Genomic DNA, 72,089 nt, shown 5'->3' with positions numbered 1-72,089 from the left:
ACTTTGATGCATCACAATAAATCACATAATCATCATTCCCTTTAGGCAATGACAGTATAGGTGCCGTAGTTAGCTTTTTCTTCAATAATTGAAACGCCTTCTCTTGTTCATCCTTCCATTCAAATTTCTTCCCTTTATGCGTTAATGCAGTCAAGGGTTTTGCTATTTTGGAGAAATCTTGGATGAATCTTCTGTAGTAACCAGCCAATCCTAAAAATTGACGTATATGCTTCGGAGTTTTTGGGGTTTCCCACTTTTCAACAGTTTCGATCTTTGTCGGGTCCACCTGGATACCTTCTTTGTTCACTATGTGACCGAGGAATTGAACTTCTTCCAACTAAAATGCACACTTTGAAAATTTAGCGTACAGTTTTTCTTTCCTCAATACTTCTAGCACTTTTCTCAAATGTTCTTCGTGCTCTTGATCATTCTTTGAGTAAATAAGTATGTCATCGATGAAAACAATGACAAACTAGTCAAGATATAGCCCACACACTCGGTTCATAAAGTCCATGAACACAGCTGGTGCGTTAGTCAAACCAAACGGCATGACCATAAACTCGTAATGACCGTAACGTGTTCTGAAAGCAGTCTTTGGAATATCACCTTCTTTCACCCGCATTTGATGATACCCGGAACGTAAGTCAATCTTTGAATAAACAGACGAGCCTTGTAGTTGATCAAATAAGTCGTCGATTCTCGGTAGTGGGTAGCGGTTCTTGATGGTAAGTTTGTTCAACTCTCGGTAGTCGATACACAACCTGAATGTACCATCTTTCTTCTTGACAAACAAAACAGGAGCTCCCCACGGTGATGTGCTTGGTCGAATGAAACCACGCTCTAAAAGTTCTTGTAATTGGCTTTGCAGTTCTTTCATCTCGCTGGGTGCAAGTCTGTAAGGAGCACGAGCTATTGGTGCAGCTCCTGGTACAAGATCTATTTGAAATTCAACGGATCGATGTGGGGGTAATCCCGGTAATTCTTTCGGAAATACATCGGGAAATTCTTTTGCAATGGGAACATCATTGATGCTCTTTTCTCCGGTTTGTACTTTCTCGACGTGTGCTAGAACAGCATAGCAACCTTTTCTTATTAGTTTTTGTGACTTCAAATTACTAATAAGATGTAGCTTCGTGTTGCCCTTTTCTCCGTACACCATTAAGGGTTTTCCTTTTTCTCGTATAATGCGAATTGCATTTTTGTAACAAACGATCTCTGCTTTCACTTCTTTCAACCAGTCCATACCGATTATCACATCAAAACTCCCTAACTCTACTGGTATCAAATCAATCTTAAATGTTTCGCTAACCAGTTTAATTTCTCGATTCTGACATATATTATCTGCTGAAATTAATTTACCATTTGCTAATTCGAGTAAAAATTTACTATCCAAAGGCGTCAATGGACAACTTAATTTAGCACAAAAATCTCTACTCATATAGCTTCTATCCGCACCCGAATCAAATAAAATGTAAGCAGATTTATTGTCAATAAGAAACGTACCCGTAACAAGCTCCGGGTCTTCTTGTGCCTCTGCCGCATTAATATTGAAAACTCTTCTGCGGCCTTGTCCATTCGTGTTCTCCTGGTTCGGGCAATTTCTAATAATGTGGCCCGGTTTTCCACATTTATAACAAACTACATTGGCATAACTTGCTCCGACACTACTTGCTCCGCCATTACTCGTTCCGACACCATTTGTTCCTTTCGTTCTATTAACCCCTGGTCTGTAGACCTCACACTTCGCCGCGCTATGACCATTTCTTTTACACTTGTTGCAAAATTTGGTGCAGAACCCCGAGTGATACTTTTCACACCTTTGGCATAGCTGCTTCTGATTATTGTTGTTGTTGCGGTTATTATTGTTGTTGGGATGATTATTGTAGTTACTGTTGTTGTTGTTGTTGTTGTTGTTGTTGTTATTGGGCCGTTTGTTGTAGTTGCGATTGATGTTGCGATTGTTGGGATAATTGTTGCGATTATTGTTGTAATTGCTGTTGTTGTTGTATTGGTGATTCTTATCACCGTTTTCCTCCCACTTTCTTTTGACTTGCTTCACATTGGCCTCTTCAGCAGTTCGTTCTTTAATTCTTTCTTCAATCTGGTTCACTAGTTTGTGAGCCATTCTACATGCCTGTTGTATGTAGGCGGGCTCGTGTGAACTTATATCTTCTTGGATTCTTTCCGGTAATCCTTTCACAAACGCGTTGATTTTCTCTTCCTCATCTTCGAATGCTCCCGGACACAATAGGCACAATTCTGTGAATCGTCTTTCGTACGTGGTAATATCAAATCCTTGGGTTCGTAACCCTCTAAGTTCTGTCTTGAGCTTATTGACCTCGATTCTGGGACGGTACTTCTCGTTCATCAAGTGCTTGAATGCTGACCACGGTAGTGCGTACGCATCGTCTTGTCCCACTTGCTCTAGATAGGTATTCCACCATGTTAACGCAGAACCTGTGAAGGTATGCGTAGCGTACTTCACTTTGTCCTCTTCAGTACACTTACTTATGGCAAACACCGATTCGACCTTCTCGGTCCACCGTTTCAATCCGATCGGTCCTTCGGTTCCATCAAATTCCAAAGGTTTGCAGGCAGTGAATTCTTTGTAGGTGCATCCTACACGATTTCCTGTACTGCTAGATCTAAGGTTATTGTTGGTATGTAGCGCAGCCTGTACTGCGGCTATGTTTGAAGCTAGAAAAGTACGGAATTCCTCTTCATTCATATTCACGGTGTGTCGAGTAGTCGGTGCCATTTCCTTCAAAATAGTCAAATGGAACAAGTTAATCATACAGAATATTAAGAGTAGTTAATAGTATTTCGTAGCATAATATGAACTCATTTATAAAAGCTTTTTCTTCATATTAGCGTTTTATAAGTTTAAATTCGGGTAGTACCTACCCGTTAAGTTCATACTTAGTAGCTAATATACAATTCAACTACTACAATTCTATATGAAAAACTGATTATAATAATATTTCGCGTTCAAACTTTTACACAATATTTTACAAACTTACAATACCGCTTATTTTACATATAGCATGAAATATAGCACACAATAAATTTGATACAAGATGGTTGTGAAGATAATTCTAGCTAGTACACAAGTCGTTCAGCAAAGGCAATAAAGACACGTAATTCATACGTCCAGAAACAAGTCATGCATTCTGGTTTTACTAGGATTACTTCCCATCCTTGGTCTTGTGGAACATAACCGTTATGGCCGTTGATAAGACAGCGTGTTGTAACGTCATCAAAGGGACGAGGGTTACGTAATGTCCAACAGTCCCGTAACAATCTAAAAACCTCATTTCTTACCCCAATTACCGACTTCGTCACTTGTGGGAACGTTTTGTTTAATAGTTGTAGCCCGATGTTCTTGTTCTCACTTTGGTGAGAATCGAACATTACTAATCCGTAAGCATAACATGCTTCTTTATGTTGCATGTTAGCCGCTTTTTCTAAATCACGAAGTCCAATATTCCGATATATTGAGTCAAAATAATTTCTTAACCCATTGCGTAAAATAGCATTTGGGTTCCCCGCAATATATGCGTCAAAGTAAACACATCGTAACTTATGGATTTCCAAATGTGTTATCCCCCATCTTTCGAACGAAAGCCTTTTATAAACCAAGGCATTCTTGGAACGTTCTTCGAATGTCTTACAAACTGATCTCGCCTTAAATAGTTGTGCCGGAGAATTCTGACCGACTCTAGACAAGATTTCATCAATCATGTCTCCGGGTAGGTCTCTTAAAATATTGGGTTGTCTATCCATTTTGTGTTTTTATACTGTAAAATAGACAAGAGTTAGATTCATAAAAAAAATACTTATTAATACAAGCAATTTTTACATATATCATAAAGCATAAGCACACTATATTACATATACTACACCACGCGAATACAACTATCTTATTCCGACTCGCTTGTTTCTTCTTCTTCGGTTTTGGTTCGTTTTGCCAAGTTTCTAGGGATATATGATGTTCCCCTAATATGAGCCATCGTTTTCCACATTGGTTTAGAAAAACCTGGTGGTTTAGAGGTTCCCGGGTCATTGTTACAACTTAAGGACATCGGGGGTTGACGATACATATAAAGTTCATCGGAGTTGGAATTAGATTTCTCTATTTTTATGCCCTTTCCCTTATTATTTTCTTTTGCCTTTTTAAATTCAGTTGGGGTAATTTCTATAACATCATCAGAATTCTCGTCGGAATCCGATTCATCAGAGAATTGGTAATCCTCCCAATATTTTGCTTCCTTGGCGGAAACACCATTAACCATAATTAACCTTGGTCGGTTGGTTGAGGATTTTCTTTTACTTAACCGTTTTATTATTTCCCCCACCGGTTCTATTTCTTCATCCGGTTCCGATTCTTCTTCCGGTTCCGATTCTTCTTCCGGTTCCGACTCTTCTTCCGGTTCCTCTTCGGGAACTTGTGAATCAGGCCACGAATTATTCCAATTTACATTTGACTCTTCATTATTATTAGGTGAGTCAATGGGACTTGTTCTAGAGGTAGACATCTATCACATAATATCAAACGCGTTAAGAGATTAATATATCACATAATATTCACATGTTAAAAATATATAGTTTCCAACAAAATTTGTTAAGCAATCATTTTTCAAGTAAACACGGTCGAAGTCCAGACTCACTAATGCATCCTAACAAACTCGATAAGACACACTAATGCAAAATTCTGGTTCTCTAAGACCAACGCTCGAATACCAACTGAAATGTCCCGTTCTTATTGATTAAAAACGTTCCATATTAATTGATTTCGTTGCGAGGTTTTGACCTCTATATGAGACGTTTTTCAAAGACTGCATTCATTTTAAAACAAACCATAACCTTTATTTCATCAATAAAGGTTTAAAAAGCTTTACGTAGATTATTAAATAATGATAATCTAAAATATCCTGTTTACACACGACCATTACATAATGGTTTACAATACAAATATGTTACAACAAAATAAGTTTCTTGAATGCAGTTTTTACACAATATCATACAAGCATGGACTCCAAATCTCGTCCTTATTTAAGTATGCGACAGCGGAAGCTCTTAATAATCGCCTGAGAATAAACATGCTTAAAACGTCAACAAAAATGTTGGTGAGTTATAGGTTTAACCTATATATATCAAATCATAATAATAGACCACAAGATTTCATATTTCAATACACATCCCATACATAGAGATAAAAATCATTCATATGGTGAACACCTGGTAACCGACATTGACAAGATTCATATATAAGAATATCCCCATCATTCCGGGACACCCTTCGGATATGATATAAATTTCGAAGTACTAAAGCATCCGGTACTTTGGATGGGGTTTGTTAGGCCCAATAGATCTATCTTTAGGATTCGCGTCAATTAGGGTGTCTGTTCCCTAATTCTTAGATTACCAGACTTAATAAAAAGGGGGCATATTCGATTTCGATAATTCAACCATAGAATGTAGTTTCACGTACTTGTGTCTATTTTGTAAATCATTTATAAAATCTGCATGTATTCTCATCCCAAAAATATTAGATTTTAAAAGTGGGACTATAACTCACTTTCACAGATTTTTACTTCGTCGGGAAGTAAGACTTGGCCACTGGTTGATTCACGAACCTATAACAATATATACATATATATCAAAGTATGTTCAAAATATATTTACAACACTTTTAATATATTTTGATGTTTTAAGTTTATTAAGTCAGCTGTCCTCGTTAGTAACCTACAACTAGTTGTCCACAGTTAGATGTACAGAAATAAATTGATAAATATTATCTTGAATCAATCCACGACCCAGTGTATACGTATCTCAGTATTGATCACAACTCAAACTATATATATTTTGGAATCAACCTCAACCCTGTATAGCTAACTCCAACATTCACATATAGAGTGTCTATGGTTGTTCCGAAATATATATAAATGTGTCGACATGATAGGTCGAAACATTGTATACGTGTCTATGGTATCTCAAGATTACATAATATACAATACAAGTTGATTAAGTTATGGTTGGAATAGATTTGTTACCAATTTTCACGTAGCTAAAATGAGAAAAATTATCCAATCTTGTTTTACCCATAACTTCTTCATTTTAAATCCGTTTTGAGTGAATCAAATTGCTATGGTTTTATATTGAACTCTATTTTATGAATCTAAACAGAAAAAGTATAGGTTTATAGTTGGAAAAATAAGTTACAAGTCGTTTTTGTAAAGGTAGTCATTTCAGTCGAAAGAACGACGTCTAGATGACCATTTTAGAAAACATACTTCCACTTTGAGTTTAACCATAATTTTTGGATATAGTTTCATGTTCATAATAAAAATCATTTTCTCAGAATAACAACTTTTAAATCAAAGTTTATCATAGTTTTTAATTAACTAACCCAAAACAGCCCGCGGTGTTACTACGACGGCGTAAATCCGGTTTTACGGTGTTTTTCGTGTTTCCAGGTTTTAAATCATTAAGTTAGCATATCATATAGATATATAAAATGTGTTTAGTTGATTTTAAAAGTCAAATTAGAAGGATTAACTTTTGTTTGCGAACAAGTTTAGAATTAACTAAACTATGTTCTAGTGATTACAAGTTTAAACCTTCGAATAAGATAGCTTTATATGTATGAATCGAATGATGTTATGAACATCATTACTACCTTAAGTTCCTTGGATAAACCTACTGGAACAGAGAAAAATGGATCTAGATTCAATGGATCCTTGGATGGCTCGAAGTTCTTGAAGCAGAATCATGACACGAAAACAAGTTCAAGTAAGATCATCACTTGAAATAAGATTGTTATAGTTATAGAAATTGAACCAAAGTTTGAATATGATTATTACCTTGTATTAGAATGATAACCTACTGTAAGAAACAAAGATTTCTTGAGGTTAGATGATCACCTTACAAGATTGGAAGTGAGCTAGCAAACTTGAAAGTATTCTTGATTTTATGTAACTAGAACTTGTAGAATTTATGAAGAACACTTAGAACTTGAAGATAGAACTTGAGAGAGATCAATTAGATGAAGAAAATTGAAGAATGAAAGTGTTTGTAGGTGTTTTTGGTCGTTGGTGTATGGATTAGATATAAAGGATATGTAATTTTGCTTTCATGTAAATAAGTCATGAATGATTACTCATATTTTTGTAATTTTATGAGATATTTCATGCTAGTTGCCAAATGATGGTTCCCACATGTGTTAGGTGACTCACATGGGCTGCTAAGAGCTGATCATTGGAGTGTATATACCAATAGTACATACATCTAAAAGCTATGTATTGTACGAGTACGAATACGGGTGCATACGAGTAGAATTGTTGATGAAACTGAACGAGGATGTAATTGTAAGCATTTTTGTTAAGTAGAAGTATTTTGATAAGTGTCTTGAAGTCTTTAAAAAGTGTATGAATACATATTAAAACACTACATGTATATACATTTTAACTGAGTCGTTAAGTCATCGTTAGTCGTTACATGTAAATGTTGTTTTGAAACCTTTAGGTTAACGATCTTGTTAAGTGTTGTTAACCCAATGTTTATAATATCAAATGAGATTTTAAATTATTATATTATCACGATATTATGATGTATAAATATCTCTTAATATGATATATATACATTAAATGTCGTTACAACGATAATCATTACATATATGTCTCGTTTCAAAATCATTAAGTTAGTAGTATTGTTTTTACATATGTAGTTCATTGTTAATATACTTAATGATATGTTTACTTATCATAATATCATGTTAACTATATATATATCCATATATATTTCATCATATAGTTTTTACAAGTTTTAACGTTCGTGAATCACCGGTCAACTTGGGTGGTCAATTGTCTATATGAAACCTATTTCAATTAATCAAGTCTTAACAAGTTTGATTGCTTAACATGTTGGAAACACTTAATCATGTAAATAACAATTTCATTTAATATATATATATATATAAACATGGAAAAGTTCGGGTCACTACACTCCTGGCACTAAATCAATCTGAAACTCTACAGCTCTCTGCGGCGGCAATCCAGGCAATTCCTCTGGGAAGACATCGGAAAATTCGTTCACAATTCGAACGTCGTTCACGCTCTTCACCTCAGTTTCTACTGCTTTCACATGTGCTAGGACAACAAAGCGTCCCTTCTTCATAATCTTTTGCGCTTTCACGCAACTAATGAGGTTAAACTTCGAGGTACATCTCTCTCCATAGATAACCAGTGGTTCGCCATCTCCTTGTGGTATGTGAAGTGCTTTATCTCCACAGATAATATCGGCCTTTATCTTGCTCAACCAATCCATACCGACGATTACGTCAAAACTTCCCAGTTTGATAGGTATCAAATCAATTTCGAAATCTGCACCAGCTATGTTGATAATAGCTCCACGACTAATATGGTCAACCTTTTCAAGTTTTCCATTTGCGACCTCGACAAGCATACTTTCTTTTAACAGGACTAATGACCAATTAATCTTATCGCAAAAATGTCTACATACATAACTTCTATCCGCACCAGTATCAAACAAGACAGAAGCTAAAAGATTGTTGATTGTGAATATACCTGTCACCAAGTCGGGGTTATCGCGTGCATCCCTTGCATTAACATTAAAAGCTCTACCACGGGGTGGCCCGCCATCTTTTTGCTTGTTTGGGCACGCATTTCTGAAATGGCCCGTCTGCCCGCATTCATAGCACTTCTTCGGTCCATTGGTGTTCGGCTTTCCATTCAAAGTGGTGACCTTGCAGTCCTTCCCGATGTGCCCAGCCCGTTGGCACTTCTCACAGACAACATTACAATACCCAGTGTGGTGTTTGTAACATCGCTTGCATTGAGGTAAGGTTCCTTTATAGTTCGGGTTGGTGTTGGTGTTGTTGTTGGGATTAGGGTTTCCACCGTTGTTGTGCCTCTTGGCGGGGGTTTGATCGTAGTTTCTCCCCATGTTGTTGTTGTTGTTGTTGTGGTTGTTGTGGTTGTTGTCCCATTTCCTCTTTTCGCTACTACCAGCCTCAAACTTAGCCTTCTCCGGCTCATCAATAAGAATCTGATTCATGAGAGTATGCGCCATGCGCATTGCTTCGGGAACATTCGGTGGTTTGGATGAGGTGACATTTCCTTTGATGGACTTAGGGAGTCCCGAGAAGTATTTCTCCATGCGCTTGAATTCGGGGGTGACCATGGTCGGACACATCAGTGCTAACTCCAAAAACCTACGATTGTAACTGTTAAGGTCGTTCCCTACGGCCTTCAACTGCATGAATTCAATTTCCATCTTCTGAATTTCGGTTCTCGGACAATACTCATCAATCATAGCCGCCTTGAATTCCTCCCATGGCGTAGCATACGCCTCATCGATACCTTTCGCTTAAGCTAACGTGTTCCACCACATTAGCGCGCCATCAGATAGCGTGCAAGATGCAAACTTGGTCTTATTGTCCTCCGAACAGTTGCTAACTCGGAATACTGATTCAAGTTTCTCGAACCATCTGGTGAGACCAACTGGTCCCTCGGTGGCCCTGAAGTTATGCGGTTTGCAGCTCTGGAATTCCTTGTATGTACACCCATTTCGAACGGGTGGAATAACAGGTGGTGGTGGTGGTGGAGCTTCGAGATTTCTTTCTGCTAGGGCTGCAGCGACCCGTTCATTGATCATGTCCTCAATCTGAGCGGCGGTAGGTGTGGATCTTCCGTTAGCCATGGTATTCTAAACAAAATTTTTGACTCAAGTCAAATCCAGTATGCAAGTAGTAATAATACAGTATATAGTGACCAACATGGAATCAAAACATCACATGTTATTAAATAACACATCTAGGTACAAATACCACAGAATCATCGTACAGCAATGTAAATAGAACATCGTGCAAGAATTAAATAACGCAAAGTTTCATTCATTAATAATAATAAGTTTCATACATCCGAATAAGTTCGTACAATACATATGAAATACATGAAACTATATCTAGATTACATCATGAAATCTAAATACAAGGTCCTACGGTGAAGGCGGGTGAACTACTCCTCAAGCCAACTGCTCCTCGAGCTCAGTGACTCGAGCTCGGAGAGTCTCAATCTCCCTCATCAGTTCCTCGTTAGAGGGAGCTGGTGAGGCAGGCGGTGCAGGTGGGGCGGGTGGTGCGGGTGGTGCCAGTGGTGCTGATGTAGATGATCCGGCTCCGGATGTAGACGGTACGTCCCTAGATGTAAGTGGTCCGTATCTAAATCTAGGTGGTACGGTTCCAGGAATAGTCAATACGTAACGGGGAACCTTACGTATCTGTGGGTCGGCAGGGTATGGCACAACTCGTTTACGAGCAGTAACCCTACGACGATGGCCAAATGCGTCAGTAAAAGCACGACCTCCATTCACCCCTGGAATGACGGTGCCGTCGAAACGGTACCGCTTCTTCGGCGGGGTGGAGGGTGCCTGAATAGGTCTATCAGCAGGATCCCCATCATCGCTGGAGTCATCTGATGATGAAGAATCGACGGATGATGAGTCATCCGAATCGTGTGGTGGTGACACTGGTGGCTGAGCTGGTAATCCGAAGCGTCCGAAGGCGGCCAACATCTGTCTGTGTCTACCTGGTGGAATCACGACTAAACGTCCGTCGGGAGTGCGTCGGCAAGGCATGCGCATGTGGTTACGAAACGGCCCTTCCCCGAACTCCGCGGGGATCTCAATACCACCAATGAAGGGCTGTGACCTCGAGGGTCTGGGAGCAGACACTGGGGCAGGTGCACTAGTACCAGCTCCGGAAGTGGAAGCGCTGGGATCACTAGTGGGTGTCGGGGCCGGTGTATCGGCAGTAGCAGCAGCAGGTGTAGCAGTAGGTAGGGCGACGGGGTCTGAGTCTGTACTGCCCGAAATGCCAGCAGGTGGAACATCCGACATCTGAACAAGGAAAAATAAATTTTCCATGTCAATATGTCATAAAGCAAGCAAATAATAGGCCAACAGTTTAAATCATATATAACGGTAACTAGCATGGCAATAACAGTAATTCGTATGAAAGTAGCATGCAATCGAAAGCAAGTAGCATCATGCAGTAGTGAAATCATGTAGTAGCATACGGCATATAGCAGTAAAAGTAAGCAGTAGCATGCAGTAAATTCAGCGGAAACAAGTAAACTAGCAAGTTGTAGATTAGTCCTATTAGTGAATCCTACTCGGGTCGGTCTTAGACTCACTAATGCAACCTAATTCCCTACAACCAATGCTCTGATACCAAATGTGACGCCCCGTACTAAATCATCATGTACGGACCATCAACAACAGGATCATTACAAGGTTAAGTACTATATGCGTTTTCAAAACAGAGTTTGCATTCATTAATAAAAGGTGACGTCATAACCAACGTCAAATGTTTTACAATCCAAAAGCATGCTTCGCTAAGTAGAAGCAATAAATAAGTGTACGTGACCCCAAAGGTCGTTACATAACATAGTTTCAAAAGAAAAATAAGTTTGAATGCAAGATAAGTAGTCATGCGATAACAACTCTAAGCAGCGGGTTCTACAGCACGACTAGTACACAGCAGAAGCAACCTCAAGCACCTGAGAAATACATGCTTAAAACGTCAACACAAAGGTTGGTGAGCTATAGTTTAAGTATAACAGTATGTAAGGTAGGCCACGAGATTTCAGTGCTACAAAGAGCGTTTCAAAACAGTATGATAAAGTATATGTTAACCGTGGGCACTTGGTGTGACGACCCAGAAATTTCCGACCAAATTTAAACTTAATCTTTATATGGTTTCGACGTGATAAGCAAAGTTTGTATGGTTGAGTTTTAAAATTTTTGAATTAAGTTCATATATTCTATTACATTCGACCTTTGACCGATTCCGACGATTCACAAACAATTGGATTCACGAGATGTTAAATTGATTACTGTGTATGCAGGTTTTTTTAATTTTATTTTGAATGTTAATCATTAGTATTATATTAATTCCTACTTTTGACTAAATCACTAATTAAAATCATATACATATGAGGTACTGTGTAAGATTGAAATTGTGAACCTTGCTTTTAAATTCACTGCACACTATTCTATTATTGCTCACTTTTTCTGTTTTTGATCAAATCATCAATCGTACACTTTGTTTGCAACTTACATTATATTATTAACTATTATTATTAGATTAGAATTTAATTTATATATATATATATATATATATATATATATATATATATATATATATATATATATGACACCTAAACATATCACATATACATACATATCACATATACAATCTAAACTTCTTCTTCTCCTTTCTTCATCATCACCATAGCCGTAACCAACGGCCACTTTACAAACACCATCTAATGTTTTCATTTTCTCACTTCTGAATTTGTTTACAATCAAAAACCCACTCAACACCCTACTTGTTTTCTTGTTTCTGTCGATGAAGCTATACCTTCACAAACACATAATGGAATAACTCATATCACTTATACCATCTTCACTCATCCTCTCTCACCACCAAAAACCGCAGCCATCTTAAACCCCACAAACCACCTTCAACATTAAAATCACGGATTCACCACTCTCATCTCCTGCACTACACCACAAACCATTGATTAATCACCTTTAATTACGTTTATCTAAACCACACATTTCTATGATTGTTAATATCGCTGTAAACAGTCGGAAGCACTCCATTACCACCACCATTTAATTATCTTGTTTTTCTTCCTTTTCCTCTTCGATGCTTCAGCTTGACCCAAATAAAGCCATACGCCATTTTTTTTGTGATTCTATCTCAGCCAACAAAGTATAAAAATATACATATATTAAAGATGGGTCACAGTTTATTTATATAACAATTTTTATTGGATTCCAATGCTTTAGTGTAATATATTTATGCATGAGTGACAAGTTGATCTTGATGGCAGACAAAAGGAATCACCATAAATTAAAGGGGTGATAGAAATTTGGTAAACAACTACATATACGACAGAAGTAGTTGGTGATCGACATGTTGAGCTACCATATATATTTTTTTTTAATTTTTTTTTGGTCGGCCTTCTTGTGAAAACTCAAACAACCACAATTATTTTAGCAAACTTAGATAAATTGGCTTTGGCCCGTTTTATGATAATATTGGATATGCTATTGGGCCATAACAAGAACCCAATTATTTTCTGTTTGAACGAGCCAACTATATTGCTAGTAACAACCGGTTCATGCTTTGTTAATATTATCTACTGCTACTACGCTGTGAGATAATGATGATAATGACCGAATGATACGTATGATGATGATGGGTGGGTGACGAGATGATACATGATACAAAATGGGTTGATGATGATGAAGATATAAGGGAGAGGATAAAGAGTGCCTATATGTTAACAACTTTTCAAACGGGATTTAAATCGGAAATGATCTAGCGGTTAAGTGGTTTGGTGTGTGATTGTTAAGCGAGAGGTTGTGGGTTCGAGCCCAGTTCGTGGCAAATCTTTTTTAGAAAAAGCTTTTGGGGGTATACACTCTTATTTTTATTTCCATTATTATTATTATTAATGTTATTATTATTATTATTATTATTATTATTGTTATTATTATTATTATTATTATTAGATATTGTTGTTATGATGATTGTTATTACCCCTAATATATTAAAAGTATCATTATAATAAAAATTATCAAAGTATCATTTTTATTAAGAACTAAATTTTGCACTAAGAGTAACATTTTCATTACTACTATTATTACTATCATTATTAATGTCATTCTTATCATTATTAGTATTACTACAAATAAATATTTTTTTTTAAAAATAATTAATAATACATATCATTATATCTTTATTATTAAAATGATAATAAATAAGTCATATGTAAAATATATAAACTAATATATAAAGATATATATTTTTTTGATATAAATTTTTGTTATGTTGAATGATAAATAATAGATATATAAGAAATATAAATTAAATATAATAAATTTATCTATATAATATATAATATAACAAGTGTACTATTAATAATATATATATATTTGTTCGATTAAGATTATGTGTATTAATATATATACAAACGATATAGGTTCGTGAATCCAAGGCCAACCCTGCATTATTCCATGTCGTAATATGTATTTTTACTACAAAATACAGTATGGTGAGTTTCATTTGCCCTTTTTACTCTTTACGTTTTTGGGCTGAGAATACATGCAAATGCTTTATTAACTGTTTTACAATATTTATATGCGTGAGTTTCATTGAATCCCTTTTTACTCATTACATTTTTGGGCTAAGAATACATGCAAATGCTTTATTAACTGTTTTACAATATTTATATGTGTGAGTTTCATTTGCCCTTTTTACTCTTTACGTTTTTGGGTTGAGAATACATGCAAATGCTTTATTAACTGTTTTACAATATTTATATGCGTGAGTTTCATTGAATCCCTTTTTACTCATTACATTTTTAGGCTGAGAATACATGCAAATGCTTTATTAACTGTTTTACAATATTTATATGCGTGAGTTTCATTTGCCCTTTTTACTCTTTACATTTTTGGGCTGAGAATACATGCAAATGCTTTATTAACTACTTTACAATATTTATATGCGTGAGTTTCATTATTCCCTTTTTAAATGCTTTTGCAATATATATTTTTGGGACTGAGAATACATGCGCTGCTTTTATAACTGTTTTATGAAATAGACACGAGTAAATGAAACTACATTCTATGGCTGGATTATTAAACCGAATATGCCCCTTTTTATTAAGTCTGGTAATCTAAGAATTAGGGAACAGACACCCTAATTGACGCGAACTCTAAAGATAGATCTATCGGGCCCAACAAGCCCCATCCAAAGTACCGGATGCTTTAGTACTTCGAAATTTATATCATGTCCGAAGGACGATCCCGAAATGATGGGGATATTCTTAAGTATATTGTGAATGTCGGTTACCAGGTGTTTAATCTATATGAATGATTATTTTTGTCTCTATGCATGGGACGTATATTTATGAGAAATGAAAATCTTGTGGTCTATTAAGATGATGGAAATGATTATTTAAGTTAAACTAATGAACTCATAAACCTTTTGGTTGACACTTGAAAGCATGTTTATTCTCAGGTACGAAAGAAATCTTCCGCTGTGCATTTGCTCATATTACATGGAGTCGTTCATGGCATTTAGAAGTCAGAACCTCGCAATGGGACCAAATGTTGAAGACTTCGTCCAGATGGATTAGGACGGGTCCTTTCAGTTGGTATCAGAGCGGTGGTCTTAGCGAACCAGGTCTGCATTAGTGTGTCTAACTGATAAGTCGTTAGGATGCTTTAGTGAGTCTGGACTTCGATCGTGTTTGCATGTCAAAAGTTTTGCTTATCCTTTTTGTCAAAAATCATCTGCTCATCATCCTTAGGAAAATTACCTACTCATTATTCTTAGTCTAGACACGGTTTACTGCATTGACTGCATGAATAGTGTATAGACAAAACTCATATCTTAGCATATCTGCTAATTTATATCTTAGTGTATCTATTATTGTTACCTTTACCTGACAGTTTCCGTAGATTCCTCCGTAACTTATGAGATCTTAGTATTTTATATGCATATGTAAATTATGTATTGCATGATACTAATCTACATCCTATAATCTATTTCTTATCGAAAATCCTTTATCTGATCGTACGAGATGAATCCCTCAACCAGTTCGAGTCCCTCGGATTCCGACAGCTATTCCGATAGTTATTCCGACAGTTATTCAGAATGGATAGTCATCTAAGCTCCGGAAGTAACGACACCAGAATGAATCAACCAATCATACATCCCCAATTCATCTGATGGATTCATAGTCGACTTAATCAATGGAGATGCGCAGAAGGCGATCCCATCCACTAACCGAATTCACCTTTTGGCGAAGAACCTGAAGCACTTACCGGCGAACCTGTTCGTAACACCATTTAACCCTCATTTCCCAAATATATCGCCACGGCTATGTCATAACTCAGATTCTAAACCTTATTCATCCACTTGTTCCGACCGACAATCATCCCGGGGTAATCGAAGAAGTCAACGAGCTTCGCGCTCGAGTAATCAATTTGGAGAACATGGTGCAAAACTTACCAGCTTCAGCAACATCACCGGCATCAACAGTACCATCAATAACAGCACCAGTACCATCAATAATCCATGCCTCAACATCTCATTATGCACCTCGACATAATCATCGTTCTACGTATCGTTCTACATCAATTATCTTCGTTCTTCATGCCGATTATGTAATCTTTAATATTTTAGAGATTATATATTCTAGTTCTAACGATAAATTAAATGTGATTAATATCATTTTGACTTATTAAATCTATAGTTACATCTGAAGAAAATATATATGTATATATATTTTCATGAAGATTGTAATTAAAAGTTCTTTTGTACAAACGGTTAATGTTGAAAATATTTTAATGGGTAGGTATTACCCTAGAAATATTTAGATTTCGCATTAATAAGTTACACTGTACATTCTTCGAATTTGATTCAACGATCATTTACTATCCTATTTACAACCACCGATATACATATCCGTCAACACAGAGTAACCATTTTCAATCAATTTCATATTTGGATTTTGACCTATCAGAATCCAACAAGTGGCATAATGAAGAAAAACATTGGATAAAATAAAAATTGCTAGAAACAAACGAATTAACTAATTAAAATTTTGTTAAGAATTCACGCTAACTGTTCCTAGCTAACTGATTACATTTTATTTATCGCAATTTAATTATCGCAATTTATATTCTAGCAATTTTATTTATTGTCATTTAATTTATGTTATTTACTTTACGCACTTTATTTATCGTTATTTAATTCCTGTTATTTATTTTACGCACTTTAAATGTCAGGACACGTATACAAGGTTTTGACATATCATATCGACGCATCTATATATATTATTTGGAATCACCATGGACACTCTATATGCAGTAATGATCGAGTTCTCTATACAGGGTTGAGGTTGATTCTACAATAATATATATACTTTGAGTTGTGATCGAGTCTGAGACGAATATGGGTCACGATACGTATTAATTAATTCGAATATTATATATTAAACTATATATGAATTATTGAATTATTGAATTGCTAACTGTGGACTATCAACTGTGGACTACCAACATTGGACAATTAAAATGAATTAAAATATTGACTATAACATATGAAACTAAACAATTCTTCAAGTTTGCCACTTGATTTCATCCTAAACCTCATTGTATCTTGACAATTACATTCTGCGTTCAAACCTTTCATGATTCTTGAAAACACCTCAATCGAGAGGATGAATCAACCGCACTTCATCTACGGGAGAAAAGATTTATGCATATAGTTATGCACTTGAGAAACTCTCGGAAACGGAGTAAAAGTTTAACACATAGCCGCGTCAGATCCTTTGGCATTTATTAGCAAAATAACCTTGCGATCCCTTTTCAAAGTAGCAAATTTTGTCATAACTCCAGCAAGTCAACTTCGACTTTTCATCAGAAGTAGCCTTACTATATTCCTGATATACATGATTACCCTTTTGATATCGAAGAATTCTTTTATATTCCGCCATATTACCAACAGACTTACCAGCAACCTCGTTGCTTCTTGGCTTAAATCTCTCTAATAAATCACTATATTTAGTCATTGAAACCCTATCATATACTCATCCGCATCTTGTAACGAGGACTGCCATACCAATTACCGGGAATCAAAAATCAGTACTTTGAAAACTCACAGCATATCTACATCAACAGTTATATGTATGACCTTTATCTCTTGGAATTATGATCTTTCATTCTGAAAAGCACTCAGTCTACAAATCAATACTCTGAATGTTGAAAAAGCTGAATGAGGCAGCAGAAATCGTAGATAACAGTAAATGACCTTAATCAATGAAAGTGTGATGATAAAGAATAATATGTTGGAAAAACTCAGAAACGTTGGAACTGGAAAACGGATAGAGTTAACCATGAAGGAGACCCAGGACAAATACAAGGACCATACCCTATATTCAAAGAATCTAGATAATTCTGGATCCGTTGAAATCTTTAGAGAATATCTTGCTCCGAAGTCATGTTAAAATCTTGCGGAAAATCTTCCTCATCAACCATCGAACTTAGAAATTCCAAAATATCATCATCAATATCTTCGATATTTCTGAGGATATTTTCATAAATATTCTCGTCCGAAATTATATAAATCTTCGTGCTTCCTGTGTATCATTATGTTGGAAACATTCAATAGAAAATTTAGTACCGAAAAGCGGATTATGCGAAACTATGAAGGAAGCCGTGGACAAATCACAAAGAATAAGTTTGACTTCAAAGAATCCAAATGATTCTGTTTCTGATGAAATCTTTAGTGAATACCTTGCTTCCGAATCTAAACCCTTACGGATAAATCTTCTTCATCACCCATCGATATTAGAAATTCCAAGATATCATCGTATCTTTCATTATAAATATCCTCCATATTTCTGGAGATATTTTTATAACTATTCTTATCTGAAATCATTAATCTCTTCGTGCTATCAGTATTACATCATATAGAAACTGTTAGTTTCTATATTTTGTAAACTTTCGAGCTTAAAATATGAATGTTATTGAAGTAATGTTGGGAATTGATGCATGAGTTAGTATAATATAATGACACTTGATCAACGTGATTATATTACAGTAAGTCATGCTGAGTTTCTAAATGGAACATGATGATTCACAGATTATAACGTCATCATGTGTCATGTTACATAACTCTTTCATTCTAATTAACTTCTGAACATATCAAGAAAATATATTCTTGATAGTTCTATTCTCAGTGATTCTGGAAATTTGACGAATCAAATCGTGCTAATACGTTCTTTCTTGTTTAGAACATGATGTTCATTCGAAACTCCATACTTATGAATTCTGGACCGTTATTCACGTTACTAGAGGTTGAGAAGTTAATAAAAAGGCAAAGAGCTCCAAAATATAAGAGAAAATATAAAGCCCAATAACAACACGAAGATTACAAACCGTGGATATTAATACGGATAGCAATATAAAGACACGGTATAATTAAGAATAGTATCACCCCAAGGTAATAGTAGAAGTAAAAAGATTATTCTGATGGAGGATTGAAAAGAAGGATGACAGAAATGTTAATTAGAAAAATATCAAGGATTAGAACTTGATTAAGCATTTTCACAATCTTTTGGATGTATGAACTAAGAAAGAAAGTATAGGAATGGTGAGAATAATGAAACGGAAGAGCTTAATTTGTAATGGAAATATCAGACAGAGTAATCGAGGCAGATCACCGTATTTAATTATAGAGATCTTAATTTTCTTACTCGCTGAAGAATCAAATCTTTTAGATTTCGAAGATTTTCTTTAAATCTCTTGAATTCCGGAATTTAACCCTGACTCTGTCAAAAGTTAAGATCAATCTTTACTTTCCTATTTCACTCTTTTGTGATAACTTCACTCATACGCTACGAATAATCGAATTGTTTTATCCATATTACTCAATGATGATAAAACTCTATTTATCAACTCATATTCGTCACGAAAACATTTTTATTGTTAGCCATGACCACCTCACTCAAATTTCGGGACGAAATTTCTTTAACGGGTAGGTACTGTGACGACCCGGAAATTTCCCACCAAATTTAAACTTAATCTTTATATGGTTTCGACGTGATAAGCAAAGTTTGTATGGTTGAGTTTTAAAATTTTGAATTATGTTCATATATTCTATTACATTCGACCTTTGACCGATTCCGACGATTCACAAACAATTGGATTCACGAGATGTTAAATTGATTACTGTGTATGCAGGTTTTTTTTATTTTTATTTTGAATGTTAATCATTAGTATTATATTAATTCCTACTTTTGACTAAATCACTAATTAAAATCATATACATATGAGGTACTGTGTAAGATTGAAATTGTGAACCTTGCTTTTGAATTCATTGCACACTATTCTATTATTGCTCACTTTTTCTGTTTTTGATCAAATCATCAATCGTACACTTTGTTTGCAACTTACATTATATTATTAACTATTAACTATTATTATTAGATTAGAATTTAATTTATATATATATATATATATATATATATATATATATATATATATATATATATATATATATATATATATATATATATATATATATGACACCTAAACATATCACATATACAATCTAAACTTCTTCTTCTCATTTCTTCATCATCACCATAGCCGTAACCAACGGCCACTTTACAAACACCATCTAATGTTTTCATTTTCTCACTTCTGAATTTGTTTACAATCAAAAACCCACTCAACACCCTGCTTGTTTTCTTGTTTCTGTCGATGAAGCTATACCTTCACAAACACATAATGGAATAACTCATATCACTTATACCATCTTCACTCATCCTCTCTCACCACCAAAAACCGTAGCCATCTTAAACCCCACAAACCACCTTCAACATTAAAATCACGGATTCACCACTCTCATCTCCTGCACTACACCACAAACCATTGATTAATCACCTTTAATTACGTTTATCTAAACCACACTTTTCTATGATTGTTAATATCGCTGTAAACAGTCGGAAGCACTCCATTACCACCACCATTTAATTATCTTGTTTTTCTTCCTTTTCCTCTTCGATGCTTCAGCTTGACCCAAATAAAGCCATACGCCATTTTTTTTTTTTTTGTGATTCTATCTCAGCCAACAAAGGATAAAAATATACATATATTAAAGATGGGTCACAGTTTATTTATATAACAATTTTTATTGGATTCCAATGCTTTAGTGTAATATATTTATGCATGAGTGACAAGTTGATCTTGATGGCAGACAAAAGGAATCACCATAAATTAAAGGGGTGATAGAAATTTGGTAAACAACTACATATACGATAGAAGTAGTTGGTGATCGACATGTTGAGCTACCATATATATTTTTTTTAATTTTAATTTTTGGTCGGCCTTCTTGTGAAAACTCAAACAACCACAATTATTTTAGCAAACTTAGATAAATTGGCTTTGGCCCGTTTTATGATAATATTGGATATGCTATTGGGCCATAACAAGAACCCAATTATTTTCTGTTTGAACGAGCCAACTATATTGCTAGTAACAACCGGTTCATGCTTTGTTAATATTATCTACTGCTACTACGCTGTGAGATAATGATGATAATGACCGAATGATACGTATGATGATGATGGGTGGGTGACGAGATGATACATGATACAAAATGGGTTGATGATGATGAAGATATAAGGGAGAGGATAAAGAGTGCCTATATGTTAACAACTTTTCAAACGGGATTTAAATCGGAAATGATCTAGCGGTTAAGTGGTTTGGTGTGTGATTGTTAAGCGAGAGGTTGTGGGTTCGAGCCCAGTTCATGGCAAATCTTCTTTAGAAAAAGCTTTTGGGGGTATACACTCTTATTTTTATTTCCATTATTATTATTATTATTATTATTAATGTTATTATTATTATTATTATTATTATTATTATTATTATTATTATTATTATTATTATTATTATTATTATTGTTATTATTATTATTATTATTAGATATTGTTGTTATGATGATTGTTATTACCCCTAATATATTAAAAGTATCATTATAATAAAAATTATCAAAGTATCATTTTTATTAAGAACTAAATTTTGCACTAAGAGTAACATTTTCATTACTACTATTATTACTATCATTATTAATGTCATTCTTATCATTATTAGTATTACTACAAATAAATATATTTTTTAAAAAATAATTAATAATACATATCATTATATCTTTATTATTAAAATGATAATAAATAAGTCATATGTAAAATATATAAACTAATATATAAAGATATATATTTTTTTGATATAAATTTTTGTTATGTTGAATGATAAATAATAGATATATAAGAAATATAAATTAAATATAATAAATTTATCTATATAATATATAATATAACAAGTGTACTATTAATAATATATATATATATATATATATATATATATATATATATATATATATATATATATATATATATATATATATATATATATATATATATATATATTTGTTCGATTAAGATTATGTGTATTAATATATATACAAACGATATAGGTTCGTGAATCCAAGGCCAACCCTGCATTATTCCATGTCGTAATATGTATTTTTACTACAAAATACAGTATAGTGAGTTTCATTTGCCCTTTTTACTCTTTACGTTTTTGGGCTGAGAATACATGCAAATGCTTTATTAACTGTTTTACAATATTTATATGCGTGAGTTTCATTGAATCCCTTTTTACTCATTACATTTTTAGGCTGAGAATACATGCAAATGCTTTATTAACTGTTTTACAATATTTATATGTGTGAGTTTCATTTGCCCTTTTTACTCTTTACGTTTTTGGGTTGAGAATACATGCAAATGCTTTATTAACTGTTTTACAATATTTATATGCGTGAGTTTCATTGAATCCCTTTTTACTCATTACATTTTTGGGCTGAGAATACATGCAAATGCTTTATTAACTGTTTTACAATATTTATATGCGTGAGTTTCATTTGCCCTTTTTACTCTTTACATTTTTGGGCTGAGAATACATGCAAATGCTTTATTAACTATTTTACAATATTTATATGCGTGAGTTTCATTATTCCCTTTTTAAATGCTTTTGCAATATATATTTTTGGGACTGAGAATACATGCGCTGCTTTTATAACTGTTTTACGAAATAGACACGAGTAAATGAAACTACATTCTATGGCTGGATTATTAAACCGAATATGCCCCTTTTTATTAAGTCTGGTAATCTAAGAATTAGGGAACAGACACCCTAATTGACGCGAACTCTAAAGATAGATCTATCGGGCCCAACAAGCCCCATCCAAAGTACCGGATGCTTTAGTACTTCGAAATTTATATCATGTCCGAAGGAGGATCCCGGAATGATGGGGATATTCTTATGTATATTGTGAATGTCGGTTACCAGGTGTTTAATCCATATGAATGATTATTTTTGTCTCTATGCATGGGACGTATATTTATGAGAAATGAAAATCTTGTGGTCTATTAAGATGATGGAAATGATTATTTAAGTTAAACTAATGAACTCACAAACCTTTTGGTTGACACTTGAAAGCATATTTATTCTCAGGTACGAAAGAAATCTTCCGCTGTGCATTTGCTCATATTACATGGAGTCGTTCATGGCATTTAGAAGTCAGAACCTCGCAATGGGACCAAATGTTGAAGACTTCGTCCAGATGGATTAGGACGGGTCCTTTCACTTGGTAACTAACTTAACGTTTATACCCCCTGAAAGTACACTTGGCAAGTGCGTATGTATACGAAGTATTAAACACTCGTTAAATACTAGCGCTACTAGCCCGAGTGGGGATTTCAAACCCTATGGATCCATATCTAAGATTCGCGTTCACGGTTCAAAAACCAATGATTAAACGTTACCGAGCTAAAGGGAATGTTTCTGCCGTTATATAACCCACACATATATAAGTTTAAGTACTTGTGCCTAGTATGTAAAACATAAAATCCGCATGTATTCTCAGTTCCCAAAATAAGTTAAAGTAAAAAGGGAATGCTATAACTCACAATGATATGTAGCGGTAAAGTAGTAGTCGGGAAAGGTGTGCAAGTAAACGGTCCGAGGTCCTCAACCTAAGTCAAATAGTACTAAGTCAGTAAATCGTCTTAATAGGTTTAAAAGTATGTAATTAAGGTCTTAAGGGTCATCATCAATCATCATTAAACAAAAGGCGTAAAGTAGGTTTCGTTTATGAAAGTAGTTTAAAACAAAGTCTGACTTCAGTCAGTCACCACGGCCTCTACCCTTACTGAATTAAGGTGAGACCAGTGGAAATGGCTCCGTCTATGTGTCCTTTAAGTGTAGTAAAATATACAGAAGCAAACTCGTCTTGGTTTGACCTTGGTGACGGTCTAAGTGCGAGTAGGTCAGAAATTTCTGCACAACGTTAAAGGACATAGTAACGATCGGAGGGCCATAAATCCTAAACCGTAACTCGGATTAAGATGAGTCCTATATGAAAAGTTATCTACTTGAAAAGTTATATCTAAAAATAAAGGTTAGAACAGCCCAGGTCTACTGGTCTATTATAGAAACATCAGATCAGTAGCTTTTGGACAGAAACAGTGAGTTTAAAAGGGTTCCGGTGGTCTTGGTGCTTGATGTTCATCATGGTTCTCATCCTTGATGCATATAGCTTCAAGTGTACAAATCATTGATGTATCTACATCATCTTAACCAAGTCTTGACCATCATAACCCTAGTGCAAGTCTAAGACATGAAGCACAACTCACTTAAGAGTTGCATGTAGTTTGATGAACCAAAGTTACATCAAAGTCTTAGGTTTGACACTTACATGAACTATAAACTTGAAAGTTAACTAACTAATCAAGATCGTAAGTAGTAGAACATAGTTCTTAGTTTGATCTTGAAGATCCAAGACTCAAAAGTCTAGATCCAAAGTTATATTTAAGGAAAACTTATTTGTGTGTTCTTGAACTTTCAAAGTTAACTTAATTTGTTCAAGAGATATGAGATCAAGACTAACTTGTAGTACTTGACCATATAAACTAACTACATGAAATTAAAGTGCATAAATTGAAGAAGTAAACTTAAATAAACAAGAAAAGGTTCATGGTTGTTCATACTTTAAAGATTCAAACCAAAGTTTGATCTTTAGAAAGTAAACTTTAAAGTTTACTTCATGAGCTTCAAGTATGTCTTTAATCAACACATGGAACTTGTAACTTTTGAAACAATTGAAGTAGAATCATAAACTAGTGAGTTTATGTTCTTGTGTTCTTGAACTTACAAGATAATAGAAGAACCAAAACTAGAAAGTTAGGTTCTTGAAAGCTAGTAAGTAACTACAACAACAAGATGAAACAAGTAACAACAACAAACAAGAAATCAAACAAGCAAGTAACAAAAGATGATGATGATGATTAAGTGTGTATATAATTCGGTTTTAGCAAGAAAAAGAGAAAGAAAAGAAGTCTTGTAACTTACAAAGTTTAGAGAGAAAAGAGAGAAATTTGAAAGTGAGTTTGAAGTGTGTGTTTTGAGAATGAGGAGTAAATGAAAGATGCTAGTGAACAAGTAGTAAAAAAAATGAAAAACTCTCCCCATTCACTCCTCATTGCCGACGGTTTGGAGGGGTTCCAAGGGGGAGGGATAAGTCCACTAGGTTTATACATGTAAAGCTTATAAAAGGTGGTTACTAGATGGTTGTTTATGGGGATTACATGTTAACTAGATTCCATGCAAGTTAACTAACTAGTTACAAATTAAAGTGATACTTACACTTTGAAAGAGTGGGCTAACTAAGCCCACTTAAAGGTAGGGTGGGCTTAGAAGTCTTAATTCATGAGTCCATTAACTAATCAAAGCTCAAGTTCAATTAATTAACAATTAAACCCAATTAAAGTCCAAGTAGCTAACTAATAGCCTTAGTTAATTAAAATGATTAATAAAAGTAATCATGAATGTAAATAATATCTAGAAATATTATTCGTGAAGTTCCGGGTGTCACAAAGACGTTTCGGGCCATTAAAGTCAAGTTCGGGAAATCATGGCAACATGTAAATGTAATAACGTACATTCGTTTAAACACGCGTATTAATAATAATAATTATTAATAAAATAATGTTGGAAATTTCAGGGTCGTTACACTGGCGCTCAGCGGGCTCGTTCCCCCAGGTTTACCCTCTGCGGGGGAGTCCAAAGGATTCGTTCGTAGGGGGTTCCTGAATCACAAAAAATAAAAAATAAAAATAAAAATTTGATAATGATTTAGCACCGAATAGTATGATTTGAACGATATAAAAAACCTAAATAAAGTTGCTTATAAATGACAATAATCGATTCAATAATCATTTTAAATGAAACCAATATAAATTAATTTATTAATATTTTATATTAATTAAAAAGTCAACATAGCTATTTAATAAGTAATCTTGATTTAAGTTAAAGATGATATTACATAAAACTTAAGTGCTTAATGGTTAATACAGTATATCAGCTCTGAATTGTTCAACACTGAATGCTGAACCATTCAGCATCATATGTTATTAAGAAGTCTTGAATGCTTATTGATTCAGCATTTAGTGTTGAACCATTCCATTAAGCTTTAATCAAACGCACCCTTAATTTAATGATTCAGTACTGAATATTGAACCATTCAGTATTCAATGTGTTTTTATTTATGACATCTGAATGACAAATTGAATCGAACCATTAAAACATAGAAAATAAATATAGTGTGGTGGACGATAAAATATAGAATATATAAGAAATATTTTAGAAATAAAAGTCTAATATTTCTTTTCGGACCATCCCAAATTAATTGTTCACTTCTAAAAAATGAAAAGTAAATTTAATGAAGTTTATAATATTGTCTCTGGTGAATTAATTAAATTACAAAAGTTAGAGGTTTTTCTAATTGATTGATCGGGGATAAAACTGTAAAGTTATGAAAAAACTGAAAAGTACAGTGTGATAATGACATTTTTTAAACTGTGTGTTTTTTGTCTGAGGACAATAAATCTGGACGAAGGGAGTAATAAATAAATAAATAATGGAAATAGAGATAAATAGATGAATAAATAAATAATAATAACTAGAACCAGATCGGGCCGCGCGATGCAGCGGCGCCTTCCGAGTTGCATATTCATTTTTGACGTAGTGTTATGTATTTGCAGAATTAAAAACGTGTTGCTGCGGGTGTATTATGTATGAAAAATAGCCCGAAATATTTAGCGTTTTTTAAAAGGGTCCGTTCCTCGTATAGTTAGTCGTGTTGTGTTCGTGAAATTATTCCTAGTTGAACGGTGATGTCGGAAAAATTTAACTCGCGGCGAGCGAGAAGATATGTCTCGGGGGAAGTTTTAGTGGAGTTTATTTAAAGATTTTAATTAAAATAGTAAATTTACAATTTATACCCCTATTTTGGGGGTGAAGCTGCAAAAGGGGTAAAAGTTTTGGGCCTTTTTTGTTGTGTTGTTCAATCTCGTTTAGGGCGAGAGTTGGCTGGTGTTTTTGCCAAACGACATAAACAGCCACTGACGTTAGTATATGTAGGATTAAATTAAATAATAATAATAAATAAAATTAAGTAAATACCTATATACTCCATATAAAGATTCTGCAAGATCCAAAAGTATAATCCAAAATAACATGGTTGGCTTATATTATTTCTCGTTTGCATCCAAATCCAAATATTAAACTGATTAAACAAACACCCAAATACAGAGCTCAAAATATTTGGGGGATCAGCAAATACAATGCCAGCAACACTCACAACTTGTTTTCATCTTTTCCCCAATCCAACTTCATACCCAAAACCAACTTTTTCAACTACAATCCCATCTGCTTTCTCAGCTTCATCATCTTCCTACCCAATTAACAGGTTCATAGTCAAACTTTATCTTCTTTTCTTTTCAGAAATTAAAATATATTACTGATAATGTGATTCTTTATGGGTTTAATTTAAAAGCTTAATCTTGACTGAATTTCAGCACTGCAATTATATGTACTAAGCAAGATTAATGTAATACTTTTTGTGAGTGCATATAATCATATGTCCTAATGATATACATAGTTCAGAATGCAAAAAAGCTCACATATTTTGATGTTTGTATGCTACCAGTTGGATCTTTACTAACTAGAAAATGTGATTCATTGATGCAGCAATGCATCATTATCTTTCATTGCTCCAATAGAAGCAATCCTTTTCGACATTGATGGAACTCTTTGTGACTCGGATCCTCTCCATTACTATGCGTTCCGCGATATGCTCCAAGAGGTACTTGTTTCTTCAACTATTTATCTCTATCTTAACATACAAATATCTAAATGGACTTAGCGAGCATTCAGGGGCGGAAATAGTAAAGGACAAGTGGGGGGCACCCGCCCCAGTGGATTCGAAGTTTTTATTGCAAAAATTTTGGATTTTTTTATTTTGCCCCCAGTGGATTTTGTTTTGTCCAAAATTCTTCCTATTTTGTCCAAAAAACTCCATATTTTACCCAAAAGTATCCACATTTTGCTCAAAAAAATTGTTACGCTTTTAAATTTTATTTGGCCCCGGTGAAAAAAAATTCTGTTTCCGCCACTGCGAGCATTTGATTATTCATTTTATAGGTAGGATTTAATGACGGATCACCCATCGATGAAGAATTCTTTATAAACAACATAAGTGGAAAGCATAACGAAGAGCTATGCAATGTTCTTCTTCGTGACTGGGAGTTCAAGAAAGCTATGAAATTCATGGTTGATAAAGAAGCTTTGTTCCGAAGGTAAATTTTGACTTTTTGAAGTCAAACATTCGTATTTAAATGTGGAACCTATACGAATCAAGCGTGATGACTAATATTCATGTAATTTTTGAAGTCACATGGAAGTGTATATTAACTTAAAAGTCAACTTGCAGATATATATGCACTTTGACTTAAAAGTCAAATTTATAAAAAGATACTATATGTTATTTGTCTTCTGAGCTGAAAAAAGTTATTTTCTACATTTAGAATCCAAAAGATTCTAGTTACATTAAAAAAGTTTCCACCTTTGGAATTAGTCATCAAAATGTTAAAATTTTAGTGTACTTTCATGTGAATCCAGTTACTTAGACTTAGAAAGTCAACTTATAACATCAATAGTCTGAATAAACAGAATAGCAGCCGAACAATTGCAACCCATAAGTGGTCTGGACAAGTTATGCAAATGGGTAGAAGATCTTGGCCTAAAACGAGCTGCAGTAACGAACGCTCCCAGATCAAACGCTGAGCTGTTGATTTCAATGCTTAAACTTGAAGATTTTTTTGAAGTCATCGTTCTAGCTGAAGAATGTGCAAGACCGAAAGCGTTTCCTGATCCGTACCTCAAGGGTCTAAATGCACTAAAAGTTTCCCCGAACCACACATTTGTGTTTGAGGTATGACCGTATGACCATAAAGAAAGATCAAGTTTTTACACAAATTTCATTGATCTTGAATTTTTTTCTTAATGATGGTTTTTGTATTTTGAAAAGGATTCTGTTTCTGGGATTAAAGCGGCAAATGGAGCTGGGATGGCTGCAGTTGGTATGGCTACTAGAAACCCTGAACAAATGCTACTCGATGCGGGGGCAACGCTCGTTATTAAGGATTATAATGACCCAAAATTGTGGGAGAATTTAGAGGTGTTAGTAAAACAAAAGTCAACTATTTGATCCAGGTAAAGTCATACAAGAAAGTGCATAATAACTTTGTAAAGTAGTTAGTTCATCACATTGAAGAAGCATTTGTCTTACCTTAATGTATATTTATTGAAAATGTTTATACGTATGATTATTAACTATATAAATTAAATATCATAGTGTTATATCTTTTCTTGCCTATATTTCTACAGTCATTTTGGTGTTCGGACCTATACATACATCAACAATTCAATCCTTGAATGCAATGAATGTAGACACTACACAACCATGTTCACCAATCGGACAACTGTTTTTTCACTTCAATCACTGAACTTATCCAATGCTTCATTCATATTAGGAATATTTTAACATTTTCTTAATCAATATTTATTAATAAGCTTTATACAATGGATATGATATGGATGAATGGAATGAAATTAAATGAATATGGATACAAATATGGATGAATTTTGTTTAGAAGTAGTCTTGAGTTACCTTTCAATGTTTTATGGTTGCATTGTGTCATCCATAACGATTGTTGAAATGACTCCATTGTCAGTAACTGGTGATGTAGCTACAACAGATGAAAATGAGTTTCATATAAGATATAATTCCTGGTAAATCGTCAAAGGGAATGAATGTGCCGGGTTATGCATTCATCTGACTTAGATCCACAATACAAGGAGCCTTTGGATGCATAAGTTAAAGTGGTGATTCAAGCATTCTATAATACATAATAGCGAATATATGGTATTTCGTGGATGGTGGTGCTTCCTGTTTAGTTGAGCTGACTTTCGTCAGTTTCGATTTTGTGTTTGGGGTTCTTGGTGTCGCCAAAATGTTGACCGGATATTGTGCAATGGGAGCTTTGTGTTTTTTCCTGTCTAGTTGTTAATCATTCAACTAGACCTGTTCATTCTCTTGTTCCCCCTGCTACTTTGTTTTCCTTGGCCGGATTTCATTTGTTTTCGGTCCTTCTTTGGCGCGCTCCACCTTGTGTCGCCGCTCCTTCGCTTTGACGTTACTTCCTTCTTGGGTCAGGCTGTGGTAGTTATGTTTTGCTTTGTTGGTTGTAGGTCAAGGATTCAAGGGTGCTTCAGTCGACATCCATTTGATTGTGAGGACACTTATCCTATACTTTATAGTTTGACGAATTTGCAATTAGTACTTGTGTTGCTTTAGGTGTAGTTTCGGTGATTTTGGGTCCGGGTTTTGGTTGGTGTTTGCGGTGGTTATTGTCGTATTGGATTCAACCGCTCCTTGGTTAAGTTAGGGTTATCGAAGATAATTGGTATGCGGCTTTAGGTAGTAGGCCTTTGAGTCGGGGGAATTCCATTTGAAGCGTTTCACAAGATCGTATTCACTTAGGCATGCATCACTCAGGTTGAAGTGTCAAGAGTTTACAATATATTGGGTGTGTTTTTGCATTGTATTTGTTTCAATGTATAATTAAGTGTAATCGGTTTAGGGGTCTAGCTCAATAGTATGTCAAATAGATCGTATGATCTTGTCAAACACATGTGATCAAATAGATACTAGTTGTAGCACATTTAAAAAAAAATTTCAATTTAATTTAGTTTTATTAAAATTTAATTGTATGTTATCGCCAAGGGAAAAAATCTTATTATGAGTAAAAAACTAAATTTTTTAAAAATAGTTAGTTTAAATTAAAATTGGATTTTGCTAACAACAGTCCTAAGAGTTGTCGTTAACACGTTTTAATGTATTGTAATATATGATAACAGTCAAATTGAAAGTGACTTGTAATCGTCATGTATAATGCATTAAAACGTGTTAACGACAACCTTTAAGGTGTCGTTAACAAAATCCTTTAAAATTAATTGTAATTGTATTGTATGTATGTTATCGCACAGGGTAAAAATCTTATTAGTAAAAGACTAAATTAAAAATAATTAAATAATCACTTACTGATTAAATCATTATTTGGATCCGGATCCGGATCAATAGAAATCAACCTTCAAACCCAATCTATGTTTCCCCGTATTTCATTAATCACCAATCGGAAAACCCTAACATCGAAATCCGTCCACCCTGTATATATCACTGAATCCTGCAGAAATTTAAAACCCTAAAATTACCCTCAATTATACTCTACTCTTTTCAAACAATCGATTTCAGTTTTTAGGGTTTGTGCTTGCTGTACAGAATATAATAATTCATCGTGATGGGGAATGTATTTGTTAAAAAACCAAAGATCACTGAAGTTGACAGAGCAATTCTGTCTCTCAAAACTCAAAGGCGTAAGCTTGCTCAATATCAGCTACAGGTATAGATTATTATAATCTTTATTCATAAAAATTTAAATTTAAATTAGTTATGTTTAGCATTTATTATTTGTATACATGTCCATGCTTTTTATTATGTATTGTTTTTAATAGTGTGTGGTGATAAATAGCTGAAGCCTGAATGGCACTTTGTTGGATGGTAATATTGATGAAGTAGATGTTAATGTAGGCTTTTAACCCGTTATTTGTTTGGTTAGTGAAACTTTAGAGTTTTCTAAGTTATGTGGTGTCTTTTTCGAAATGCATTTTCGGAAAGTTTTTATCTTTGGGGTTCTTAGTGAATGCTTTTGCTATGATTGTTGATGGATACATATGATATGAAGAAGATTGTAGGCCGATGAATATACAGGCTTCTTTTATTATAAGTGAGCACCAGTGTAGGGTTAGACTGTTTGTAACATGGGGTGATAGAGCCAATGAAGTACTTAGTATACCAAAGTAACACTGGGCTCTAAGCTCGTAGCAACTGACATAGTTGATGCATCTCGTGCACTTTTTTAAAGGCTTATTTGAGAATGGATTGTCGTTCTTTAGAAAAACGATATTGGTCAATTTGTTCTCTGCAATGACTGCAGTAAATCTCGTTATACCAAATAGAGGTTTCATTAAACGAAAACTACACCATTGCTAAATGAAACTTATGAATTTTTTTTTATAAAGTTTAACAGGCTCTATGAAATATCAAAAAAGAGTTATCAGGGTCTGATGAGCATACGTTACAACTTACAAGATATTGTTTTTCACTGTTTTTTTTTTGTTGTTGCTAAATTGTAGCACGCCCTTTTCCAAACTTACCTATATGCTTACTAATTATCGTTGCAGGATATTTGTCAGTTGGTTCTGATCCACATGTTTTATTAATTTTGTCTCGATACGTTTAATTTTAGGTATATTATATTTAGTTAAAGATTTCTGTTAAATCACATGTTAGAACCAAACGATGTACCTCTACGTTGTTTTTAAATGTCTTTTGCTTTTTATTTTGATGTTGCATACTTTCATTTTTATCAGAGTTCTTTTAATTTTTAATATATAAGTAATTTGTGGTTTTTTTGGCGTGTCATGTTATTTTCTTAGCTTGATAAAGTTATAGAGGCTGAAATGCAAGCTGCGAAAGATTTGCTTCGTGAAAAGAAGAAAGAAAGGGCCTTGTTAGCATTGAAGAAAAAGAAAGTTCAAGAAGATCTATTGAAACAAGTTGATGCATGGCTTGTTAATGTTGAGCAACAAGTAAATATCTATTTATTCAAATTCACAAGTTTCTTATCCAATTTAATATTCTCGTAATATATTGACCTACAATTCATTGAATCATTAATAACAAAAACTGATTAGTTGGCAGATATTGAACTAGCAAGTAAGCAGAAGTCTGTGTTTGAGAGTTTGAAAGCAGGTAATAACGCAATGAAGGCAATCCAAGGTGAAATAAACTTGGATGATGTACAAAAGTTGATGGATGATACAGCCGAAGCTAAAGCATACCAAGATGTGAGTTATTTATCTTGTTTGCATACAAATTTTTTTTATATACAATATGTCGGATATTTAATCATGATTATGCATCTTAAAGATTGGAGCTTTATGTTATTTTGAAGGTGGCAAAAGTAGTATGGCTCAATAATGTTAAAGACTTGTTGACCATCAGCCTCTTCTAAGTGAACTAAATTTTTGGAATATTTGACAAACATATTCTTATATGTTTTATAATTATCGTATTCTTTAAATATTATCTGGAGATCGGACATGTTAGATTATAGACATATGTATTCCAGTTTGCGAGATAACCCAACATAGGTGCATTGTCAGTCTATTTCTATTTCGATACAGATATTTATCAATTTTGTTTACCCTTTATTTTTGTTTGGAGAAATGGTCAACGGTTGATTGCATGTATGTTATTATGGTAATATATGCCATTATTTAACTTGTGCTTACATTGATTCGTGGTCAGGAAATTAATGAGATATTGGGTGAGAAGTTATCAGCTGAAGATGAAGAGGATGTTCTAGCGGAATTCGAAAGCCTAGAAGCTCAGGTATGTTATTATTTTAAATTGTATATACAGTTTGTATCTACTTGAACATTACACAAGGAAATGACACTGTTAATTCAATTGCTTAGAATTTGTCAAATGTCGTAAGTGCCCTTTAGTAATGAAATTGTAATTGAAGAAGTGATACAATATTGGGACCATTTATTAATTTATGGAGGACAAAACGGTCATTTCGCAATTGAACAGTTAGAAAAGGGGTAATTCTGTATTCAGGCTTCATACAACTTTTGACATTAGTATACGAAAATGTTTTTTCCTTTCAACTAGATTTTCACTTTTCGCAGTATGCCTATTTACTGGTGTTTGGCTGACCGATTGTGCATCAACATTGTATGTCATGTAATTTTGTTGTTGTTGCAGATGACAATTGACGATCTTCCGGAAGCTCCCGTTCCCGAACCATCTTCCGCAGAAGGCGAAGACGAGTTGGCCTTGCCTGATGTACCAACGAAAGCACCAGTTGCTTCAGAAATTATTGCTGATAAACCACCAGCTTCACAAACGAAAGGTCTCTCTCTCTCTCTCTCTCTCTCTCTCTCTCTCTCACACACACACACGCACAAATAATCGATTTCTCCATATGTACTTTTCCATCTAAGTTAAAAAGTTAAAGCCAATAAAGAATATTTTACAAAGCAGCTAGATTGAAAGCTTTAAATAGTAAATTTCATTTCACAATCTTTAGAGCACTGGGAGTGGTGACTGAGGTCACTTGGCATGTCAGGCGTGACTTGCTGAGTCAGAAAAAGTGGGGAGTGGTGACCTATGTCAGTTGGGATATGTCACTTATTAAAATAATACGTAGTATTATTTTTGTATATGAATGTGCCTCAAAACACGTCGCGGAAGAGACTGACATGGGGTAAATGGAGGTGACTGACATGGGGTAAACGGATGTGGGGAGTGGAAAATTTGGTGACTGGGTGTGGGACGGAGGGGGGACGAGCCTCCACTCCCCTTGCTCTTATTATGAACCTGGACAATTAAACATAATCTTCTAATGCTAAAAAGTTCTACTCATTTGGCACCTTTGTAATAAATATTAGATGTGGTAGCAACTTTTAAAGGTTGCACAATGGGTTAAAATGAGCGGTCAAACATGTCGGGCCGGGTTTTTCTTGAAATACTTATTATTTCAAGAATTACTAATTACTATACTTACTATTTTTTTAAAACAAATGATTTAGTAGGCTGTATGGCAGTATGCTACTAAAACTTTTTAAATAAAACTTTTAGTAGAGGTCAAACATGACGGGACGGGTTGACCTGAAAAAACTTATAGTTCTTTTTGAAGAATTACAGTATTTACTAACTAGTCTTTTATATAAAATGATTTAGTAGGCTATATGCTATTAAAAGTACAATTTGGGTTACTTTTGACTTGTTTGATTGCGTTGCTTTTATATTTAATATAAATATAAATATAAAATCTGTACCCATTTGGGTTGTTTGAATTAATGTGACCCAAATTGGCTCGTTTGCAAGTAAATGAGCTGAAATTTGTGAAGGGCCACCTTTAAACATTTAGCAAACAACATCTTAAATTATTTTATAATGTTTCTTATTTAACCGTTGTAACCAAAACCAAAGTTTAACAATATCATTATTTCATTTTGATTCCTGGTTGAACAAAACTACAGTTATGGAGGAGCCTCTACCTGCATAAGATCTCTATCCGCAACCACAAAAATACTTGGTTATATGTGATAGCGTTTGTTGCGGTTTGTCGACATTATTTGATCACGATTGTGATCTCCTTAAAGTGACTGGAGGAAACATGGGTTTTTTTAGTCAAATCTTAGTGCACACTTGCATAATCTTACTTCACTTGTGATTGTTTGTATGGATTTAAAGGGTCATAGCAACTGTTCGGATTGTTTTAATTAAAGTATACTTTGTACAGGTTTCAGTATTTATGTGAAAGCTAAAGTTGTACTAATAAACTTATTTAAGTATCTTTTTAGGTGTGTGGCTTTGAATCTTTGGTACAAACTTCACAGCTTGCTAAAGGGAAAATGTTGGTTGAAAAATGTTGGTTGAAAAATTGTTTCAACTTTTATAAAATTGTTAATTGTTAATTTATAAAATTGTTTCAACTTTTATTCACAAAATGTTGGTTGAAAAATGAATCAAGTTTATATGAATCAACAGGTTAAATATGTATCAACATTTTTTTATCTAATGGTGAAAACTAGTTGTTGAACCCTCGCTTCGCGCCGGAAGTTCGGTTTTCAATGTATTTTATTGCGTTTAGTTTGTAAAATTATTTCGTGGGTAAAGAATGATATCGTTGAAGCGCAACTCGAGTCGAACTAAAAGGTATAACTCGTGAAAAATTTAAATGTTATTTTAAATTAACAATATATGTTCATCTCCGCGTTTAGCTATGTAATTATCGACTTTTAAAAATTTAACGCAAAATCAACGTGTATGAAAAGTACCCCAAATATTTAGAGTTTTTTTAAAAAAGCGTTCGTTTTGCGTATAGTTAGTGACATTGTGTTACTAAAATTATTTCGAGTTTAACGATGGTGTCGGAAAAATTTAACTCGTTGCGAGAGAGAAGATATGACCCGTTGAATATTTCGGTGGAGTTTATTTAAGATTTTTTTTATAAAAATGGTTATTTGACGCTTTACCCCCCTGTTTGGGGGGTCGATTTGAATATTTGGAAAAAGTATGGGGTCTTTGTTGGTGTAGTGAAATTTAATTAGAATTTAAAAAAATGTGAAATAACAAAAATACCCCTAATTACTGTTCACCATTTTTATCTATTAGATAATATTAATAAAATAATAATAATAATAATAATAATAATAATAATAATAATATACTAGTTAGTCAAAAGTATTTTTTTAAGTTTAAGTATTTTGGGTCTGAGTCTAAGTATCATAATAAACTCTGATATGAAGTGAAGATTATAGACACTGACAAGAACTACATAGCATAGACTCTAACAAGATTAAAGTTAGAATTGAAGACTCAAGAATACGTTTGAAGACTTAAGCGGTAAAAATGAAGAGGTTCTATCTAAGCTAATATCTCGGGATTATGTTATAGACTTTAAACTTGAAGGACAATTTTATCATATTTTCTTATATATCGTAGAGGTAGTTTAGGAAACTGGATATTTAGACTTTGGGAGGGAATATGCTTCCTTTAAGCACAAGTCTATAAATAGGGTAGAGTTGTTAGCTTATTTTGTTGTTCATTTCGACGATTATTGATCTTGATTGTAATTGTGTATTCTACACTATCGATACTTTGAGATACTCAATTGTTCAATTTAATTAATTCTGCACTTGATATTGTTTAAATCATCTCGATTAATCGTTAATATCTTGTTTAATTGAAGACTTAGTTACTAGGTCGATTACTAAGGACCAAGAACTGGTATCAGTATCGGAGCATATAGAAATTTAATTCTTAATTGATAATCTTGATCTGCATCTCCTGTCAAAAGTAGCGTCAAATTCAGATAACGCGCCTCCGAATCAGAAAACTCAATCCCGAGATGTCATTTTATGGGTGGCTAGTAGAAGGCTTTGAATGATATAAGTTCGTGAACATAACAAAAAATTTGATCGGTTAAATTTGTAGTTAGTGAGCTACGTAACAACAACTAGAGTATCTGTATTATGCTTCTACTGGTGGTGTACTTAAAGTTAAAAATGTTGCTGTATATGTACACAACAAATCCCTAACTGATACATTAACCCTAATTAGTAATATCATTAACCAAATAATCATTAGACATCAGTTTCAAACCTTTTGTACACCATGTTGTAACTGAGTTGCAAGTAGAAGGTCACAAGTTATGTGGGCCATCATCCCTGATGGGTCACAAAACAGTCCATAGACTTTAGTGAGCCATGGGTCACAGACAGACCCATTTATCCTGTCAAAACATACCCAATATAGCCCATAAATCTTAATGGGTCAAAACATACTCAACATAGCCCACCACAGCCAACTCTTTGGAATAGAAGCCGATATCTTATTCACGGTTCCAACACAAAATGCTACAATAAACATGCATGTTTTAGGTCGTATAATACCTTTGAAGCCATAAATCGTCTAAGGGCAAAGAAAACCCATCAACCGGAGCTAAATCGTCCGCAATAAACATAGTGTTTTAGTTTTAGAGAGTGAGGTGACAAATGAAGAAAGAGATACTTGATCTGAGATTTGTAACTAACTTTTTCACTAGGCTCTCTTGAACATTGGCTAGGGCATCAATCCTAAACCAAGAGGGTGGGGGTATTTATAGCCAGTACGTCTTTCCCCTTTACATCTAAGTCCCAACAATTATTGAATACAGTTTAATACATTTTCGTGCATCTCCTTATTCTAGACCTACCATTCTACTTTGATATGGAAAACCTTTAGAAGGTTTTTTTGATAGAGTTTACCGCATAAGCCTCATTGACGTTTATCATATGTTACTTGTGGGTCGGGGCCAAGTATCTTATATCATAGAGAGTATGATTAAGATTAAACATTACCTCTTTATTTTTGTGATGTTTTTACTATTCACTATATGGTTTTTGGGGGCTTATTACTAGATTTTAGGATCTCCTCCTTTACTGCTTGTTTGATTTTATTTGAAGCATGTTTCAATCTCCAACTAATGTAAGAGGTCAAAAATTGAGTTTTGAGGAGCTGTTTGGAATGGTTATTGGTCTGAGCAACTTGCTAGTATCCCTTCAACCACTAATTAAGCAACGAGCAAATAAATTGGTTAAAATCGGAGTGTTGTTTTTCATTTTCTTGGTTGATGCGTTTTATTTATGCCTGACAATTGGGTCGGGTTGGGTCGGGTCGAAACGGGTATGGGTTTAAATAAGTCCGGGTCGAAACGGGTCTGAAATTTTGAACGGGTCGGGTCAAAAGCGGGTCGGGTCGGGTAGAGACCTTTTTTCTTTTGTGTGTGTGTGAATTCTTTAATATAATATTTGTTTAAATTGGTTGACTACAGGGATTCACTGTTCGAACAAGTTGTATTGGATGCTAAAAATACTTGAAAGAAAATTTAGTGTATTTCGTAGATGTTGTATCTATCTCATGGTTTCATTTTGTTTCCTTTTCATTCGTCGATATTAATTATTAAACAAGTTATTTTAAAAACTTGAGTAACATTACTTATTTACTTGTACATAATCATATATATGATATGATTTATTTTGTATAATATAACTCTAGCTTACATGTTCAGAATCATGGTAAATAAGATGATGACACAAATCCGAGAGACTATATGTCATATAGATCAGGAAAGCTTCTCGAAATAGGTTTTCAAAATTTATTCTTCAAAATTTTAGATATCCTTTGGTACATGAATATAAACACAAAGAAGCAACAAATTTCTCGTAAATCCACATACAAGAAATTAAGATCATTGTCATATTTATAGAAACAACAGAGAAAGTTCAAGGCTTTCAAACTACAAATCATTCAACAAAACTACAAAGAAATTTCAAAGACTTCAATGTAATAGTGAAAACTCTTTTCTCGATTCCCCAATCTTTCAAAAAGTTGATCATGTACTCTGCTAGTAGAACACCACCGTGTGGAGGAGGAATAACTCGAAAATTCAACACTTTGTTTCTTAATGTCCAACTCTCATCAACATAATGTGCTGTCAATGCCATGTAACCGTCGGTAGTAACGGATGTCCACAAATCGGAAGTAAAGCATATCCTACTCTTGATACTCTCTAACTTATGTTTAAGAATAGCTTTCTCTTTCTCAAAAATCTTCACAACATCTCTTTTTGCGGTGTTTCTTGTTATTGGCTTTGTATCTGCATGTAAAAACATGTGCAAATCTCTTGTTGCCTCGTGTTCAACATAGGAGAATGGGTAGCCATGTTTGATAATAGAAATTGCCAACTTCTCTCGGTAAACTGTTTGGTCTAAACGAATACGATTTTGTGGCGGAGCAGACTGATCGTTGCTAAAACACCTGGGGATATGCCGTTTCATATTGGAAGTTCCAAACTCAGTCTTAATTAGTGTGCCACAGTTGTTACATCTCGCCTTTTGCACTCCCTCATCCCCTAAAGGTAACTTAACAAAATAATCCCATACACGCGAACGTTTTTTGCCCGTTGTAGAAGAACTAGCGTCTTCTGTAAAGACCCGTCCTAATCCATAAGGACAAATACAATAACATATGATTACATTGCGATGTATTTGACCTCTATATGATACATTTTACAAACATTGCATTCGTTTTTAAAAGACAAACTTTCTTTACATCGACAATTGACAGGCATGCATACCATTTCATAATATCCACTATCCAACTATAATTGACTTAATAATAATCTTGATGAACTCAACGACTCGAATGCAACGTCTTTCAAAATATGCCATGAATGACTCCAAGTAATATCCTTAAGATGAGCTAATGCACAACGGAAGATTTCTTTCATACCTGAGAATAAACATGCTTTCAAGTGTCAACCAAAAGGTTGGTGAGTTCATAGGTTTATCGTAAACAATAAAATTCATCATTTTAATAGACTACCAGATTTAATATTCCCATTTCCCATAACCATTATGCATAAAATTCATTCATATGGATTGAACACCTGGTAATCGACCTTAAGAAATTGCATATAGAATATCCTCATCATTCCGGGACAACTTCGGACATGATAAATTTGCCATCATTTCGGGAAAACTTCGGACATGATAAATTCGCCATCATTCCGGGAAAACTTCGGACATGATAAAATCGCCATCATTCCGGGAAAACTTCGGACATGATAAAATCGCCATCATTCCGGGAAAACATCGGACATGATAAATTCGCCATCATTCCGGGAAAACATCGGACATGATAAATTCGCCATCATTCCGGGAAAACATCGGAATGATAAATTCACCATCATTTCGGGAAAACATCGGACATGATAAAAAGGGCACATTCGATTTCGATAATTCAACCATAGAATGTAGTTTCGATTACTTGTGTCTATTTCGTAAAACAGTTATAAAAGTATTTCATGTATTCGCAGTTCAAAATATATTTCAAAAGCATTTAACAAAACAGTTATAAAACAGCGCATGTATTCTCAGTCCCAAAAATGTAAAGAGTAAAAGGGAATCAAATGAACTCACCATACTGTATTTTGTAGTAAAAATACATATGACGGCATTGAACAACGTAGGGTTGGACTCGGATTCACGAACCTATATCATTTATATATATATATATATATTAACACATATAATTTACATGTAATAATAATCAAACTAGTTTATATATATTACTTATTTAATTTAGTAATATATATTTTTTATTTCAAAGATTATTTATATTTATTTTGTATATTATTATTTATACATATAGTTATATTAATACATATATATCTTTATATTTATATTGTTAAATCAAAATTTGTTAAATGTAAATATTTATGTAGATAATGTTTTTAGGTTTAATATATAATGTATATGTAATATTAATATAGTTTTAGTATAGGTAATAAATATATTTTATGTACAAAATTTTTATCTGTTAAATGATAGTTTTGATAATAATCTTTTACTAATAATAATAATAATAATAATAATAATAATAATAACTTTATTAATAATGATAATAGTAATAATAATGATATTATTAATAATGATACCCGTGACGATCGCTCCAAATCCATATGGACGAACACGTCATTCATTGATTTCATTGCGAGGTATTTGACCTCTATATGATACGTTTTGTAAACATTGCATTCTTTTCAAAAGGTACACAATAAATGAATATCAATTTCTAAGGTTTTCAACGTTTGATGATTTCTACATATAGACAATCACCATAAATAATAGTTTACTATAATAAATCCGTTGACAATGAAGTCAAAATAAGATACACGGTGATGATTTTGTGAATGCAAAGTTTTCTTGAATAAAGCATGTATGACTCCATGCACATAGCTTGTATCACACATAAGCAAACAGCGGAAGACTTCTAGAAACCTGAGAATAAACATGCTTAAAAGTGTCAACACAAAGGTTGGTGAGTTCATAGTTTTAATGTTGCGCATAATCTGTATATAAAGGTGAATCACAAGTTTTCAGTTGTTTCATCCAGAAACGTTTATCAAAATATTCTACGAAATTGAGCACCCTGGTAACTAAACTTAACGTATATATATTTTATACCCTTTGTATAATCATCTTAATAATACACGCAAACCAACGTGTACGCTTCTCAAATAGCATACGTCTGTTAAAAGGCTAGCGCTCTAGCTCGGACGGGGATATCAAGCCCTATGGATCCATATACTACTACTCGCGCCCACCAGTTCTTATAACTGGCAGTTACTAGTTACCAAAGCTAAGGGATTTTCGGTTCAAACTCAGTGTAGAATTAAGTATGTACTTGTATCCATTGCGTTTAAAATAAATTGCATGTATTCTCAGCCCAAAATATTTAAAGCATTTAAAAAGGGATCTATAAACTCACCTTAGCAGCACATAAGGTCATTCATCAAAAAGTGACCGTAACTCGGAATGCAAGATTAACCGTAGATCTCAACCTAGAGAACATATGTTGGTCAATACATGTCTAATAAACTAGGTTGGGTTATAGTGTATCACAATCCTAATGCTCGAGATTGACATACAAAAGTTATCAAAAGTCATTTCAAAAAGTCAATTTTGACAATTGTTCAACAAAACGAGACGTGCCTTATATAAGGATTCATTTACTTGGCTAGTAGTATTTTATCAATCTCATAAACAGGTTGTTTAAATATTAATTGCATATTCAAAAGCAATTTCAATTAACGTCAATTATAATTCAGTTGACCATATCTTTTGATTCGTTCATCGAAATTACGCGATTTCTAAATGAAAAGTTATTGATTTTTCGCCAGCTTTCCGAAAACATGTATATCATATACCTTTTACCAGTAATATATGTATTTAATTCGTGATTCATTATAAACTGTTTAACGACGAAATTTAGCATACAAGCATGTATAAATATATACTCGAGCACTAGACATGTATACACTATTAATATATAAAAGATAAGATATGAATGCTCACGTATCAATATTGAGATTCAATATTGCAGGAAAGTACGTAGACGCAACAGAGATGATAAATACTAGGTTTGACTTGCGAACAATACCCATGAACATTACCCATAACCTCCATAGCTATAACCCATAATTTCCTTAGTTCTATCCCGTTTGAAGCTTGTTTTGAAAGTGACACGCTCATGACCTCGTCGTAATATTTTATGTATAATATTACTAAAAATATTAAGATTAATAATAATAATAATAATTATTATTATTATTATTATTATTATTATTATTATTATTATTATTATTATTATTATTATTATTATTATTATTATTATTATTATTATTAATATAATAAATAAATACTTAGGGAGTAATATAAGTGTAAAAAAACTCGAGCAGAAACCTGATATTTATAGCCATAATTCCTGATTCTGATGCCCATGCGATCGCATGGATTTTATGCCTATTTCTCATGCGATCGCATGGCCGTCAGATCCAGCTCACATATTTTTTGTTTTCTTGTTTTTCGACATAATTAAATATAATATATATAATATATATAATTTAAATAATTAATTATATATTATATTAAATTCATGTGCATAGTTGACTTGTAATTTTCGTTCCGATGACTCGTACATTGTCACTCGACTTATGTCCCGGTTCCGGTTTCTCGAACGCATTTTCGTACGCTTAGAAAACTCGCAATTTACGTTTTGTGACTCGTACCTTTGTCAAAATATAGTCTTAAATTATCAATAAACTATATCATTCTAAGTGTATCTTAAACTTTCGAGTGTTTTGGTCATTTACTTCTATAAATCATTGTCTCGCTATTTGTTAATATATGTATAATAACAAATCGTTTTATGACCAAGTTAATATATATTTTCAACATTCATAAACACGTTTTAAATATACGTCGCAAGTTATTCATACAATTAATATTCCAACTTTTCATATATATTCAAATAAATATTTAAACCAATAAGTTTAATGTACGGTATCAAACAATTAATACATTGTTATGTTTTCAAGTTATAGTATATATATATGTATCTATATACATATAATTGTTCGCGAATCGTCAAGAACAACCGAAAGGTATTTGAATATATGAAAGTAGTTCAAAAATTTTGAGATTCAGTTTTACAGACTTTGCTTATCGTGTCAGAAATGTTAATCATACAAAGATTAAGTTTAAATTTGGTCAGAAATTTTCGGGTCATCATAATACCTATGTCACTAGTAATAATAATACTAATAGTTATAAAAATGATACCATTGCTAATATTAATGAAAGTAATATTAATTTGAATTATTTTCATAATATTAGTAATAATATTAATAATCATAATCATAGTAATAATAATAATACCCATATTAATAATAATGATAATTCTATAATTTTTAGTGATAATACTTTTAATGATAATGATAAGGATAATAATAATAATAGCAATATTAATATATTAATAATAACAATAACCCTAATCATAATAATAATAATAATAATTATTCTATTAATAGTTATAATAATAATAACTAGGATACTAATAACGTAAATAATAATAATAATAATAATAATAATAATAATAATAATAATAATAATAATAATAATAATAATAATAATAATAATAATAATAAAAAAATGGAATACTACCTTAAGGAATCGGGTTTAAAAAAAATACAAGCCACTGCAAAGCTCGAACCTGCGACCTCCCGCTCACATATGAACCCTATTAACCATTCTTCCAATCGTGTTTTTCTGTTATAGTACTAAACCCATTTATATTTACCCTATGATTTCTGTTTCTCTTCTTCATCAATATTCCAAATAATTGGAAATCACAATAACCACCATTCATCAAATCATTTTTAGGATTTGCAGAGGCTACCAGAATGTTGGTTATTTACGTGTAATAAAACTAAAAAGAAAAATTTAAAAAGAATCAATAGCAGCAGTAACTGGTATCGCGAAAAAAAATATATAAACTTAAAACATGATTCAACAATTTAGACTATTTTAGATTATGGTTTCTTCATAAAAAAGATTCTAAATCATGCCTATAAACTTTCTCTGTCGTCAATTTAACTGGAAACATCAGAACAAACTCGAATTTCGCGATGAACGATTCGTTTGACTTTTCGAAATTAAACTTTAACTCCAAAATTAGAATTCGTTTGGAAGAATTGAAGGCTGAGATTTTACAGTTAGTTTGGCTAGATGATTCCTAACACTTCTACATTTAAGGATTTTGAAGAATGGTTTGAAGTTGAGCTTTTGGTGAGATAAAATTCGCGAACAGAGACAGTCGATGTATTATTTTTTTGTTTAATTTCTCAGTTAATTAACAACTGTTAGTAAATATACTTGCTAATTGATAGGAAAACTTGAATCATTTTTTGTCATCAAATCTAAAATATTCACTTGTTTTATAGCAAGATTGTGTCGACACAATTTTTTTTTGTCAACAGAAAATATAAAGAGTGGGTAATGATGTCTAACAGACTTTGTACCTTATATCTGACTTTTAGGTTATATATATTTATTATTAATAATGAATAAGTATAAATATATTAATAATACTTTTAATATTAATAATAATAATGATAATTTTAATAAGTTTAATAATAATAATGATAACTAATAATATTTGAATTACAACTAAATTATAATTTTTATCATTCTTATAATAATATTTATATTTAAAATCTTCATTTTAATAATCATAACATTAAATATATATTTGTAACCATAATAATAATATTATTATTAATATTACTAACATTGATATTAATACCAATAATAATAATGAAAGAAATGAAAATTTTACTATAACAACTATACTTTAACTTGTAATTACATTTAATGTATTACAATTTATTAATTATGTAATATAATCATATCATAAATTATATGGTAACATTTATTGATTATTTAACATGTATATATTAAAATTTAGTAACAATTATGAATAGAATTCATATATATATATATATATATATATATATATATATATATATATATATATATATATATATATATATATATATATATACTACTATTTATACAATTATGTTTTAAATATTAAGTAGATAACTAATTATATATATTAAACAATTAAACTCAAGGTATAACATTATACATTTAATACTTTGATAACGTTGACAAATTATGTTCGAAACCATCTATATCAAATATACTCTATATATTTAAAATAACAAGTTTTAGTCATTCAAAGTTATCTTTCATAATACCTAATTACATAATGGTTCATTGATATATATAATGTAATTATTTACATATATAATTATTTATATTTACATTTGTGTTTACAATTAAAGGTTCGTGAATCATCGAAAATAGTCACAGCTTAAATGAATACATTAAAACAGTTCAAAAATTTTGAGACTCAACATTACAGACTTTGCTTATCGTGTCGAAACTATATAAGAATTAAGTTTAAATTTGATCAAAAATTTCAGGGTCGTCACAGTACCTACCCGTTAAAGAAATTTTGTCCTGAAATTTGAGTGAGGTTGTCATGGCTAATAATAAAAATGTTTTCATGACGGATATGAGTTGATAAATAAAGTTTTATCATCATTGATTAATATAAATAAAACGATTCGATCATATGAAGCATACGAGTGAAGCTGTCACAAAAGAGTGAAATGAGTAAATGCAGGTTTGACTTTACTGGTGACGTAGTCACAGTTGATTTTCGGAATTCAAGGAATTTAGAGATAATCTTTGAATCTATATAAGATTTGATTCTTCGGTAATTCAAGAAATTAGGATCTCTCTAATTAAATGCGAAGATCCGCCTCGATTTCTTTATCATATATTTCACTATAAATTAACTTCTTCCGTTCCATTACTTTTACCACTCCTAAACTCAATTTCCAAATTCAAAAGATTATGAAAATGCTCAATCAAGTTCTGATCCTTGTCCTTATCCTGACTATCGCAACAATCATTCTCCTTTTCTAACTTCCACCGGAGGAGTCTGTTTACTTCTACTTTGCCCTTGGGGTTATAGTGTTTTTAATTCTCCCGTGTCTTTATGTTGCGATAACCATTGATATACACGTTTTGTAATTTATGTGTTGTTATCGAGCTTTATATTCTACCTTATATTTCAGAGCTCTTTACCTTTTATTCTCTTCTCGATTCTAAGTCAAGCCAATAATGGTCCAGAATTTATAGATATGAAATTCGGAATGAACATAGTTAATGTTCTAAGAAGGAAATCGTAGTGACACGATCTTGATTGGTTAAATTACCAGAATTCAAGAGAAAAGATAGAACTATCAGGAAGATATGTTCTCGATATGTTTAGAGATTTGATAGAATGTAAGAGTCGTGTAACATGGCACGTGATGACGTTATAGTCTGTGAATCATCAAGTTCCATTAGAAACTCAGCATGACTTACTGTAATATAATCACGTTGATCAAGTGTCATTATATTATACTAACTCATGCATCAATTTCCAACACTACTTCAAAAACATTCATAATTTAAACTCGAAGGTTTCAGAATTTAGAAACTAAAATAATTTCTTTTATGATGTAATGCAGATAGCGCGAAAAGATAATTAATATCGGATCAGAATAGTTATGAAAATATCTTCAGAAATATCGAGGATATTTATAATGATATTTTGGTATTTCTAAGTTCGATGGTTGATGAAGAAAGATTTTTCGCAAGATTTTAACATGAGTACGGAGCAAGATATTCGTTGAAGGTTTCATCGGATCCAGAAGTACCTGGTTTCTTTGAATATATGGTATGGTCCTTGTATTTGGCCTTGGTCTCCTTCATGGTTTACTCAATATGTTTTTCAGTACCAAATTTTCTATCGAGCCTTCCTAACACTTCCTTCTTTATCATCAAACTTTTGGCCGTTTAGACCATCTACTATTTTTTTTCCTATGCATTTAATGCTACGATATCTTAATCATTGGTTATCAATCCGAGGTGGTTTCAGGAGAATTGTGTTTTTAGATGATTAAACGCTGATGGTAATATGGTGGAATATAAAAGGTTCCCCTGGTAACAATAAAAGAGCACGCATATATTTCAAGGTTATAATAAGGTTGTTTCGAACGAAAAGTCAAAGTTGACTTGCTGGAGCTGTGACAAAATTTGCTACTTTGAAAGGAATCACCAAGTTATTTTGGGTAATAATAACACTAAATGAAATAGCACAGATACGTGTTAAACATTTACTCAGGTTCCGAGTGTTTTCAGGTGCATAACTATATGCATAAATCTTTCTTTCCGTAGATGAAGTGCGGTTGGTTCATCTTCTCGATTGAGGTATTTTCAAGAATCATGAAAGGGTTTGAACGCAGATTGTAATCGTCAAGATACAAATGAGGTTTAAGATGAAATCAAGTGGCAAACTTGAAGAATTGTTTAGTTTCATATGTTATAATCAATATTTTAATTCATTTTAATTGTCCAATCTTGATAGTCCACAGTTAGCAGTCCACAGTCACTAACTCAATCATTCATATATAGTTTATAATATTCGAATTAATTAATACGTATCGTGACCCGTGTACATGTCTCAGACTCGATCACAACTCAAATTATATATATTATTTGAGAATCAACCTCAACCCTGTATAGCTAACTCAAGCATTACTGCATATAGAGTGTCTATGGTTATTCCAAATAATATATATAGATGCGTCGATATGATATGTCAAAACCTTGTATAAGTGTCCCGATATTTAAAGTGCGTAAAATAAATAACAGAAATTAAATGACGATAAATAAAATGGCGAGAATTAAAATTGCGATAAATAAATTGCGATAAATAAATGTAATAGGAATTAACAGTTAGCTAGGAACAGTTAGCTAGGATTTTGTTAGCGTGGATTCTTAATAGAATTTCTCATAGTTAGTTTGTTTATTTCTAACAAATTTTATTTTGTCCAATGTTTTCTTCATTATGCCACTTGTTGGATTCTGGTAAATCAAAATCCAAATATGAAATTGGATGAAAATGGTTATTCTGCGGTGAACGGATACGTATATCGGTGGTTGTAAGTAGGATAGTGAATGACTGTTGAATCAGCATCGAATAATGTACAATGTAATTTATTAATGTGAAATCTAAATATTTCTCGAGTATTACCTACTCGTTAAAATATTTTCACCATTAACAGTTTGTACAAAAGAATTTTTAATTACAGTCTTTATGAAAACATATATACATATATATTTTTTTCAGATGTAATTATGGATTTAATGAGTTAATATAACATTAAACTCATTTGCTTTTCGGTTAGAATTAGAGTACATAATCTCTAAAACATTAGAGATTACATAATCATCATGTCGAACGAAGATAAATAATGTAGAACGTCACGTAGAACGATGATTATACTCAGGGTACAGAATGAGATGTTAAGGCATGAGATGCGGATGTTGCTGTTGATGGTGGTGATGGTACTGTTGATGTTGCTGATGATGGTATTGTTTATGCTGCTGGTGTTTGTAACTTTTGCACCATATTCTCCAAATTTATTTCTCGAGCGTGAAGTTCGTTGACTTCTTCTATTATCCCGGGATGATTGTCGGTTGGAACGAGCGAATGAATAAGGTTTAGAATTTTAGATAGAATATAATCGTGGCAAGGTATTCTGAAAATGAGTGTGAAAATGGTGTTTCAAATGGATTCGCCGGTAAGTGCTTCAGGTTCTTCGCCAAGAGGTGAATTTGGTTGATGGAAAGGATTGCCTTCTTCTTGTCTCCATTGATTAAGTCGACTACGAATCCATCAAATAAATTGGGGATGGCTGATTGGTTGATTCATTCTGGTGACGCTGCTTCCGGAGCTTAGGTGAACATCCATGTCAGAATAGCTGTCGGAATAACTATCGGAATAGCTATCGAAATCCGAGGGACTCGAACTGGTTGAGGGATTCATCTCGTACGATTAGATGAAGGATTTTCGATAAGAAATAGATTATAGGATGTAGATTAGTACCCTGCAATACATAATTTACATATGCATATAAAATACTAAAATCCCATAAGTTACGGAGGAATCTACAGAAGCTGTTAGGCAAAGGTAACAATAACAGATACGCTAAGATATGAATTTATCTATACACTATCTATGCGATAGAGGCAGTAAGACGTGTTTAGACTTTAAAGGATGATAAGCAAATAATTTTCGACACTAAATGATAAGCAAAACTTTTGACATGCAGACACGGTCGAAGTCCAGACCCACTAATGCATCTAAACAACTATCAGTTAGAAACACTAATGCAAGACCTGGTTCGCTAAGACCACCACTCTGATACCACATGTAAAGACCCGTCCTAATCCATAAGGACAAATACAATAACATATGATTACATTGCGAGGTATTTGACCTCTATATGATACATTTTACAAACATTGCATTCGTTTTTAAAAGACAAACTTTCTTTACATCGACAATTAACAGGCATGCATACCATTTCATAATATCCACTATCCAATTATAATTGACTTAATAATAATCTTAATGAACTCAACGACTCGAATGCAACGTCTTTCAAAATATGTCATGAATGACTCCAAGTAATATCCTTAAGATGAGCTAATGCACAGCGGAAGATTTCTTTCATACCTGAGAATAAACATGCTTTCAAGTGTCAACCAAAAGGTTGGTGAGTTCATAGGTTTATCGTAAACAATAAAATTCATCATTTTAATAGACCATCAGATTTAATATTCCCATTTCCCATAACCATTATGCATAAAATTCATTCATATGGATTGAACACCTGGTAATCGACCTTAACAAATTGCATATAGAATATCCTCATCATTCCAGGATAACTTCGGACATGATAAATTTGCCATCATTCCGGGAAAACTTCGGACATGATAAATTCTCCATCATTCTGGGAAAACTTCGGACATGATAAAATCGCCATCATTCTGGGAAAACATCGGACATGATAAATTCTCCATCATTCCGGGAAAACATCGGACATGATAAATTCGCCATCATTCCGGAAAAACATCGGAATGATAAATTCGCCATCATTCCGGGAAAACATCGGACATGATAAATTCGCCATCATTTCGGGAAAACATCGGACATGATAAAAAGGGTACATTCGATTTCGATAATTCAACCATAGAATGTAGTTTCGATTACTTGTGTCTATTTTGTAAAAGAGTTATAAAAGTATTTCATGTATTCGCAGTTCAAAATATATTTCAAAAGCATTTAACAAAATAGTTATAAAACAGCGCATGTATTCTCAGTCCCAAAAATGTAAAGAGTAAAAGGGAATCAAATGAACTCACCGTACTGTATTTTGTAGTAAAAATACATATGACGGCATTGAACAACGTAGGGTTGGACTCGGATTCACGAACCTATATCATTTATATATATATTAACACATATAATTTACATGTAATAATAATCAAACTAGTTTATATATATATTACTTAGTTAATTTAGTAATATATTTTTTTATTTCAAAGATTATTTATATTTATTTTGTATATTATTATTTATACATATAGTTATATTAATACATATATATCTATATATTTATATTGTTAAATCAAAATTTGTTAAATGTAAATATTTATGTAGATAATGTTTTTAGGTTTAATATATAATGTATATGTAATATTAATATAGTTTTAGTATAGGTAATAAATATATTTTATGTACAAAATTTTTATCTGTTAAATGATAGTTTTGATAATAATCTTTTACTGATAATAATAATAATAATAATAACTTTATTAATAATGATAATAGTAATAATAATGATATTATTAATAATGATACCTACTAGCTGACAGGCCCTGGCTTCGCGTCGGGAACGCTGTTGTGAGCCGTCGATGGTTTACGTTTAGGTTAACGTAGTGCTGAAATTTTAATAAATGATCTAGTATAGTACTGACATACACATCAATAGTTTAAACGTTTACTCATCGTCATTGAAAAGGAAAAAAAAATATAAATATATATACTCCAGTGAAAGCTATTAAAAATGATTGAAACGAATATCATCTAAAAAAGTTAAAAAAATAATTTTAAAACAAATTCATTAAATTATTAGTAATTTAATATTTAGTATTAAGTTAGTAAAAATATTTAAAAATTAAAAAAAAATTATAATGGATCTGATCTATAATTTTAAAATTGGGGTAAGGGCTTGGCCCAATTTGTTTTAAATGTATTATAGTAACACGGAGTATATAATTTTAATAATTTCAATTTAGTCAATAAATAAATACTCCGTATTCCATTCCCGAGGCTTACTTTTTCTATTTTCTCTGTGTATTTTCTCTGTGTATTGAGAACAAAAAGTTCATTGAACTACAATTGATAAAATGTTTGACGTCCACTAATCTAAAACTCTCAATCCTTTTCTCATTATCTTTCATCTCCACCAAAAAGTCTGTCCACCAACTATCCAATTCAAATCGCCGGTACGACCATCCTAAGCTTACCATCAGCCGTCGTCGTTCAACATACAACCGCCTCAGACTACCAGTCACTCCAACTGCCGTCATTGATCGTTATCAACCGCCGTCTCTCCCCTTTCTTATCTTACCGTCATTAATTTAGCACCACATACCGCTAACAAAGCACCAAATAAATGACCTTTCGTGTATTTTTTGGTGGCCGACCACCGGCTGCCACCTTACGGCGCCATAACTACATGCATCTTCTTTTTGTTACGCATTTTCTTCTACATGGAACCTTTCCCTACCTTTCTATTTCCCGGCCAAACAATTCCCGAATCGCCAATATTAAAGTTTTCAGGTATGTATATATAGTTCATCAAACACGAAACCGCCTTCAGAGAGTTTGCATGTATGGATCTGATTATTTTTTTTTTATTATTTTTGGTTATGATTTTTTGGCTTCAGATATGACTTTTTTTTTCAAATTTTAATTTCGTTTGCTTCTATATTTTTTATTTATGTGTTTTTTGTTACATTGGTTTAACAACTTTTCTCTTTTCAGATCTGGGTGACGGTAGTGGTAGCCGTCGGCTGTAGTTGCCGGAAGTGGCTATTTTTGTCCGAGGATTAGATGCGTTGTTATTTTTTTGTTTTATTAGATTTATGTTTGAGTAGATGAGTTTTCAATTTTTTTGTTCTATTAGATTAGAGGAGTTGTAAGTTTTTGTTTGTTTTTTTTTTTTTTTTTTTTTTGCTTCCGTTGGTGGTTGGAGGTGGTGTTTGGCGGTGGGGTTTAAGAGGTTGTACTATGTGTAGTAAAATTATGTGGAAGAAGAGTCTGGAAGAATATGGAAGAAAGGAGAAGAGGCTGGAAAAGACAGTTTTACCCTTTTTAGTGAAATGACGGATGTACCCCTATACTATTCATAACTTTTGTCTAATAGTTAATAAAACGATTTATGTTTGAGTAGATGAGTTTTCAATTTTTTTTGGTCTATTAGATTAGAGGAGTTGTAAGTTTTTTTTTTTTTTTTTTTTTTTTTTTTTGCTTCCGTTGGTGGTTGGAGGTGGTGTTTGGCGGTGGGGTTTAAGAGGTTTTACTATGTGTAGTAAAATTATGTAGAAGAAGAGTGGAAGAATATGGAAGAAAGGAGAAGAGGCTGGAAAAGACAGTTTTACCTTTTTTAGTGAAATGACGGATGTACCCCTGTACTATTCATAACTTTTGTCTAATAGTTAATAGGGTAATGTCACTAGTAATAATAATACTAATAGTTATAAAAATGATACCAATGCTAATATTAATGAAAGTAATATTAATTTGTATTATTTTCATAATATTAGTAATAATATTAATAATCATAATCATAGTAATAATAATAATACCCATATTAATAATAATGATAATTCTATAATTTTTAGTGATAATACTTTTAATGATAATGATAAGGATAATAATAATAATAGCAATATTAATATATTAATAATAACAATAACCCTAATAATAATAATAATAATAATAATAATAATAATAATAATAATAATAATACTTATTCTATTAATAGTTATAATAATAATAACTAGGATAATAATAATAATAATAATAATAATAATAATAATAATAATAATAATAATAATAATAATAATAATAATAATAAAAAAATGGAATACTACCTTAAGGAATCGGGTTAAAAAAAAACAGGCCACTGTACGGCTCGAACCTGCGACCTCCCGCTCACATACGAACCCTCTTAACCATTTTTCCAATCCTGTTTTTCTGTTATAGTACTAAACCCATTTATATTTACCCTATAATTTCTGTTTCTCTTCTTCATCAATATTCCAAATAACCGAAAATCACAATAACCACCATTCATCAAATCGTTTTTAGGATTTGCAGAGGCTACCAGAATGTTGGTTATTTACGTGTAATAAAACTAAAAAGAAAAATTTAAAAAGAATTGATAGCAGCAGTAACTGGTATCGCGAAAAAATATATATAAACTTAAAACTTGATTCAACAATTTAGACTATTTTAGATTATGGTTTCTTCATAAAAAAGATTCTAAATCATACCTATAAACTTTCACCGTCGTCAATTTAACTGGAAACATCAGAACAAACTCGAATTTCGCGATGAACGATTCGTTTGACTTTTCGAAATTAAACTTTGACTCCAAAATTAGAATTTGTTTAGAAGAATTGAAGGCTGAGATTTTACAGTTTGTTTGGCTAGATGATTCCTAACACTTCTACATTTAAGGAGTTTGAAGAATGGTTTGAAGTTGAGCTTTTGGTGAGATAAAATTCGCGAACAGAGGAGACAGTCGATGTATTATTTTTCTGTTTAATTTCTCAGTTAATTAACAGCTGTTAGTAAATATACTTGATAATTGATAGGAAAACTTGAATCATTTCTTGTCAACAAATCTGAAATATTCGGTTGTTTTATAGCAAGATTGTGTCGACACAATTTTTTTTAGTCAACAGAAAATATAAAGAGTGGGTAATGATGTCTAACAGACTTTGTACCTTATATCTGACTTTTAGGTTATATATATTTATTATTAATAATGAATAAATATAAATATATTAATAATACTTTAATATTAATAATAATAATGATAATTTTAATAAGTTTAATAATAATAATGATAATTAATAATATTTGAATTACAACTAAATTATAATTTTTATCATTCTTATAATAATATTTATATTTAAAATCTTCATTTTAATAATCATAACATTAAATATATATTTGTAACCATAATAATAATAATATTATTAATATTACTAACATTGATATTAATACCAATAATAATAATGAAAGAAATGAAAATTTTACTATAACAACTATACGTTAACTTGTAATTACATTTAATGTATTACAATTTATTAATTATGTAATATAATCATATCTTAAATTATATGGTAACATTTATTGATTATTTAACATGTATATATTGCAATTTAATAACAATTATGAATAGAATTCATATATATATATATATATATATATATATATATATATATATACAATTATGAATAGAATTCACATATATATATATATATATATATATATATATATATATATATATATATATATATATATATATATATACACTACTATTTATACAATTATGTTTCAAATATTAAGTAGATAACTAATTATATATATTAAACAATTAAACTCAAGGTATAACATTATACATTTAATACTTTGATAACGTTGACAAATTATGTTCGAAACCATCTATATCAAATATACTATATATATTTAAAATAACAAGTTTTAGTCATTTAAAATTATCTTTCATAATAACTAAATTACATAATGGTTCATTGATATATATAATGTAATTATTTACATATATAATTATTTATATTTACATTTGTGTTTACAATTAATGGTTCGTGAATCATCGAAAATAGTTACAGTTTAAATGAATACATTAAAATAGTTCAAAAATTTTGAGACTCAACATTACAGACTTTGCTTATCATGTCAAAACTATATAAGAATTAAGTTAAAATTTGGTCAAAAATTTTCGGATCGTCACATTCTTCATTCTCTAAAACATCCACGGGTTCTTGTTGAACATTCTCTTCTGACATACTCATTGCAAATCACCTATTTTTCAATAATCTGTAATAGATTAAAATATAAAATAAGAGCTCATAAACCCACATGAAGCATACTATTATTCAAGAAGTTATTAGCATAAAAACAAAATCAACTATGAACTCAAGAACATTTAGAAATAAACGTAATAAATTAAATAAAATGGTTTATGCAAGAACATTACACACGTCACAAAAATTATATATGGTGAACTAAAAGTTGCTTAAAGCGATGACTAGGTCGTGTTTTCTTTCAGACTTGCTTATATTTCGACTTAGTGACTGAATGCTACTGTAGCTCTGAATATGTGGCAAATTCTTAAGATCTAAATCACATAAGAAGATGCAATTTAAATATATTTTAACTATAATTATTAATTTAATTATTGTATGAAAGAGATTGCAGTTGGGTCAAAACGCATACCTTTTATAAGGCTCTGACCAGCACGTTGCATAGATTGTGATGGCTCAATTAAATTCACTTTTTCAGAGAATCAACTATTATTCAAGAAGAAGAAGTTATTTGCATAAAAACAAAATCATAACATGTAATCCAAATTAAAAAAACCACAGCATGAAATAAAGACGGACTGTCCAAATTAAGCATAAAGTAAATTAATTTCTTTTTGGGAAACAAATTAAACACAAAATGATCAACAATGGCGTCCATGTTTCTCAAACCAATTCAACCCATTTGAATGTAAAATAGAAGCGTGAAGCTAATGATATGGTTAAAATTAAGTCATCAAGCATTGATTTAAAATGGATAATTTTAATAAATTAACTAAAGCTACACATCTGAATGTAAAATAGAAAAACCTGTAATCACAAAAACTTCACCTTTTTCCTTTAAATACAAACCATGAGTTGATTTAGGGTTTATGACGAGCTGCGATAGATACAGATCTGGAATCACGACTTTCAATTTGACAATTTGGGGATGAAATTATACATCTTATTACGCGATTTAGGGTTTATGATGAGAGAATATATTGGCGATGTGGGGATTTACGCTATTTAGGGTTCATGACGAGTTTTCTGGAATCACGACATAGAAATCGACGACTGACTTTGTGTTTGATCTGGATTTGTGAAAATTTGAATTTGTAATTGTATAGACCCGGTTGGACCTGTTTTTAAAACCTATTGGACCCCCGTAAATTTTTTGCCATATTTTATAATCTCTTTTGGACCCCCTATATTTATATTTTATGATATTTTAAGGCCCAATGGACCCGAAATTTTAAACCCAACAGACCCAGTTTTTATGTTTTGGGTTTAGTTTGCCAGCCATAGTTTTATTGAAGACATTTATGTGGTAATGGTGCTACCTTCATCTTGATCAACTCTAATTCGTGTACAATGAGAACACTTGTACATAATACAATGATTAATTATATTAATCACCGTTATTTAATTATCTGATTATTTTCTTTTGTGCCAACGTTTTCTCCTGATTCCTTGTCAAAACGTGATTATTTAATTATCTGATTATTTTCTTTTGTGCCAACTTTTTCTCCTGATTACTTGTTAATTTATCAAATTATCAAATAATATGATTTGCCAAATACTCAAAGAGCTGATTATTAATTTATTGCGTTATCAAACAATATAATCAAATCCAAACACCATTAATTTATAACACGTTTTGTTGTAGCTGATTTTATGATTCTAATTATTCAAAACGCATAATCAATTTTGAAAACGCAAACCCAAACACCCCCTAAGACATGCATATTTGTATCATAAACATAATAATAGGCTTGATGAAGATGTGATGGAAAAACTTAAAAATAACACCATGTATTCAAATGGACGACCAAGAGCCATTAACATCAACAATTGTTATCATCTTGTTTTTAAGAAAAATCAAGAATCAATCTTTAAGCATCTTGAATATTCATGACTAGTTTGTTACATTTGACAAAAGAAAAGAACTTAATGTTACCTGAAAAGAACATTATGGAAAGCTAACCATCCAGGCCTAGCCTGGGTGGCCACCAGCACTTTCAGTGAAGGGGAGGTCTCTGGTTCAATCCTAAGGGGTGCCCGCATTTAATGACCAAACTGGAGAATGCCTTACCTGGTAGCGGTGGAGGGCTGGCTTGCCGTTTACCCGGGGTTTACCTGCGGTGGGGGGGCCAATGTGCTCTGGCCCATAGTGGGGTTCATCGTAAAAAAAAAAAAAAAAAAAACATTATGGAAAGCTTTAATATAATATTATATATATATATATATATATATATATATATATATATATATATATATATATATATATATATATATATATATATATATATATATATATATACCTTAAAAGAGATTTTTTATTAGCTAATAATTCATTTGTAAAACTCCTTTAATCACTATTAGATTAAAAAATTACTTCAAACTACCCCTTAATCTAATGATCATTATTCATCCTCTAATTAATTTAGCTAATAAATCAACTTAAAAAAACACACCTCTCTAAAATACCCTTAATTCTAAACACCCATCGTCCAACCTAATCCCTTTCAATCTTCTTATTTTTTCCCCCATTTCTCATCTAAATCCTTTTACATCCACCGATCATCAATAAACAGGTTCATGAATGCAGATTATAAGGTGGGTTAGTTGCAAGATGATAAGGTTCGGTTATCAATAAACACGTTACTCCTTAAATTGGATATGCATATTAATTGTTTACTCAGTATATGATATATATGATTTAATCAGAGTATATTGTTTATTGTTTATGTGATTTAATTGTTTATATGATATGATTTAATCGGAGTATTAGCTTTTGAAGTAGTAAGCTTTTTACATGTTATTTCTTCTATTGGATCTGCTTATTAATTGCTTGTATGATTTAATTTATGATCAAACAAACTGCAATTGGACTTAGCTGCAAGATGATAAGGTTCGATTATCAATAAACAGGTTATTATGTTACAAACAAATCGATCATAAAACTCAGTTTGTATTTAATCCTCATTTCATTATTTATTTAGGTTTTTGGTTTTTCAGGTTTATCGAATTGATGCTTCAATTAATTGGTTTCTTCTTTTGAGCACAATATAAGTTTAATTTCATTACTTTCTGTCACTGTGTTATACCTTTAATCCTTACAACAGTTATATAGGCAAGAAGATATGTCAGTTAACAAGGCTGGAACAGTATAGTAAGTATGAAAACATTCCTTCGTAATTAAATGATGTTGATAAGGTACGACCTTAATTTCTATATTCCTTTTGATGCAATATGTGTACGATCTTTAAAACTCTATTTTGACGATGAACATCTTGTTGGCTTAAAGCTTGATAGTGCTCGGGGTTTGCTTAATTACTATAGGTTCAGTTTGAGCTTGGTCAGATATTATTTTCAAAAGTAGTTTTAGTTTTAAAAGTAATTTTTTTAAGAATAACTTGAAAACTTGACCATAACTTGAGATCCTTTTGAATAGTAATGAATGGAATATTTAAATAACATTATTCGCAAATCCTAAGTTGTGTTAGAAGATTCCTTGATTTTTTTCAGAAACAACTTGCAGAGATGGAATCAATGGCAGTTAATGAAATGTTTGTTGTACTATCTGACATCTGGTTGGATGATGAGAAGGCATCGAGTTCGTATTAGTATTAGGGGTGGCAAAATGGATGGGTTGGGTAAAATATTTAATAAAAATATCGAAACATTAGTATTCATAATCATTTACACAATACAGCTATGTTTGTATTTGTATTAATATTAGAAGGCAGTGATGACCTCCACTAATTTACTTTGCAAGGTGACAATCTGAGTAGTTTGCAAGGTGTCTCACTTATAAAAATCTTAGGAACAGCTTCCTAAGATTTTCTATTTTAACGCATTGTTACCATGGAATTTCACTTAATAATTGTTCAATCTAATACACTTTGTCTTTATGTTTTTTATTTTAATCACTTAAAGTTTTATTTTTAATTCTATTTCTCGATTCTTGATGTCTATTAATGGTGGCTGGGTGAAATGGGTAAGGTTGCAACACATTATATTGTTTAACCTGGCCTGAATAATATACAAAGGTAATGGATGGTTTAGATGGGTGGGTCAGATCAATGAGTAGTGATGAACAGATAAATGAGTAGTGATGAACGACTCGAAAGTTGTGGTTGGGCTTATAACCTAAAATACAGTTGGTAGTCTAAGATTTAAGTCTTCTGAACTTTGATACACCATATTTATATGATCCAAAGTTAACTTTGATGTGCAATCATGATCTGCTGTTGAAATGTTGTCTTTGTAAAGGTAAGGATTAGGTAACGATTGATATTTGGAGTGATCCTTCGGTGGGTGCAGTGGCAAGAAGATCTTCTATACCAATATCGGCTTCCGATGGTGGAACAAACTTATATAGCAGCATTACTGAGTTGGTCGTTTACATTTTAAAGATTAAATTGAACATGTGAGTTCTCTACCCATACATAGATAAAAACTGTTGTTGATATCGGAAGTGTTTGATGACTTGAATATCTACAAATTTGTTATTGCTCTTTCTATAAACTTTGCTTTTGCATTAATATGGATTATGGATTACAAAACTGAATGAAATTGTTTGAGGTATTGCAACGGCATATAATGTTTTGGTCTTATTTCAATATTTTTGTATCAATTTAATTTGATACATGGTTACCCTTTTTTCTAGCCTTGTGACACTATTCTTGATTCAGCCAGAATGTTTTTTTTTTTAAACAATCTCATCTCAATAGTAATTATTTGCAAACAAAGATGTTGAACTTGAAAATAAAAATGTCGCAGCCTATATTGACCAATATTGACCAATATTGACCATGGATTTTCTAATTTGTCGACCTACAAATGTAATATTTAATTAATATATTATATTATATGGTCAAAGCGTCTGGAGAATAATATAGGCTGAATGGTAGTACAATATGATGCATATATTGATTGTTTAAATTCGTCCTTGGTTGTACATTCAATATTGGTCGTTGACAGATCACGGATCATTGCCTTTAATGTGAAATGTTTTTATAGGTACATATGAGTGCAACCAAAATAACACTTCTTTTTTTTCGAATGAAGTAAATGAAATACTAATATTTTGTTGAACCAGTATTGGTGCTTATCTATACAATGGACATCTTGAGGAGAGAAAGGCAATGAGAGAAGAGTTATCAGATAGAAAGTTTAGTGCGATGATCACCCACTATGACCTTATAATGAGAGACAAAGCATTTCTCAAAACAATTCATTGGTTCTACATCATTGTTGATGAAGGACATCAGATAAAGAATTCAGAATCTGTGCTTGCAAAGACTCTTGTCTCCGGGTATGCCATTTGGTCCTATATATTAAAAGTTGTGGCGACATATTCCTTTTAGTGTTTGTTTGTCGATACCAAATTGTTACCTTTGGTAATTAACAGAAACTAATTCTAATTGATAGTACCATTTTGCAAGGTTGAGGGTCTTGCTGATGTTGATACTGTGAATTTGTTTGTAAGACATGCAACTAAGGAGGTAGTGTAACAATGAACCACCAACGACGTGCGAGTACAAAATTCCACATTGCATGGAATCACAGTTGATGTTGGTTATCACCATCGCTCAAAGAATTGAAGGGTAGAATCACTGTTTTTTCATATTGATTTCATTCCTTATATTGTTTGCATTGATTGCATGTTCTTTTCTGTTTCAAATAATGGTTGCTGTGTTTTACAGTGACTTTTGCTACTCTTAGTGAGAAACCATGATTATAATGTATATTACAGAGTATCATCTAAAACACTTTAACAATAAATAAGCAAATCTATGTTTAAATGGTGTATATCTTTTCCGAATTTTATATGTCTGAAAAGTATATATTTATCGAAAGTATAGAATAGTGTCGGTCAGTATATAATATGTATATATTTAGCTGAAAATTGGTCGCTGGGTATTAGTTGTATTTTTTTTATATCTTGAATCTACGTTGACCTTAACCAATGTGTTCAACCATGAAACTTTATGGATAAGGTCAGATTTTCCCTTCACTTTGATTTATGGGTGATATTGCTCAAATCGTACATATTTTTAGTCGCAATATCAGTCTCACTTCGTTTAGTTTCACGCTTTTTTGAAGAATTATTGACTATATTTGTTGAAGATCAATGTTTTAGTGTTGAGAGGTTACTTGAGATGTTTTTGGTGATTTCTATGTGTTTTGAAAGTTAAAATTTAAAAAAAGTTTGTTTGGGTTCGCAAGGTGATTCAAAAGGCTAGGCGTCCGTAATTTATAGAGCTACAACTTTCATTTTTATGGTTGCATCAGATTCGGAACGAGCTGTGAAATAGAGACTGAAGAATCAGCTGGACAAAGTGCAACAAAAGACACAAATCACTTGGGCTGATAATTATTTTTCATAGACTTGCAGCATAATTCAACGATTAATCTATTTCGCTATCTGAAGAATTAATTCTCTAGCCTTATTCATAACAACATCGTCGATCGAGTCATATCACAGTAGCAAATTGGATAGGGTTATACAGTCCATTGGTATATGAAAAATCACTTTCGAAACATGTCAAACATTCAATTAATTTACTGATTAAGTGTTTAAAAGATTCGATCAAAGTTCAATTATGTTTATTTTCAATTGTTGCTTCTATGAAATCGATTTGTTCACCATGAATTTCAGGTATGTCGAATTTGATTTATCTTTTTTTCATATAAATTTAGGGTTCATAGAATCGACTATAACATCGGGTATGACGATTATATTTTAAGGTTTAGGTTTAGGGCTTAAGGTTTAGATTCTAGAGTTCAGGTTTTATATTTTAGGGCTTAGGGTTTAGGCTTAGAGTTTAGAGTTTTTAGGGTTTATGTTAGGGTTCAGGGTTTAGGGTTTAGATTTAGGGTATAGAGTTTAGAGATTAGGTTTAGGGTTTAGATTTAGCCTTTAGGTTTGGGTTTAGGGTTTAGATTTAGGGTTTTAGACTTGGATTTTAGGGTTTATAGTTAAGGTTTAGGGTTTAGATTTAGGGTTTAGATTCTAGGGTGTAGGGTTTTAGGTTTAGATTTAGGGTTTAGATTCTAAGGTTTATGGTTTATATTTTAGGGCTTAGGGTTTAGGTTTAGAGTTTTTAGGGGTTAGGTTAGGGTTTAGGGTGTAGGGTTTAGAGTTTAAGTTTAGGGTTTAGATTTAGGGTTTAGGTTTAGGGTATAGGGTTTAGGATTTATATTTTAGGGCTTAGGGTATATGGTTAGAGTTTAGAGTTTTCAGAGTTTAGGTTAGGGTTCAGGCTTTAGGGTGTAGGGTTTAGAGGTTAGGTTTAGGGTTTCGATTTAATATTTAGGGTTTAGGTTTGGGTTTAGGGTTTAGATTTAGAGTTTTGGGTTTAGATTTTAGGGCTTAGAGTTTATGTTTAGGGTTTTGGGTTAGGGTTTAGGGTTTAGATTCTAAGGTTATGGGTTTAGATTTAGGGTTTAGGTTTAGGGTTTAGATTATAGGGTTTAGGGTTAGGTTAGGGTTAGGGATTAGAGTTTTTAGGGGTTAGGTGGGAGTTTAGGGTGTAGGGTTTAGAGTTTAGGTTTATGGTTTTGGATTTAGATTTAAAGTTTAGGGTTTAGATTTAGGATTTATATTTAGGGTTTAGATTTTAGGGTTTAGAGTTTAGGTTTAGGGTTTAGTGTTTAGGTTTAAGGTTTAGATTTTAGGGCTTAGGGTTAGAGTTTAGATTCAGGGTTTAGAGTTTAGGTTTGGGGTATAGGGTTTAGATTTTAGGGTTTAGGTTTGGGATTTTGAGTTTAGATTTAGGGTTAGGGTTTAGGTTAGGGTTTAGATTTTAGGACTTAGGGTTTAAGCTTAGGGTTTAGATTTAGTTTTAAAAACAAACAATTTAATAGCTTTACCAATACTAATATTACTGCTACTATTATTATAAGTTGTAGTATTTCATTATATTCTAAAAAATACTTCATGTTTTGTTTTGTATTCCTGATATAATGAATGACGATTTGGATATTTATAGGAGGACCAGTAGTGGTGGGATAATTAATCACTATAGCAACAAAGACTTAAAGGGATATGTTCGTGTTTCTGTAGGTAAATCAAAACAAAGACGTTGCTTCTTATTTACGTTTCTAAAACTGTTGGTAACCCAAATGGGTTTGGAATATAAATTGATTTGCACTGGAGTTATAAAACACACATGAAATGTCACCATGGACTATTTGTGATAATGAAGTGTTACTTGAAATATTCTTAAACAAATTATTCCAAACCTACTCGTGAGATGCTTTTATTACACCACTCGATTTAAATACGTCGTTATTAGGATTTTAATTTCTTAATTCTGAGAATTCGCCGGTATTAAACATACTGATATGTATGTTAATTTGTAGACATGATTATCTATATTGAACACAAAGTGACACAACTTAACAAGGAAATACAACTAAAAAATGAACTTTCTAAAGCAGGTGATCATATACATAGCATTGTATATGCATATTTTAAGTGTTAAAGGCTAAAAACAAATGTTACGCAAAGTATGCTTAAAGGATTTAGAAGATCCGCTGAAAGTTAAGTTAGCGGATCTGATTGCGCATTAATAAAGATTGCGGATTCTTTCTGCTAAGTCAATGCGGATAATAAGATAATCCGCACACCGCGAATATTTTGAAAACTATAAATAGGGAGCTTGGCCTCTCATTTATAGGTTGTTGATTCTCTGCCAATTGCTCTAGCCTTTGTAATTTTCACTTGTGACCTTGCCCAAGGAATTTTTACATTGTGTTAAGGTGAATTATGCTAATCAATAATCAAGACCGGGTCGGGTTGGTTGATCACTTGATTGATAAAGTGAAAGACGATCATCAGGGCCCAAAACAATCATCAAACATCCCATTCCACCACATTAATCTCATTGCACTCAATCCTTAATTAAGTAACATCTAATATAGGATTGATCAGCATATATTTTATGTGATATATAATAATTATATGACATCGTGTATTTGATTATTGAGTTGTTATTAAGTCCGTTACTTTAATTTGAACTTCATTTTTTTACATTCGAAATTTCGAAATGTTATATTGTTTATTTGTGTTATTATGGTTAAAGATTGTCTTATAATATCATTATTTCATAAAACCCGCAAAACCGCGGGTCTTTAACTAGTATATATATATATATATATATATATATATATATATATATATATATATATATATATATATATATATATAGTGGTAGGATCAAGAGGGAAGTAACCAATCGGAGGGAAGCGGGGGGAAACAAAAACTTTTTTTTTTTCGTTTTTTGAAAAAACTTTGTTCACGAACATTATAGATGAGATGAAAATATGAACATTTAGTAGAGACACTTTTTGATAAATGTTTTTATTTTGACGGGAAAACATTCGAAGAAGTAATATATAACAATTATCGTGTTTTTCGAGCGTATATTGAGGTTTTAGCTATTGGGGTTTAGATATTAGGGTTTAGATATTAGGGTTTATAGGGTTTAGATATTAGGGTTTAGAAATTTAGGGTTTAGGGTTTAGATTTAGGGTTTAGATTTAGGATTTAGATTGAGTTTTTAACACGAACGGTTTAGTTCCATAAACCCAAAACACCAAACCCTAAACCCTAAACCCTAAACCCTAAACTCTAAACTCTAAATCGGGCTAAATTTTACTTCACAAAACATGAAAAAAAAAAAGTTCATATTCTTCACGAACAATATTATCTTGAATGTTATTTTTTATGATCGTTTTCCCGCCAAAATAATAACATTTATCACGAAGTGTCTCTTCTAAATGTTCATATTTTCGTGTGATCTTGATGCCGGAAAAAAAAAATTCCAAAAAAAACGAAAAAAAAAATAGTTTTGCTTCCCCTCGCTTCCCCCCGATTAGTTACTTCCCCATTGATCCTGCCCCTATATATATATATATATATATATATATATATATATATATATATATATATATATATATATATATATATATATATATATATATAGGAGAGAGATTTAATCAAGAGGGAAACACTTTTTTGGGGGGAAGTAATTTTTTTTCGTTTTTTTCGATTTTTTTTCAGGCATCAAGTTTAGGGTGAAAATATGAACATTTAAAAAAGACACTTTGTAATGAATGTTATTATTTTGGCGGTAAAACTCTCGAAGAAAAAAATGAAAACATTCAATGCATTGAATGTTTTGATTCTGAGTGTATTTGCATCGTTTTGTTTTCATCTTGTGTGAAGTGTTTTTTTTTAAAATTTAGCCCGATTTAGAGTTTAGGGTTTAGGGTTTAGTCCCTAAACCCAAAACCCTAAACTGTAACAACCCAAACCTTAACCGACCAAACACGACGAAATTTCAAACAAAAAAAAAATTTCTGGTGCAGGCCATCTGCGCGGCGCGCCAGGTGGCCGCGCGGCGCGCCAAACCACCTGGACAGCCCGCTGTCCCCGGAAGTCAATTTAATGAAAATGTTTGACTAGTTCCCGACACATTTAGCTAAAACGCTTTTAACCATGACTTCATATATGAAAAACTAGCACGTTTAATTAATAAAATCAAATTTACGAAGCGGGTCCCACATCGACCCAAATTACCCCTTGAGTACCAAAATGCAATATTTGACCATAAGACTTTTAATACAAAACGAAGCCGAGCATGGCGATTGGGGATACGCTACCCAATCCTAAACAATCCAAAAGCAAGTCTCTAAAGCAAACTATGCAAGTCTTCTAGTCCTCGCGCTTACCCGAGCCACCAATCCGCATGCAATCTATAAAAAGAGTCAACAACGAGAGGGTAAGCTAATGCTTAGTGAGTAGAATAAATATATACATGCATATACAACTTACCTACTCGCATCCACGACATCACATAAATACACATAAATCACTTACCTCATCGTACCAAACGCTAGTATCATCAAATCGTATAACTAGCAACCTCATAAGCAATCAATAGCTAGTAACGTCAAACCGTACAACTAGCAACATCATTAGCATAAATAAATATAAATAATAAATCAAATTAAATGCTAGCATCAACAATTACAATTCATGGTTAACCAATCTCTTCGCTAGGGGAACGACTTCGCGAATCAAGTCATCGATGTTCATAACATTCGTTAGCTTCCAAAAACGGCTATGGCATGCTAACCCCCCGAGGTGTTCCAAAAACGGCTATGGCATCACCCCTCAAGTGTTCCAAAAACGGCTATGGCATCACTTGCTCAATGTGAGTAGAACACGGCTATTACTCACGCTTTCGTACACCAACACGGCTATGTGTACGGGTAACTCAAATAACAACGTGGAAGTAAAACACGGCTATTACTTGCCACTAAATGCACAAACACGGCTATGTGCCTTAGTACAAAACATGGACTAATACGGCTAAGTCCCACAACCTTGGTCACAAAACGGCTATGTGACACCATCAACACGGTACATAAATCATATACATACATATATACATATTCCACTCACAATAATCATTATGGACAAGAACGGCTATGTCCCACCACTACGGTCACAAAAACGGCTATGTGACATCATTACTACGGGCAACTATCAATGTGGACAAAACGTCTATATCTCACAACTATGGTCACCAAACGGCTATGTGACACCATTTCCACGGGCACATAAATCATATACATACATATATAGATATTCCACTCACCTTGAAGTCTTGAAGAAAGCTTCCAAGTAAACCGCAACTCGCCGATGGAAAATACCTATTCCATTATCACAAATACCACAACACAATTAGATTGGATTCACAAATTAACCCAATTCGTCACTTAGTGCCATTTCGACCCAAATGCACTTCCAAGCACAAACCGTACCCAAACTAACCAATAATCACTAACACAAGTGAGAATGGTCCTAATATACCAATTAAACCCGAACACAAGTGCCAAACACGTGTCATACCCATTTTGACACTTAAACCCTAATTTTGACCCATAAAGGTCAAAATCTCATCCTTTACAAGTTTTGACACCAAAACACATTTAACTCGGTTCTATACTTCAACTTAATCCATTTTAAGTTTATAAACCTCATTAAATCGCCAATCGGGTCATAGTCACCACCAAACCCTAATTTGACCCAAAGTCAAAGTTAGTCAACCAAACAACCTCCAATGGGTTCCAATACTTCCATAATCGCTAACTAAAGTGATTAAACTAAATTTCAAGTTCTAAACATGGCCAATTTGTTCACCAACCCAAAATCCACCAACAATTAACAATAAACCCGATTACTAGCATCACTAAACCCATTTCATCACCTAAAAGGGTATTACAACAAATTAACTCAAAACCCTAACTTGAATATCGAATTAAATAGATGAAATTCGGAGTTTGAGCTTACCAATACTATCACCGCGTAGCCGAGAACGAAAGGAACAACTTTAAAACCCGAGACTTTGAACGATTCGAGCTTCTTCTTCACCAAAACCTCCAATCTCTCTCTAAACCTCCCTCTCTCTCTAAGAAATGGATGAGGATGATGAATGGATGTGAATGAGATCCAAAACTGATCCAAAGTAGCTAATATGCCTCACAAATCCGGCCTCAAGTGAAATTACCCATTTGCCCTTCATTTAAAACACTTAAAAGAAAAGGGGTCTGTCAGCAGCAAACGGCGCGGCGCGCCCCAACCCCGCGCGGCGCGCGACATAGCTGAACCAGATTCCTGTGCATCTTAATTCCATATAATTAATCCACGAAGCCCATTCTCGAATGTCTTAATACACAAGCAAGCAAGATAATTATTCGGGTCTTACAACTCTCCCCCACTTAAACTCGATCACGTCCTCGTGATCCCTGTCACTTGACCAAATGGACCCCACTCTACGGTCCTCAACATAAGTTCCAATCCGACTTTCCCAGGAAATTCTTCCCAACGAATCGCCTTCAACAACTAAATCGTCACCCGCGATTTATCAAAACCACAATCCGAGCACTAACACCATACTCCTTCCCTAACATCGGGAAAACTCAACCAATCTCATACCGAGATATTAATTCCTTAGTGTAATATTACCGAGTACAACGCTAGAGGCAACCAAGTCTCAACCCAAGGTCAACGACCCGAAACAATGAAGACCGAACCAAACGAATCCTTACGGATAACGCCAATCACTAAACATCCCTTGTAGCGCATAATACAACCAATACGCAACTACCGTAACATCATAAGCGAACGAATAGAACCGCTAGCGTCCAATCGACTATAACAACTTAAAACCCTAGGCGTACAAAATCGACCATTGTCACGCCCGTAACGACATGTGAGCGAAATACGGCTATCGCATCAGTAATCACACAATACGGTCCTCACGATCCCACCATAGGAGTATAAAACAACTGATAGATCACTCAACACCGGATGAAGTCAGCGGACCCGAAAGTCATGCTTCACCGATATAACAATACCTCATGATGAAGTCAGCGGACCCCGAAAGTCATGCTTCACCACTATAACAATACCTCACACAACGAGTAGTGCAACATCGCGCTCCGCTACACTATAGTGAACCCTAACGGATACCGCTAACCGTCCACACTATCGAGCAAGAACCACCTATATCAAACATAGGCACAAAACAATATTTCTCTAGAAGAGAATCCGATACGCACATCCCTTAACCGAGGGATTTCACCTTGCTCGCCAAAACACGTCCATTATCTCTCGACGAGATTCACCAAACTTACCACCTCGGTGGTAATTTACAAATCCAATATCATAAGTACCAATGAGCCAAAAATTGTACTCTACCACCAATTGACCAAAACTAGGTCTCGACCAAATTTCCGGATCTAACAAAAGCATCATCCGAAATCTCACACTAAAACCTCCTCGTGCGGGAGTGCCACTCCCTCACTTGGAACTACGTTCCATATCCACAACTCGTACAACCGTACAATGCTACCAAAGGTAGACTTTACAAACAATTGGGTTCACACGACCCGTTACCATACCTTGCTCCAAACCTTGAGCACACGAAGGACTTGACCAATCCTTAAACACTTCGAACGAAAAGTGTACCACAAATACCCAAACTATACCCTCGCAATCATCCAATTTCATTAGTTTGTCAAATTCCACCTAGTCACTCATGTATCTAAGAGTCTTACTCCGGTACCCTAAGTACAATGCAACCACAACCATAACCTAGTCGGAGTCGAACACCACGCTAGTAGGTATAAAAGAGGCACCTAATGTCGCGTCATAATGACTCCATTACCAACATACATCGAGATTTCAAACACTCGATCTCAAGGGTTCCAATCACCCGGCGAACCTCATGGTTCATCACTTCAACATAAAAGCGAACACGCGCTTAACAATCGGACACCAAAACCATTTCCGTGGCTTGGTAGAAACATTTCCCAAACAATAAGGAATGCTTGGTTGCACCAAGTCTTACGCCCTTCACCAATCAATTAAAACGTCACCATAGGGTACTTCCATTAGGAACGTCACCCATAACAACAATATGCACAAACCAAGGCATTTAACAACTCACTTCCAAACGGCACTCGATAAACAATCAAAAGACATATTTATTAAAATGAAACGTGCCTTAACGTCTCCTCGCCGCACCCGTCCCCGCTAACTTGGGACGTTCCGACTTACGATGTCCTTCTTTTTGGCAATTAAAGCACACCATACTACCACCCTTTGGTACCGAACATTCCCAATATTTGTGACCCCTCACGCCACAATTGTAACACCTAGGCGCACTAGAATCCGATATACCCGTCCGTGTACCACCCGTGCTCACGCTCGGACCCTTAGTCCTCTTACTCGGAGCACCATAAGAAACAACCCTTATCTCCCTTGAAGGTTCACCCTTCTTCGATCGTGTATGCGACTCGAAACCCCTAGCCAAGTCGAATAATTCCGAAAACGATTTCGCTTGACCACGACTAATTTTACTTTTCAAGTCGTCATTCAAAGTCCAATAGAAATCCCCCATTAACAAACGATCACTTCCCAAATACTCCGGACAAAAACGAGCCTTCGCCATAAAGGTCGTCTTGAGAGTACTCAAATCCATAGATCCTTGTCGCAAGTTTCGCAACTCATTACGCAATTCCCACAAATCGGCCGAAGTCCGGAACTCCTCGAAGAATTCCTCCTTAAACTCGTCCCACGATAAGACCATAAACGTTTCACCACCAACAAGATCAATCTTACCATCCAACCAATCCCTTGCCCTACCCCGCAACAAACTAGTTGCGAGCCTCGTCTTCTTCTCGGGAGGGCAATCAATCGTGCGAAAACGCCCTTCGACATCCGAAATCCAAGTTGTGCTTACCAATGGATCCGGTTTCCCGTCGTACATCGGTGGTTTAGTCCTCATGAAGCTCTTAAGATAACGCTTCATTTCGCCACTACTTTGAAGTTTGGAATACTTCCTATCCATTTCTTCTCGAAACGCTCTCATTTGCTCCGCAACGGCGGCCGCAACTCTAGCGTTAAACTCCACGTTATTCGCCTCGATCTCGTTTCGCGTCGTCAATCTCAAAATGCAAAACGATTAGATCACGAACGTATAAAATCGCACGCACAACCCGTCCCATCTTGCTAAACACTCGTCGTACATCACTCGTTAGACGCGATTTGCACCCGTAATAAGGTTTGCAAGTTCTTATTACGCACGCACGCCGCATCGACTTGTTAGTACAACGACCGTCTCGCTCGATCACATAAACAAACACATCAAGATTCTACGCGATACAAACATACGCGAGAATTATTTTCACAACACAAATAACATATTAATAATATCCGCATTACTAATACAAACGTTAGTCAACCTATAAACAAGTCACTAACTAAACCCATTCCGACCCGTAATCCTACAAGTCCCGCAACAAATTAAGCACACACAAAAGTCTAAGTCTAGGCACCTATCTCAAGTCACCTAAATCCCTTAGACCATGCTCTGATACCACTTGTAACAACCCAAACCTTAACCGACCAAACACGACGAAATTTCAAACAAAAAAAAAATTTCTGGTGCAGGCCATCTGCGCGGCGCGCCAGGTGGCCGCGCGGCGCGCCAAACCACCTGGACAGCCCGCTGTCCCCGGAAGTCAATTTAATGAAAATGTTTGACTAGTTCCCGACACATTTAGCTAAAACGCTTTTAACCATGACTTCATATATGAAAAACTAGCACGTTTAATTAATAAAATCAAATTTACGAAGCGGGTCCCACATCGACCCAAATTACCCCTTGAGTACCAAAATGCAATATTTGACCATAAGACTTTTAATACAAAACGAAGCCGAGCATGGCGATTGGGGATACGCTACCCAATCCTAAACAATCCAAAAGCAAGTC

The 72,089-nt window shown here is 33.1% G+C and overlaps 2 protein-coding genes and 1 long non-coding RNA gene across 5 annotated transcripts; all 3 read left to right on the top strand.

Moving 5' to 3' along the window:
* Positions 1–27,356: 27,356 nt before the first annotated feature.
* On the top strand, positions 27,357–29,412 carry LOC139862765 (haloacid dehalogenase-like hydrolase domain-containing protein Sgpp). The gene is made up of 5 exons (XM_071851395.1): positions 27,357–27,481; positions 27,763–27,877; positions 28,216–28,370; positions 28,744–29,005; positions 29,102–29,412. The coding sequence occupies exons 1-5, from the start codon at positions 27,357–27,359 to the stop codon at positions 29,279–29,281; spliced, it is 837 nt and encodes a 278-aa protein (XP_071707496.1). The 3' UTR covers positions 29,282–29,412.
* Positions 29,413–31,201: 1,789 nt separating this feature from the next.
* On the top strand, positions 31,202–35,614 carry LOC139862188 (vacuolar protein sorting-associated protein 20 homolog 1-like). Its single transcript, XM_071850746.1, has 6 exons — positions 31,202–31,535; positions 32,632–32,784; positions 32,890–33,042; positions 33,506–33,589; positions 33,968–34,115; positions 35,248–35,614. Exons 1-6 carry the CDS (start codon positions 31,434–31,436, stop codon positions 35,271–35,273), a joined length of 666 nt encoding a protein of 221 aa, XP_071706847.1. The 5' UTR covers positions 31,202–31,433; the 3' UTR covers positions 35,274–35,614.
* Positions 35,615–58,597: 22,983 nt separating this feature from the next.
* LOC139861968 (uncharacterized) lies at positions 58,598–61,527 on the top strand. 3 transcript variants are annotated; one of them, XR_011764025.1, is made up of 4 exons: positions 58,598–58,639; positions 60,015–60,160; positions 60,833–61,048; positions 61,179–61,527. It is a non-coding gene; the product is annotated as an uncharacterized lncRNA (long non-coding RNA). The 3 variants fall into 3 exon arrangements; XR_011764026.1 differs by having other exon boundaries at positions 58,637–58,659; XR_011764024.1 differs by lacking the exon at positions 58,598–58,639 and having other exon boundaries at positions 59,961–60,160.
* The last annotated feature ends 10,562 nt before the right edge of the window (positions 61,528–72,089 follow it).

Source organism: Rutidosis leptorrhynchoides, chromosome 8 (genome assembly GCF_046630445.1).
Source record: "Rutidosis leptorrhynchoides isolate AG116_Rl617_1_P2 chromosome 8, CSIRO_AGI_Rlap_v1, whole genome shotgun sequence".
NCBI classification, from domain to species: Eukaryota; Viridiplantae; Streptophyta; class Magnoliopsida; order Asterales; family Asteraceae; genus Rutidosis; species Rutidosis leptorrhynchoides.
The sequence above is the reverse complement of the archived record's forward strand: the minus strand, read 5'-3'. Positions and strand labels throughout refer to the sequence as shown.

What these genes read in the sequence shown, in the direction of transcription:
- LOC139862188 (XM_071850746.1), top strand. Translation starts at nt 31,434, where the DNA reads ATGGGGAATGTATTTGTTAAAAAACCAAAGATCACTGAAGTTGACAGA. An exon ending in TTGCTCAATATCAGCTACAG is followed by an intron (nt 31,536 to 32,631) that starts GTATAGATTATT and finishes TTATTTTCTTAG; the next exon opens with CTTGATAAAGTTATAGAGGC. An exon ending in TCGAAAGCCTAGAAGCTCAG is followed by an intron (nt 33,590 to 33,967) that starts GTATGTTATTAT and finishes TTGTTGTTGCAG; the next exon opens with ATGACAATTGACGATCTTCC.
- LOC139862765 (XM_071851395.1), top strand. Translation starts at nt 27,357, where the DNA reads ATGCCAGCAACACTCACAACTTGTTTTCATCTTTTCCCCAATCCAACT. An exon ending in TCCGCGATATGCTCCAAGAG is followed by an intron (nt 27,878 to 28,215) that starts GTACTTGTTTCT and finishes TTCATTTTATAG; the next exon opens with GTAGGATTTAATGACGGATC. An exon ending in ACCACACATTTGTGTTTGAG is followed by an intron (nt 29,006 to 29,101) that starts GTATGACCGTAT and finishes TATTTTGAAAAG; the next exon opens with GATTCTGTTTCTGGGATTAA.